We start from the raw sequence: 72,089 nt of genomic DNA, 5'->3' as shown, positions 1-72,089 counted from the left end.
CCATGACCCTCGGCCGCTTCTACAAGAACAAGTCCGACTACGTCAAGGAAGCCCTCACCAAGGACGCGTCGGAGAAGATCTTCACATGGCCCACCGGCGCCGCCGAGGGGCAGCTCGTCCTCGAGCCGCAAGGCGGGAGGATGGGGAGCATCACCGCCGACGACACGCCCTTCCCGCACCGCGCCAGCGTGCTCTATAACATCCAGTACCTTGAGTCGTGGATCGGGGGCAACAACACCACAACGCCGAGCTGGATCAGCACCATATGCGACTTCATGGAGCCGTTGGTCAGCAAGAACCCCAGAGCCGCCTACGCCAACTACCGGGACCTGGACATCGGCGTGAACCAGGTGGTCAGCGGCGTCAGCACCTACGAGAGTGGCAAGGTGTGGGGCGAGAGGTACTTCGGGGGGAACTTCCAGAGACTCGCCATGATCAAGCGGAATGTGGATCCCGTTGACTACTTCCGCAACGAACAGAGCATGCCGCCGCTTCTCTCTTGATCAGGAAAAATGAGCGGTTTTTCCGGAGAGCCGTTAGGAGGGCGATTTTGGGCGATCGCGTCGGACTCCGACGAGGATGATGAAGTCGTCGGTGATCTATCGTCGGCATCTGAATCTCCCTTCCCTGCGCGTCTCTCCACATCGTCATTTTCGTATGTTTGTAGGTCACCGGAGCCCACCGCCTGTGATCTGCCCAGGATGTCGACGATCGCGCTGATGCAGAAGGAAAAGAAGAGAAGGTTGCAGAGGGAGATGAGCGGCGTTCTAGGTATGATTTCTGCTTCTCCAAAGCTTCCTTCGATTGTGGATTCCACAGTTCGTTCGCCGCTGGCGATGAAGGAACCAGTGATACCACCATCGACTTTCCTGCTTGAAACTTTTGATGCAAAGGAATGGGTTCTTGTTCAACGGAGACGGAATTTACGAGTTGCATCTCGTGGAAAACATGGATCACTGCTGATGTGTTCATCGGTAAATCGACAGACTTCTGTTCAAAATTCGATGTGTTCATCGATAGATCGACGAAAGAGTTCCAACATGAATTTTTCCCCTAATCATGAAGTGGGCCATGTGGGCCATAATGCAAGGGAGAAGCGGACTTTTTCAAAGGAGCAGATGGGCTCAGAATTAGCGTTCGATCCGTTGGTTCAGATCACCTCTCCGATCCGATTAACTGGAGGGTTCTGTCGACTTCTAGGGTTGTCATCCAGAAGGGTTTTCCACCCGGCACCAATTGTCTCGCCATCTATCGCAGAGGCGGCGGCTGGCCTTGTAGCCATGGCTAATCGAGGCGGCGGCTCTAATCCCAACCGGGGAAGAGGACAAGTTGGTGGTGGAGGGCGCGGCAATGGTGCTGGATGGTGGAACGGAGGAGCAGGTTTTGGCCCTGGACGTGGCAACAACTACTATGAAGGTAGCTCTAGTGGTACTGCTGGACAGGATGAAGGGTATAACAGGGGCTCTGATGATCAAGGTGGAGGTTTTGATGGGGTTTTTCGTGCTGGACCATCAAACTATGAAGGGGGCAGGCCAAGGTTTAACAACGGGTCTGGTTATCACCGGGGCCCTGATCGTCGCAAATTTGGTGGCCAGGGGAACTACAATTTTCGTAGGGCGAATAATGGCTACAATACTCGTGAAGTGAGCAATAGGAGCACTTTCATTGCTAGGAATTATGTGACGGACTCGGGAGGTTTAACAGAACAACAAAGTCTGTTGGTGAAGGAGATGGCTAGTGCTTTAGCTAAACAACTAGCAGAGATGTCTAAGCAAGGTGGACAACCAGGGAATCCGGCAGTTCAGCCACCTGTAGTGCTCACTGCTAATCAACCTACAGCTGCAACTAGGGAAGGTCTTGGCAGCCGGAGAGCGGAAGAAACGTTGCTCGCTGTTGCTGGGATAACACCTCGAGTCGTTGGTGTTACCGCAAATTTGGAAGGAACAAAGCGAGGCACGGATGGCCAAGAAGAAGAAAGGGTCGGGCTGTTTCGGATGTGGTAAGCCTGGACACTCTGTTTGAATGATTGTACCGAGATGATTTGTGATCGTTGTCGAGTACCGAACATATATCCAGGATGTGTCCTTTTCTTACAGCCCCTAAACCACATATGATTATGTATGGTTTGGCTCATGAAGAGCTAATGTTCTGGGATGTTCCGATGTCGGTTAATGTCAGGGGGCCAATTATCTATTCAGGAAATTATAGGTCAGCTACAATGGATTGTGCCTGATGATTCTTATGAGTGGGATGTGGTCAGAGTGGAAGACAATGTTTATCGGGTGAATTTTCCTAGCAAGATGGATTTGGTGAGGGTCCAACACTTTGGCAGGTTCAATGTTCCCAACTCTGAAATTTATATGACTTTTGATTTCTGGAAAAAATCGGTGGAACCAATTTGGAGAGCTCAAGATGTTTGGGTTAGAGTGTATGATCTGCCCACCTCTGTCCTAGATGATTTCCTGGCCCTTTGGGCATTGGGCAATTTATTCGGCAAGACAAGAGACATTGATATGGTTTTCACTAGAGCTAATGATGTTTTACGCATACTTATCACATGTCTTGATCCATCTCTCATCCCTGCCAATATGGATATAAGAGTGCTTGATGATTTCTATAGATTCAGATTTGAGGTGGAGGGTTTACAAGCTGCTCCACTTGCTGATATAGTGATGAATGATGCAAACAATGGTGAAGGGGACATGGAACATGATGGGCGGAATGGAAATACGAGCATACTCGATGACCAGTTTGGTACTTCTGAAAACACACAGGATGGAATGGCTGATGAAGGTGGCAAGTCTACATCAGTACAAGGACAGACTCTAGCTATATCTCCTATTAAATTTGGAGTGGCTGGTTTTGAAAAAATTGTTAATGCTGAAGTATGGTCGTGTGTTCCCAAATCTGCTAATGTAACTTTCAGCACATGCATTGATGAGACTTTGAAGAACACTTGTGCAAGACTATTTGATACGCCTGTTTCTGACGAGAATGATGAACAAATACAGGGGGCTAAACTATCAGTGGATGCTGCACCTTATCTGTCGGCTGTTGTCGACAATTCAGATATTGGGATTATTGCAGAGGACTACAGCCGGGCACAGCCCAATATGCATGGGTTCACGCCAACCAAGGACCAATCGTTGATCGGAGGGGTCTCTGATGACAATGTGTCATCTCCTTTGCTCTCTGGTTCAACTCCTGTTGGTCTACAAAAGGTACAACCTTTTGTTTTTAAACATGCAATACATAATGAAATTGATACTTCTGGTACTAACTTACCTGGTGTACCTAAGGGCCTTGGAGAGTATACGGATGAATGTATGTCATCTCCCTTGATCTCTGTTTCAACCCCTGCAGGAATACAAAAGGTACAGCCAGTTGTTTATACACACACACAGTACATGATGATTTTTATACTTCTGATTCTAACTTAAGTTGTTTACTTAAGGGTCTGGGAGAGTCTACTGTTGCACGTGTGTCATCTCCCATGTTATCTGTTTCAACTCCTGTTGGAGTACAAAAGGTACAGCCAACTGTTTGTCTGAATACTTTACAGGATGAAATGGAAACTTCTGGTACTAATTTCAGTTTTTTATCTAAGGGTCTTGGGGAGTCCTCAATTTATAAACCTACTATGTCGGAGGTCATAAATTTTGGAGGAATCCAGCCTAGTTCGGCGATGGGGATGCGGTCGAGTGATAGGCTAAGAGCACAACCAAATGCCGACGCTACTCAAATGGAGAGGGCGATGATGATTGCCGAGAAGCGTGATGATTTTCAGACCCAAGGTACACAAACAGCTACCACATTTTCTTTTTCTACATTTTCGGATGAACAAATAATTGATAGAGCAAAGTCTATTGGGGTTTCTATGGGAAACGATTTGAAATCTGGACTGTTGGCAGCAAAGCTAATTAAGAATACTGAAAAAGAACGGTGCTTAACCTTTTTAAATAACTCTAAGCAATCAAATGAAGTCTCTGATAACGTACCATTGTGTCTAGCGGTCACCCGAGCCTCTGTTTTATGTGATGATTTAGATGAATTTTCAGATGAAAATACTGAGATGCACACAGACCATATGGTCACCCATACTGTAGCTAAACGTGTACGTAGGAAAAAGTCTTATGACAAGACTAAAATTCGGAGAAGTGACAGACTAAGAATAAAAAAGAATAACAAAAAAAATTGATGGAGGGTTTAAGGGGTATGACATGGAATAGTGAGGGGTTTCGAGATCCGGGCAAGCATCTGTTTGTTACCGAGGCAATTAGGGAACACCGTTTGGATTTTATTGCCCTTTTGGAAACAGGGAGATCAAACTTCACTCTGAGCTTTTTATCTAGTTTGGCAGCGGGTCGTGAATTTGCGTGGTTTTGTCTTCTACCTCATGGCCGATCGGGAGGGATTCTTGTGGGAATTAACACTCAAACTCTCTCGGTTAAGAAAGTGGATAATGGAGATTTTTGTGTCAAACTTCATATTAGATCTAAGCTAGATGGTTTCGGGTGGGTTCTGGTTCCAGTTTATGGTGCTGCTCAAGATGCGCATAAAGCCGAATTTTTATCCGAGTTGGTTCGTATGTGTGAAACTGAAACCTTACCGACACTATCGGTGAGCGATTTTAATATTCTGCGAAGAAAAGAGGACAAAAGTACCAACAATTTTAATCCTCACTGGCCCTTTGTCTTTAATGCAATAATTGAAAGCTTGAACTTAAAAGAAATTGCTCTCTCTGGGAGACAATTCACTTGGGCAAGTAGAAGAGCGATTCCAACATATGAAAAATTAGATAGGGTCTTAGCTAGTGTGGAGTGGGAACAAAAGTTCCCTCTTGTGACTGTGAGGGCGCTCACTCGAGCTGGCTCAGACCATACACCGCTTCTAATTGAATCTGGCCAACACGCTCACCGCGGTAACAGACCTAGATTCTCTTTTGAATTGTCATGGTTCGAACAAGATGGATTCCATGAAATGATTGCTGCCGAATGGGCAGCAGTATCCGCTGGAAATTCACCAATTCAAACTTGGCAGAAAAAGATCAGACACATACGACGTTTTTTGAGAGGCTGGGCAAAAAATCTAAGCGGAAAATATAGAAAGGAAAAGGAACGGCTGCTTGGTATTATTGATCTTTTGGATATCAAAGCAGAATCTAGCTTGTTATCACCTTCCGAACGAAATCAGCTGAAACATGCACATGAGTGTCTTAATAAGCTACGTCGAGATGAAGAGAAAAAATGGGCTCAGCGAGCCAAAGTCAAGCATATTCAGGAAGGAGGTAATAATACAAAATATTTTCACCTCATTGCAAATGGCAAACATAGAAAGAAAAAAATATTCCAATTGGAGCAGGATGAAGGTACTATAGTAGGTGATGATAATCTAAAAATTTATATCACTGAATATTATAAAAAATTGTTTGGGGCACCGGCACATACCTCTTTCTCCATGATGGAGAATCACGTGACTGATATCCCTCAACTAACACCGGAGGAAAACAATATACTTACAACGGCATTTACTGAAGTTGAGGTGTTCGAGGCTATATCTCGGATGGAACATAATAAGTCTCCTGGACCCGATGGTTTTCCGGCGGAGTTTTACCAAAAATGTTGGAGTATAATTAAGGATGACCTGATGGCCTTATTTACACAATTACATATGGGCCAATTACCTTTGTATAAACTTAATTTCGGTGTCATCACGTTATTACCTAAAAAAGAAAATGCGATCCAAATACAACAATATAGGCCTATTTGCCTCCTTAATGTGAGTTTCAAAATTTTCACTAAGGTAGCTATTATTCGAATCTCTCAGATAATTCACAAGGTTGGTATGCCAACACAGACGGCTTTCATGCCGGGACGCCATATCCTTGAGGGAGTAGTTGTCCTACATGAAGCTGTTCATGAAATTAATCAGAAAAAGTTAGACGGAGTTCTTTTCAAAATTGACTTTGAGAAGGCTTACGACAAAGTTAAATGGCCATTCCTCCAACAAGTGCTAAGGATGAAAGGCTTTGATCCCAAATGGTGTGATTTGATCAAAAACTTTTTCCAAGGAGGTAGTGTCGGAATTAAGGTTAATGACGATGTTGGACACAATTTCCAAACTAGGAAAGGATTGAGACAAGGTGACCCTTTTTCTCCAATTCTTTTCAACATTGTCGCCGATGTTCTTGCCATCTTAATTTCTCGTGCGAAAGAAGAGGGTCATGTAGGGAGTCTCATTCCTCATTTGGTTGATGGGGGAGTATCGATACTCCAATATGCGGATGACACAATACTATTCTTGGAACATGATGTTGAAAAGGCCGTAAATATGAAATTAATCCTTTCGATGTTTGAGCAATTGTCTGGATTCAAAATTAACTTCCATAAAAGTGAGATATTCTGTTTTGGGAAAGCTAAAGAAAAGGAACAGGATTATAGACAAATCTTTGGGTGTGAGGCTGGGTCCTTACCGATAAGATATCTCGGTATTCCTGTGCATTATCGAAAACTTGGAAATTCCGAATGGAATCCTATAGAGAGCCATTTTGGGGCAAAATTAGGGACTTGGCGAAGTAAACTACTATCCTACGGTGATCGGTTAATCTTAATCAATTCATTTTTGACGAGTTTGCCAATGTTCATGTTGTCATTCCTTGAGATTCCCGTAGGGGTCGGAAAACGTTTGGATTTCTACCGCTCAAGTTTTTTTTGGCAAACGGATGAAACGAAGAAGAAATATAGGCTTACAAAATGGAGTATGGTTTGTAGACCTAAAGACCAAGGAGGGTTAGGTATTGAAGTTCTTGAACTTAAAAACAAATGTTTGCTAAGCAAATGGCTATTTAAAATTCTCACCGAGGAGGGAATGTGGCAGCAACTTCTTTCTAATAAATATTTGAAAAACCAAACGTTAGCACAGGTTGAGGGGAAACCTACTGATTCTACATTTTGGAAGGGTCTTATGCGTGTGAAAGATGCTTTTTTGGCAGGGGTTTTTCAAAGTGGGGAATTGGATCTGATACCCGGTTTTGGGAGGACATTTGGCTAGGAGACACTTCTTTAGCACATCAATATCCGGCGTTGTATAATATAGTACAACGAAAGAATGTTTTAGTTGCTACTGTGTTGGCACAAAATCCGCTTAATATTGCTTTTAGGAGGGTTTTTAACAAAAACAAATGGAATCAATGGATTAATCTTTGTCAACGGCTAATGATGGTACAATTGACAAACACTCCGGATAAATTTGTTTGGAAACTTGCTGATTCCGGAACATTTTCAGTCAAATCAATGTATCTTGACTTAATAAATGGTCACACTCCTTTTTTACGCAAATATCTGTGGAAATTAAAAATACCTCTCAAGATCAAAAAATTTATGTGGTTTCTTAACAATAAAGTACTGCTCACAAAAGACAATTTGGTGAAACGGAATTGGCATGGATGCACTAAATGTTGTTTTTGTAATGAGCCGTAAACCATAAATCACTTATTCTTATGATGTCCATTTGCCAAAATTGTTTGGCGAATGATTTATTTTACTTTTGGTATACACCCACCTGCAAATATTACTAATATGTTTGGTAATTGGCTTAATGGGGTTCATAAATTGGATAAGAATAGAATACGGATTGGCATATCTGCTGTATGCTGGTCTATTTGGACAAACCGGAATGACATAATTTTTAACAGACAAAAGGGAACTAATTTTTTGCAGGTTATTCGGCGTGCGGCGTACTGGATCCAACAATGGGCTTTCCTTCTTCCGGAGGATCAGCGGGAGACTATGGATATTGGGTGCAACCGTGTGCTAACGGTTACTCAGGACTTCTTTTTCCAGGCTACTGGGTGGCGACACACTAGTAGGATACAAAATGGATAATTCTGTGTTTTTATTCATTTTCCGATGGTTGATACTTGTCTCAACCATCTCTGATCCGTGATGTAAACTTCTGAATATTTTTGAATCTTTCAAATAAATGAAAAGCCGTGTGCATCACATTGATACAGAGGCTGGGCAATGCCCCATTTCGAAAAAAAAGGAAAAATGAGCAACCTGTCATAGTGATCAATTAATTAGCTATTAAAATAAACAGTGATCAAATAGCATTTGCCCATGTTTCTTATAACTGCTAAAATTTACAATGAGCTCAAAATGTAACATTTATCAATATAATTATAATAAAATTTTATCAATAACTGCAATGAGCTGAAAATGTAACAAGTATCAACAAGATTAAGATTACGAATAATCTTCCAGCTCTGCTAACATTCAGTTGCGCGAGTAGCATTTAGGTGTACGGTTTTTTGTTTTGTTTTGTTTTGAGAATGTGTACATGTGCGACCAGGTATGTGACGGGCCAGGAAGGGAACCTCGGATGGGCCTCTTTTGTTTCTCAGGCCAATTTAGTTTGAGCAAGTTATAAATAACTATCCAGTTTTGCTAACATTCAGTTGCGTAATCATGAAAAATGAGCAAGCTATCACTAGACAAGCTACTAAAATAAACGTTTATCAAGAACTGCAATAAGCTCAAAATATTGCAATTAGAGCATCTCCAACAAACACGTGCACCTTCGGCGCGCTAAAAATTTGTACAACGGTTTTCACTCTTTTGGGGATGCGTCTCTAGGTTTTCCAGACAAAAGAATCGCGAAGGAAGACCTCCTCAATAGAATGGTTAATTTGAGATGCAAAAGAACACGATGTTAAATTAACAGAAGTCGGAAACCCTTGTAGGTAGAACAGAAAGATACTAGGTAGGAATCAGCTCGAAAAAAGAGAAGGAAACAATCAAATGACAGACTACTAGGATGCATGGAGTCGCCTCGCTGCCCGGCATGAGCGGTCCTCTCCTCTCCTCGCCAAAGTTTCGTTGTACAAACCATGAAATTGGTTGTTTTGATAAGTTTGAACAGAAAATGTACAAAATTAGAACACTGACCAAATATGGCCGGGGGAGAAGAGATAGACTGATGTCAGAGGGAAATAGACTGAAGTCCCGAGCGTTGGCCATCACCGCCGCATCCCTTGCGGTTCCCCAGTCCCCTGCTGGACCAGGCTTATAGCTGGGCGGGGAGGGTGGGCGGTCGGGCGGAGGGCGGCAGAACAGGGGTGGACGCTGTCGCTGCTTCCGGGCGGAGGGTGGTCGGCCGAGACGAAGGGGCGGTATCCATGGTGGTGCGGTTGGGGGAAATCGCAGGACGCCCGTGCCCACGAGGTGAAAGGCGATGGCCATGGAGATGGTGGGGTTGAGGATGCGGGATTTGGCCTGGGCCGGGTGGGGGTACACAGGCGGTAGAGGAGCATCTGGCAAGGAACTCATCATCATACTGATAGAATACGTGTTGTATTGTAACTACTCTTTGTAAATCCCTATTGTAACCCTTGATGTATCAATATAAATATAAACGCCAGCCCCATGAGGGATGTGTGCGTTTCACCCTAAAACACTTTCCCTACGTTGTATTACATGGTATCAGCCTGAAAATCGATCTAGGGTTTTGCTTTCCGCTGCCGCCGCCGCCATGTCGTTCGCCTCCTCGGCTACGTCCGGTTCCTCGCCTTCCTCACTTCCCCTTCGGCCAAAGACCTCGCTTGTCTTCTTCCACCGGCGCCGGCGTTGAATGTCTCCGTCGGATCGTCCTCATCTGGCCCGATTCACTTTGGGAACCAGATCACCATCAAGCTGGCCGCCGAGACTCATCTTCTCTGGCGTGCTCAGGTCTACACGCAGCTTCGGAGTAATCTCCTCCATGGCTACGTTGAAGGCACTTTTCCGTGCCCCGCTTCGACCGTCTCCTCCACCAAGGACGGCGCTACCGAGACCTCGCCCAACCCTTTGTTTGCGGCGTGGGTTCAACAGGACCAGGCTATCCCGTCGGCACTCCTCTCGACGTCGACTCCTGCGGTGGGCGCCATGATCATGTTCGCCACCACTTCGCTGAAGCCTGGACTATCATCGAGCGCACCTTTGCTGCGCAAACCTCGGCTCGCTCCTCGCAGATCCGAGCTCAACTTGCCAAGATGGAAAAGCTTGACACCTCGATTGCGGTCTACTACAACAAGATCAAGACCCTCTCCGACACCCTCACCTCCATTGGTCAACCTCTCCGTCCTGAGGAATTCTCCAACTTCGTCCTAGATGGCCTGGATGAAGACTATGATTCGGTGGTCGAGGCTGTGCGCAACCGTGATGACCCTATGCCGGCGCATGATCTCTACTCCCGGCTTCTCTCGACCGAGCAGCGCATTGATAATCGCCGCCCGTCCGCCATGTCGCCGCACTCGGCCAATGCGGCCAAGTTCAACGGCAAGCCGTATCGCCCCTCCTCCGGGCGCCCGCATCAAACTATCGCCCTGGACCGCCAGCTCCTTCTTCTGGCCATCAGCCCAAGTCTCGCTCCTACTATCGGTGGTGGTGCACCCGGTGGCCGTGCGGACAGTCGCTTTGATGGTCGCCCTGGTGGCTCTCGTCCTGGTGCTGCCACCGTGTGCCAGCTATGTGATACTGCTGGTCACGTTGCTGCTCGCTGTTTCAAGCGTTTTCAGAAGTCCTATCTGGGCATGAACAACGATGGTCGCTTCCTTGACCGTCAGCTGGCAATGGCTAATCAAGTCTCTGGACCGGCCATGGAACCACAAGGACACACTCCCACATATTCGGATCCTACGTGGTACATGGATACCGGTGCCACGGATCATATGACGAATCAACTCGGAGAAGCTGCACATGAAGGAGGCCTATCAAGGCAAGGAGCATGTTCACACGGCCGACGGTACAGGTATGCGTATACTTCATGTTGGTCAAGCATTCCTTCCTACTCCCTCCTCCAAACCACTTCGTCTTCGTAATGTCCTTCATGTTCCCGCCATTACAAAAAATCTTCTGTCCATTCGTAGACTTGCTTATGATAATCATGTTCTTGTTGAGTTTCATCCTAACAGTGTTTTTGTTAAGGACCTTCTCACCCGAGCCATCATCCTTAGTGGTCGCTGGCGTGGTGGCCTATATGCTCTTGATGATCCTGCGGTCAAGCAAGTTTTCAGCGCTCTTAAAGCTTCGTCTGCTCAGTGGCATGCTCGCCTAGGTCATCCGTCGTCCCAGATTGTTCACCATATTCTTAGTCGTCATGAGCTTCCCTCAGTGTCCAATAAAAGTACTTTAGTGTGTGATGCCTGTCAACAAGGCAAGAGTCATCAGTTACCGTTCCCTGTGTCTCAGCATGACCAATAGGAGGCAGTTTTTATTAACCCTCCCCCGGGTGGCGGCGCCGCGCCACTCCGGGGAGCCCTCCCCACCGGCCTTCCCGCCCCCTCCAGCCCCTCCATCCCCTCGCCGCCGCCGCCGGAGGTGTCGCCCGGCAAAGCCCGTGTGGCATGGCGGTGGCGGGGGCTTCAGATGGTCGCGATCATGGGGGAGGGGGGCGGCGCTCCCGATCTCTTGTGGTGGTGGTGGTGCGCGGCGTCGGCGGCCGGAAGGCGAGGCGGTGGCGGTGGTGGCGTGGCCGGATCTTGGTCCTTGGGGCCTGGAGGCGGTCGTGCTGCTACGCCTTCTCCTCCGCGCGACGGGCCGCTCCGCCCGCATCACATGGGAGCCGGGGCAGCGGCCCCGGGCATGGCGGCGGCGACCTCCTCTATAGTGTACCAATTTTGAAATTTGAATCTGCGTTCCATTCTCTCTCTTGTCATGGCATCCTAAGAACACATACCAACCGTTGATTTAAGTCACTGTGATGCGGATTTACCGTTAGATTCATACATGAACAAATCCAACGGCGAGGATCTTCAGGATTCGCATCCGGCCAGCGCGCCTGATTGGAAGAACCTAGAATCTCGATTAAAATAACAATCTCTAGCAACTTCCAGTTCCACCGCTCGCCCGCCATCTCTTCCGTGCTTGCCTTCGCTGCTACTCTCCGCGTGACTAAGAAATTCCCCCACAAGCGATTCGCCAGGTTTCGATTATCCGTCCGTCCATCACCGAGCTGTTCCAATCCAATCGAGCTGCTTCCAATCCAATCGGCGGAACTCCACATTTTCGCCGCCGCCGCCGCCAACACAGCTCCCTGACATCTCCTGCCGTACGCGCGCTCTCCACCAGCCGCGGCAAGCACTCGCCCAGCTCACGGCTTGCTTGCTCACGCTTCAGGCCCCCTCCCGTGTCCGTCCGTGGTCGTCTATTTCTCTGATGCTACCGCTGCTGCTGGCCTAAAATTTCAGCTCCTTAATTAGCCTCTCGGTTCGTGGGTTGCAACTGCTACTGCAGCCGTGCCATACCAGTACAGCCCAACAACGCATTTGACACATCATCATCGACCCAACACACTTCCATTTTGAAGAGGTAATATGCTATTTCTGAAAGGATAAAGTTACAGGCTATCCGCTATAATGCCCACCAAGTGTTTGTGTTTGTGTCTACGAATCATTTTGATTTTTTTTGTCTGTCCATTCTAATTTCTAATGGACCGGTATATACGTGTTATGACTATTTTTTAAAACAAAAGTCTGTGATTTTATACGTTCAATCAATTGAACCATCTTTGTTTGGATGGTGGATGTTTTTCCACTGTGAAATGACATTGACAAATAATGGAGTTATGACAATTAGTTTTTTGTTGAATATTTAGATGGTACTTGAGCTTCGTGCATTTGTATAGGCACATGTTTTCTATACTAATGCGACGCCTTAGTGGAATCATGTACGTATATTTATCTAGAAAGGGAAATAGGGAGAATTCAGATAATCATACAGCAAGATCCACCAAAAATACAAAGATGGAACCTTTTTCAAGATATTATAAATGCGGCTGACTCACGGGTATCATCAAATGCAAAGCAAGATATCTCTTTAAGCTTGGTGTGTTTTAAACCATCTTTAAGCTTGGGTTATGATAATAAGTTTTTCTAAAACTATTTGGAGGGGATTTAAGCTTCGTGTGTTGTACAACCAGATCTTCTCCATACTTCTGCTAATAAGATGACTATTATGCTGCATTTTTAAAATATGTAACGCCTAAGTTGAATCGTGTATTGACAGTTATCTACAGATAAATGAAGGGAAATTCAGCTAATCATATGACAAGATACACTAAAATACAAGAACGAAGTCCATTTCAAGATATTACAAATTCGGCTGACTTGCGGATATCGTCAAATAGTAAACAAGGTATATCCTTGATATTTGCAATCACCAGTTTGAAATAATATTGTTCACTGTGAACTTTGTCATCATCAGCAAAGCTTTCTTGTTTGTAGATCTTCTGGTTAATGAAACTAAACGCCAAGTATATCCATCTGGTGTATCCATACAATCAAGTAATCCTTCAGATGGACATAAAGGTATTATAGGAAGAAATGCTTCTGAGCGCAAGCGTTATCGTGACCGGGAAAGATACGTCATGATGACTCCAGAACAGCGTGATGCCTACCTGCAAAGGAACCGTGAATACAAACGGAGATGGAAGAATCATGATGCATTTAGCGATGGTGTGCAATCTGCAGTTAGCCAAATCAATAAAATTACCCACGGCAACATGCACGCACCAGCTCTCGCCAACAGACGCGAGAAAGGTACGTATCTGTCAATACAGCTGAAAATCCATCTTATCTATTAAATACAAAATTACATGAGTTGATTATCCATACAGTCCAGCATAAATGGATATTAAAAGGGTCAATGGCAATATGTTTATTTTCAAGACATGCAGTCAGATGATAAAATGTTTATATACCACAGTGCAAGAGATGTACTGTATTTTTTTATCTTTTTTTCTAACTTTTTCTTTCTAATATTGCTGATGCAGATGATAAAATGTTTTTAAGTTGTATACCATCTATTTCTGTATGCATGTGGAGTAGTGCATTTTATCCATTCACGCTTTTATCTCCTAAATATTCTTTTTACTAATGATAAAAAATGATTCATGGTTGGTTCTGGGCAAGTAGATGGTTTGATCGAGGATGAATATGAAGACGACGAGAGTTGTATATTAAGTGGGCAAGGTAAATATTAACATTGAGTTCTCAATAAAAGAAAAATACAAATTAATATCATCATTCTCACACGTTTTCTTATTTTTCATGAACATTTGATAGGTTCTGATTATTCATCATATCGAGACATAAATCATGAAATTTGTGAAAAACAAGTTGATTCGGGCAATCATATCTATCGAAATATACCAAGTTCCCATCATGTTTTGCAGCCAGTACCTAATTGTGCACATTGCGCTGCAAAAAGGTTCCAGTATGAGAAACCGACATTTTGTTGCATGGGTGGCAAGGTCAAGATAGTGACTCCATGTGTTCCTGATGAAGTGCGCAGACTATATGCAAGTCAAGATCCAGATCCAAGAATTCCTTTATACCCATCTGAAGATGATGTATTCCCCTTTAAATTTAAAAGAAAACAATTTCCAATTCGTCTTAGTTTTGCTATGACAATTAATAAAGCTCAGGGCCAAACCATTCCAAATGTTGGCATCTACCTTCCCGAGAATGTGTTCTCTCATGGTCAATTATATGTTGCTTTGTCAAGAGGATATCAAGGCAAACAACAAGAATACTTGCCAAGCCAAACAAGGATATTGAATCATCAGGCAAAAGTACCAAAAATATTGTGTATAAGGAGGTATTGATGGTATGATAAATTTGAATTATGAACCAGTGCCTTTTGTTTCGTGTATGATACCGCTTTGCATTCACTCCTAATACATAGGTATGTTGATCACTGGCTACTATTTTATATATGTTAAAAATATGTTTTTCAATCATGCAGCTAAAAGCGATGCTCTTTTTCCTTTGTCAGGAAGTAGCATGCTTTCTTGGCAGCACAGTTCCGTTGCATGCAAAAACAGCGCAACTGCAGGTACTTCTTTGTTTTCTTCAGTATAGTACTGGACCATGGTTCTTCATACTCTCTAGATCAATGTTATGATGATTTTTACTAAGGAAGTAAGGAGAGAGATATACATTTTGTAGATTTAAAAGATGATCCTTGTTCTTTTATGACTATAGTGGCTTATTTGATTTACGAATCTTGAGTGTGATTAACTAATTTTGTTGTAATTTTAGATGCTGGTAGGTTCTTACAAAAACAGTACTGAAGGTTGCGTTATGTTTGGTATTGTAGAAGATGCCATTTAATACCCCTTCTCATAGAATAAAACATTTTGTATTAATAAATGAATGCCTCATGTCTTAAACTTTCTTTTGCAGGGGAATTTGGAACCATGTGCCTGTTTTGGACGCGGATATCCTAAAGTGAAGGCCTATGATTAGCCATGTGTGTCCATGTTTCCGATCTTCACTCCTTTTTGAAGAACACCAAATTTAGTTCAGATCCTGTTATGAATCAACTCTACTGAGACAATATGGATATCAGCTCAACTAACAGCTTTTTGTAAGCATACTAAGTTAAAACTTTGTCGTCACATTTGGCGCAACATATGATAGACGCTATCAATGTATTCCGTAATATTTTCACACAATATTTTATTAGTTTGTAACTATGTGTATTTGTTTGAGTTCTAAAAATCACATGTATTTTTGTTATGTTGCCTTGTTTGGTTGGGGACGTGCAAAGCACGTGCTGTTTACTAGTACTTCATGTTGGTCAAGCATTCCTTCCTACTCCCTCCTCCAAACCACTTCGTCTTCGTAATGTCCTTCATGTTCCCGCCATTACAAAAAATCTTCTGTCCATTCGTAGACTTGCTTATGATAATCATGTTCTTGTTGAGTTTCATCCTAACAGTGTTTTTGTTAAGGACCTTCTCACCCGAGCCATCATCCTTAGTGGTCGCTGGCGTGGTGGCCTATATGCTCTTGATGATCCTGCGGTCAAGCAAGTTTTCAGCGCTCTTAAAGCTTCGTCTGCTCAGTGGCATGCTCGCCTAGGTCATCCGTCGTCCCAGATTGTTCACCATATTCTTAGTCGTCATGAGCTTCCCTCAGTGTCCAATAAAAGTACTTTAGTGTGTGATGCCTGTCAACAAGGCAAGAGTCATCAGTTACCGTTCCCTGTGTCTCAGCATGACCAATAGGAGGCAGTTTTTATTAACCCTCCCCGGGTGGCGGCGCCGCGCCACTCCGGGAGCCCTCCCCACCGGCCTTCCCGCCCCTCCAGCCCCTCCATCCCCTCGCCGCCGCCGCCGGAGGTGTCGCCCGGCAAAGCCCGTGTGGCATGGCGGTGGCGGGGGCTTCAGATGGTCGCGATCATGGGGGAGGGGGGCGGCGCTCCCGATCTCTTGTGGTGGTGGTGGTGCGCGGCGTCGGCGGCCGGAAGGCGAGGCGGTGGCGGTGGTGGCGTGGCCGGATCTTGGTCCTTGGGGCCTGGAGGCGGTCGTGCTGCTACGCCTTCTCCTCCGCGCGACGGGCCGCTCCGCCCGCATCACATGGGAGCCGGGGCAGCGGCCCCGGGCATGGCGGCGGCGACCTCCTCTCCGGAGGGGGACGGCCTCTTTGGGATCTGGGGTGGGAGATTTTGGGATCCCACTCAGATCTCCGGCGGTGAAGATCCAGTCGACGACGAGCTTTGGGTGACGGGGCAGCCGGTGAAAACCGTGCTTCGATTTCGGTCTTGGCGGATGATGGCGGCGTCGATTGGCGTCGTTACCTTGTCGAAGGCATCATCTTTGCTTGCCTCGGCACTACACTCAGCGAGTTGGGGATGTGCGGCTGCCGGTGAAAACCGTGCTCCGACTTCGGTCTTGGCGGGCGATGGCGGCGTCACACGTCGTAACCTTCTTGAAGGCATCGTCGTCGCAGCCTGCTTCTACCCACTCGTGCTGCTCCGGGGGAAACCTTAGATCTGGGTCTCCCGGATCGGACGATGGCGACGCTACCTACGTCGTTCTACCTCTTGGGGCATCGTTTTTGGAGCAGCTGCTGGATGGTGGCGGATGTTGGTGGAGTGGTATTCATCTACCACATCGCCGGCGCTGAGTCTCGGTGGCATGGTGCTGCGGGGTATCGACGACGGATGCGGGATGATGTATGCGAGCAGGATGGTGGAGCGGTCTGGCGTCATGGTGGCATCGACGGCAGGTCTTGCAAGGTTAATGCGATGATCTCTCTTGAAGATGGAGTCGAGGAAGACGGCGGAAGCAACTCCTGTGGCGTACCCATCTCATTTTATCTGTAATTTCCGGGGTACCAAATTCATCGATTGGTCTCCGCATTCCAGGATCAGAGAGGACATTTGCTAGATCAAACATTTCAGGGACATTTGCTTGTTGAGTGTTCGTGAGCTAGGAGCGAGCAATATCTTACAGACAGTGAGCAAATCAGAGAAGGAAATTTAACCTGTTGGCCTTGAGGCGCTGCCTCTTCTCCTGCGGATTCTTCTACCTCGTGCAGTCGTGCTCCAGTATCCAGGCCGCGCCAGTGCCGCTTCATCCTCGGGGTCCATCAGTGCGCGACGCCGGCTGAAACGCGAAAGAGGGCGCGCGGGCGTGGCAGCGGACTGCGGCGTCGGGAGAGGAGGCGTGGCCTTGGCGGCGGCTGGCGGTAGAGGATGTGGCGTGGCGCCGGATTGCAGCGGCGGCCGACGGGAGAGGACAGAGGAGGCGGCGTGGTGCCGGACTGCAGCGGCAGCCGGCGGGAAAGGAGGCGGCGTGGCGCCGGACTGCAGCAGCTTGAAGGAGCTGACACCTATGCCGCTCTTCTGCAAGGTTACTATCATCGCAGTCTAGTCTTGTTACTCTCCAATGCAGCAAGTAGTATTTTTATTTACTATATGCCAGGCATCGTTTCTTTCCATTTTAGAAATATTTAACCATTATTTTCCTAGAAGCAGTAGCTGCAGAGGTTCTGGTAGTTGGAGTATTGGTTGCAGTAAATGGAATAGTACAAACAAGTTCTTATAGATCTTAGATTGCTTCACTCAAAACTGAATTGGCTGCTTTAAAGCTAATCTGAAAGTAAGCTTTTGGTTGTTTTACTTTGGTAATGCATCTTCGTTGCCAAGTTACTCTGAATTCACTAACTATGCTTCAACGGGCTGGCTCTGCTTCTGCAGATTGGTTTTATACATGAACATATAGGATGCCTAACACTAGAGCTAGAAGAAAAACTCACCGAGCCAGACCAAGGGCGGGTAGGAGGATAGAACACAGATCTTGCTGGGTCAGTGCTGCAGCAAACGGACGCGTCCGGTCGGCGACTCAGCCAGGGAAACCCTTGTATGTAGAGCAGCAAGATATTGGGTAGGAGTCGGATTCAAAAAGAGAAGAAAACAATCGAATCTACTAACTACTAGGATGCATGGAGTTACCGGTGGTCGCCTCGCCGTCGGCATGGCAAGTCCTCTCCTCTCCTCTCCTCCCCTCGCCAAAGTCCAAAGTCACAAGTCACGCACGCGATGCCGCCCGCGGTGTGGCCGTGGCCTTGTACTTATAGGCTCTGTTTGGAAGGAGAAGAGTCCATTTTTTTACACTGGGAGGAGGGAGAGGCACCACTGTTTTGCAGCGTTAGAAATTATGGAGCGGTGTTGATTGGCTGGAATAGCTATCACGCGGATCGCTCTCTCCTCAGCCATACGATTGAAGAGTGGATCTGATATTAGAGTCATCAACCATGCGTGGGGTAGCCCAAATATCCCTGAGATAATTTCTGCTACCACCTCTGCATGCACCTAGAAATCAGCCTAGCTTTTTGAGCTTGTGGTTTTTGGCCTTCCGAGGGAGGTATGTAGGCCTTAACTCCTATCCTCTAATGATATTCCTAGTATAATTGACTTGGTGCCAGCTGAAAAAAAACCTAATACGAGATATTGGCAGGTATAATCAGTATCCCAAGAATTTATAAATACCAGATATAGTCAACCAAATTGTCTTCCTCTTTGCTAGTACTAAACTAAATAATTTTCGGTCATCTCGAAAGTGCTAATCACTGGCTTACAAATATAATGGCGCGGCATCAAACTAAAGTATTGGCCAGACTAAGCTAAATCAAGAGCTATCTGCCAAAGTTCAAAGTCACAAGTTACGCACGCGATGCCGCCCGCGGTGTGGCCATGGCCTTGTACAGGGCTGGAATACATGTCACGCGGACCGCTCTCTCCTCAACCATACGATTGAAAATAGAGAAGAAAGCAGAGTCGTTAAAGCAGAGTCATTAACCCCGCGCTTTCTCCCCGAGATAATTAGCCTCTCTATACACCTCTGCATGCACCGAGAAATTATTACCCTAGCTTTTTGGGCTTGTGGTTTTTCGCCTTCCTGTACGTCTTAACTTATTTGCATAGGCTTCCGGACAAACTAAAAACAAGGTCTGGATACCACGATCGAGGCTGGTACTCCGATCCTCTAATGATATAGCCTGACCGGTCCAGTTCTAGTGAGTACTATAATTAACTTGATGGAAGCTGAAAAAACTAATACGAGATACTATCAAGTTTAATCAGTATGACATGATTTGCGAAATACCAGATATAATCCACCAAATTGTTTTCCTCTTAGCTGCTACTGAACTCAATAGTTTTTGTTTCAACTCAGCTCAGTAGTTTTCTGTTATCTAGAAAGTGGTGATCACTACCTTAAAATATAGTGGCACCGCATAAAACTAAACGTACTGACTAGACTAAGCTGGATCGAGAGCTAGCTGGCCGAAGCATGTACTCGCCAGCATAAAGCAAGATCAATCATATAGCCACATCGATGGGAGCTATAACATTATGAAATGATCATGAGAAACTTTCAGAAATAGTCCCGAGATGTTGCCCAAGAATTCTCAAATTAAATTGGACTCAAAAGCAAACCACCCTTCTTTTTTCAATTAACATCATATAATCAAATGCCCAGTGTATCCATACTACACATCGAAACCTAGAAGCAAACCAAACATCTATATACAATCAAGCTGGTAATTTTGAGCTAGCTAGTGTCAGGACAACTAGGTACATGGACAACTATATGTGGTAGCAAGTATACAAAACGGCGCTTGGCAAATTGAGCTGTCCACCTAGGTGACATTGTCCTTGATGATGGGTTCATCTCGAGGCCGCGCATGTACACATGCCTGCTTGCTCGTGTCTAAGAGCTTGCATGACATTCTACATGTTGGAGCTCCACCCACACTTGGAGGTCAACACCAGGGGCAAGTCGATGCCCTCACTGTCCAGGGACTTCTTCCACTACTCCATCAGTTCCTTCATTCAGGCTCTTGAGATTCCGTGGACACGTTCTGCAGCTTCTCGTCCTCGTAGTCCAGATGAGGCAACATCATTAAGGTCGGTAACCTGCAAGGAAGGATGGGGTTACTTCACAAGCTTGTAATAGATTTCAAAGTATAAATATTGCAAGGTCAAACCCGCAAAGATTGATTGGAGTCGACATATAAATCAATGAGTGAGGGGATCCACCTAATAGGGTCCATGCGACATACACTGGCATTTTCAGGTTTAGATGGATAAAATACTCTATCTTTCTATGTGTTTCCTTGGTACAGACAATTCAGTGGTGTATTTAGCATAACCACATCTATGAAAAACAAGTACGTGTGACCTGCCAATTTTTTCCCAACACTTCTATGCCCAGTATCCACTATTGGGTCCTAGGTACGAGTTCATCAATTAGCAATTCCCCTACATGTCCAAATATGCGGCCTGTCCAATGAAATTTTTGGTAAGCATGTTATACACACTACCACTAAGGATGAATTCTCTAAACAAATGAAATCATCATTAACTAATGCTACAGAGTAAATTGCAATTTCATCAAATAGTATCCATGTTGGACTGGTATAAACTAATGGTACACAGTAAAGAAAAGCATTGTATTCATCTCACTACAGCTTACAGTGAAACCTCAAAACGGATTAGACGATATGCTGAATAGCTACAACCATTCAATGAACCCCATGGTGGCACCAAAGAGTGCATACACATGAATAAGCACAATGGTAACACTATCACATAGTTATACTATGGCCAGGTCATAGGTTATAACAATTCTACATCCCTTACAACATGGAGTATTACTGAACCTGACTGTGAGATGAAAAGATGGCATCACAATAACAAACCTCATAGTTTCTCTTGCTCAAGGTATGGATATTTTCTAGTTGTTCCTTGATGCTTCTTGTAAGGTAAGGGATACCCTTATGTGAGTTGGAACCGAAAAACATACAAGATCACTTCTTCACCCCAGATTATAAAACTACAGCCTCAGTAAGTGAAGCAGGACAAATCTCTCCAATCTAACAAGCCTCACAAGACGATTCCTGTTTGTTGCACCATAGACCAATACGAGAAGAACGAATGGAAATCCCCACGCATAAAAAATCCTCCAATTCCAGTACACAACAGAACAAAGCCGGCGACATACACTCAAAGACAATACCAATAATAAGAAGACCCAATCCACATAAAGCAACAAGTGGCTCAGTGGGCGGTTGACAAAGCCCCATAAAGACATCGCAGCAGACCAGTATAGCACAACCCCACAAGGTCAGCAATAACAACATCCACCGCCACATATGATCCAGCAGAGATAGCATCACAAGACAAAACCAGCCCAAGCAACTAGCAAGCAAAAAAGGCATCTGCAAAGAGAAAGCAATGACAACAACCCGCCATAAACCATCCGATAGTGACCCCGAAAGAAATGACAGGAGAAAATGAAGACGACACAACGGATCCCAAAGGAACAGAATCCCTTTGGGAGTTCTCATTAGTCATGTGTACGGGCTCATATGGGCTCAAATGAATAGACAACAAATCATTTGTACCTTGGTTGGCAGTAAAACAAGGGTAATGAAAATGCATGATATATGGAAGAAGAGTCTCTCTGCAATACATAATGCATTTTACAAATTGATAAAAAGATCAGCTTAACTTTGAACAAAGCTAGCCATTGGGCATTTTTTAAACAAGCTTGAAGATTTCTAGACTTGGTCATCCATGTATCCACCTCTCAACTCAGCGAGAAGGAAACATGCGTATGCATCGCTTGGGAACCGGTGATTAGAGAAACAAATTGTTCTTACCGAGAGGTGGACGCTTGGACAACATGTCGACGTGTCGCCACCGTGACAAGTTTGCACTCGGGGAGGAGAGGATCATCGGTCTCCCAGCCATAGGTCGGCAGTGATCTTCCAATCAGGTCACAACGCTAGAGGTCACAACAGATCTCCTCAATGACAAGCTGCACGGAAAAAAAATCGACAGATAATCAAATAATGTATTTAGCATAACCACACCTATGAAGACAAAGTACATGTGACTAGGCAATGTGCTCCCAACAACCCTGTGCCCAGTAACCACCAAATACAGTAATACCTGGGTCCTAGGTAGGTTTATCAACTAGCAATTCTCCTACATGTCAAAATATGTTGTCAAATGCTGAAAGCACTAATGCTACAGAGTAAAGTGGGAATTTCAACAGATAATGTCCATCATGGTCTGGCATGAACTAACGCTACACAGTAAATAAAAGCACCATTTTCATCCCACTACAGTTTCCATTCAAAACCCAAAAGGGTTACACGATATGCCGAATAGCTCCAACCATCCAATTAATCCCATAGTGGCACCAAAGAGTGCATGAATAAGCACAATGGTAGCATTATCGCATAGTTATACTGTGGACGGGTCATAGGTCATAAAAAGAATTTGGCAACCAAATAACATCGAGTACTAGTGAACCTGGTTGTGAAATGAAAAGAGGGCATCACAATAACATGCCTCATATTTTCTCTTGCTCAAGGGGTATGGAGATTTTCAAGCTGTTCCTTGCTTCCTGTAAGGTAAGAGATACACTTCTGCCTGTACTTCATCCTTGAAACATACACATCAAGTTCGCCATCTGACTTGGAACTGAAAAAGATACAAGGTCACTTCTTTGCCCTTGATCATAAAACTACAACCTCACCAATGGATAGCCGGAAAAATCAAGCACACAACCTCTAAAGCTAGAGATGAAACAAACCTGGCAGGATTGTACAACTTGGAACGATCTGCTCTGCTTTTTTTCTCTTCATCCTTTTCTGTGACGTACCAAACCTGAATTACATGTGAACAAGCAATTCATGTAATATACCTTTCTAATAGTGATAATCTGAATCTGAAGAAATGAATATACAATGCCACTTTACCCAGCCAAGAAATAAATATAAAGATAAATAAAATTCATTGTTCATGGACATCAGTTTCTTTTAACTTGGAAAATTTACTACTCCCTCTATGCCGGTTTAATAGGCTTATTAGAGAGTGCATCGCAAACAAGGTGAGCGATAGGTATAGATAGATTTCCAGTGAATTTTTTCAGCCAAACGATCCCTCATGGTTTGGGAAATAATTGCAGGGATAAGAAACAACGGTCAATCACCCACGTCAATCATGGTGGTCCTTTTGCCCGCAACAGAATTGACCAATCTTTGCTCCCTAATTAATCGGACATTACTACTAACCAAGACTAGCTTCTAGGGACTTTACTATCACAATGAACCCAATAAATCGGTATGGAGGGAGTATTATTTTGACAACAACAATAATATCAACCGTTTGGGTGATGTTGATGCTATATTGTTGATTCAAGCACTACAATATCCCCAATCCAGACCATCCACTTAGTTTAAAAAATGGAAAATTTACGTGAAGAGAAATTAAACTATGACAATTGGAAAAGTTATTTTGAACTATGGATGCTTCTGGAAATGTTAGGATATTTCATAAGAAGATATATTAAACTATGTCATTGAGAATAAAATCAAACTACAGAATCACAAACAGACCTAGGAGAACAAGGATTTATTGCTTCTAATGGTAGAAGCACGTCAATGAAGCCAGACATCATTAAACTAGGGCCGTCCCCTCGGTTGCCCGTCCGTGTTGTACGAAGGCCTGAGCATAAGGACATGTAGCGTGGTAGCGTTACTGGAAACACACTACCTTGTCCTGAGGTTCGTTGTTGTCCAATGAGTTTCTTGGGCTTTAGTTTCCTAACCTTCCATTTCACCTTCTCATCGTTGGATGCCCATGACAGACAAGAATCCTGTAATAGCATCACGAGTAAAAGTTAGGCATTAATAACAAAAGAAAATTATGTTCGGACAAATAAAGTGCAGGACATGAGGAACATAAGTTAGCACATAAACATACAGTTCCAAGTTTTAGATTCATCCAAATACCTCAAATTATTGGTACCTAAGTTACTCCTTGTAAACTTTGAAGTTGCTCGATTGATTAAGTTAGATGCTAATATTAATTTGTCACTCTGGGTCGAGAGGATTAATTTCACAGCTGACATCACTAACAAAAGTAGCTGCATACGACAGTTCTGGTTCAGCGATGCCGAAGCTGATCCGACTTTGAGAATAGCAGAGCACGCATAGTACTGACAAGAGCTAGAGTAAAAGTAGGAAATGTGCAACATATGAAACTAGATGAACCCTTGAAACCCTTAGTTATAGCAAGCTCAAAATAATATTTGATCTAACAGCGAACAACGACCCTAAGGATAACTGATAAGACCAAAGCCCCATGTTGATTCAAGGGCCTCAATAATTCTAAGCTTCAAGACATCTGTAGAAAATGTCTTAAATATATTCGATGCTTATCTTGTTTAGCACATACTCCTATCAGAAAAGCATTCCATCCTAGGTAATCAAAGACCACGCACCTTCCGCTGCACCTGACCAATGGATGCCCCTGGCACTACTAATCTTGTTCAGTACATACTCCCATCAAAAAAAGCATGACGCCGGGATCTGGCAAACAAGGCTGCCTTGAAGCCACATCAGGGGCATACTGGTCTGGTTACACTACCTTAGACACCTGCGCCACGCAGAGGGAAAAGCATCAGTAAGAGCTAAGGTGATGAGCTTGGCGATTATTCATTAAATAGTCAAGTAATAACATTATACTGCAAGACCCATGCAAGAATATATAAAGCCAATAGAGATCAGACACACACAACTGGATGAATATCTAACAAACGGCAAAATCCTTAAGTAAATTAAGTTCAAATGTGCACTCATAGTTGATTATGAGATAGGACAATACATTGATCCAACCATTTTATGAAATGTGGATTTGCCTATATTTCACAAAAGCTTTATGCCATTACTACTCACCAATGAAACGAATAAAGCCAGGAGTGAGCTCACCATCCCAAAGATGTACCAAGCATGTAAGACTTTGACATATCAAGAAAAAATCGAGTCGAGCAGATTCTCAATCTTCTTTTTCCCGTTTTCCAATAATTTCTCCTTGGACAAGCCTCTTCTCTCACCACAAGGCTCCATCATCTTCTCCACAACCATCGGCTGCTGATTCACCCGGTCGTTACGGAAGCACAACTATCTTATCCTCATCGGTCCATCCGGTCCGCAAGAAAAAAGAGGTTTCATTTATCAATTGCAATTCAAAGGTACAATGCAACAACGAGAAGACAAAACATCACGGAAGAGAAGTTATGGACATGGAAAGTTATGATATCTACAGACGAGGGAGAAAGCGCATATGGACCTAGAGGTATTACCAACATAGGACTTATCCTAGGATGAAAAGTGGTTGCGCGCTCACGCTCCACAAGTTCATCCTAAGATTCCTCTTCTGTACCTCCTCTTGAGTTTGTTGTCCATCTTTTACGCACATCGGAGCAGGGAAGATCAGTATTTATTGAGAGGAAGGTACCACAAAAAAAATCATAAGTACCAGCCAAATTTATTCAGCATTGTCAAGGTCAACAAGTAAAATAATAATGTGAAACTAAACTTAGTTTAGCTTTATATGGTGATATTGATTCTGGTTAACTAATAAAGAACATGTGAGAAACATATGAAGCATGATAAACCGTAAGTTTGGATTTACTCGCTTGGTGCAGGCTGCGAGTACTAGCAGCACACAAAATTCAAAAATTCAAAATGGTCATTCTATACTACCTATATATGCTTATAACTTATGTCATATTGCATTCTCTAGTTGTAATTGTTTTGCAAACTTAGAAAACATAGATTGGCGATTGCAACACAAAGCAAAGGAAAGAAGACCTTATGAATTCTAATCCCGAGTATGATATGAACCTATCGATCTAGGGTGAATCCGGACTTGATACATGTCCAGGATCCAACAGGACTCCGGTTCCGATCCAAACTGCCGCTAAGCTGCAGAGCTGTCCTGCAGCTGGCTTGGGCTTCCACCTGCTAGAGTGTATTCCCCACGTGCCATGATTTAACCTTATTACAGTTTTAGTCAACCTGAATACTTGGTAGATCCTACAAACCAAAATGAAAACAAGGGATACGGAAGTTGGACATACATACTTTGAGGGCAGTATAACACAGTTGATAAACACAGCTGTATCTTTTTGTTTCGAAAAAAGCCTAACAGCTCTGGGGGGTAATTTATATTTTGCCTACTGGAATCCTAACATCCACAAATCCGCTACAATTATACGTCGTGCACAAAAGCTGATTGATACTTTTTATCAAAGGTGATACATATTTCAAACTGGGTATTGAGTACCCTCACGTGCTAGCTGGTGGCCTCGGCCCATCAAGGGTCTACAACAGAAGGTACTGCCATCAGATGTTGATGGAATGACTCTGCCTTCTGAGCGCCCATTACTCGCTCTCTTACTTGATATCTCCAGCAATAGCAAAATGAATAGGTGCATATCCTACAACAAGATGAACCAACAGAAATATCTAACCAACAACCATATTAGAGGCTCACACGGAATCTACAATCATAAAAGAAAACTTGTATATCTGCAGCAGCAATGCTATGTGATCTGTAAATATGTCATTCGCCAAGAAAAATAGATAGGTTTTCTGCAGCAGATTGGTGGGCTGTTCCACTTAATCATCGGACCATGCAGCATTAGTACCAAGCCCTAAACCACTTTTACAACATAGATATAGGATATCGCCATCCATACAACTGTTGTAAAAATTTCTTCCCGTGAAAGTATAAGCTCCAAAGCTATTTTTCTGTACGTCTACACTAATATAAAAAACATAAGAGGGGTTTGATCCATATAACATCAACCAAACGATTACCTGCATCTAAAGCTTCAGAGTTCTCCAATGATGCATCAATTTAAGTCGTACCCACATAATCATTACCCTTAATCACCTAAATCTAACTATTAGGATTAGCCTAATGATGTGGTTCCAATTTCCACACCCCACGCCCACGTCATTTTCCATATATCCGCCGCCCGCATAGATTGTACAAAATCTGTGGCATCCACTCAAAAAAAAGAACCACCCGTCATCGAGAGCAGGCACGCCGTGACCTCCCAAGACCCGACAATATTTCCTACTGTGTCGCCCCATGCATCCCGCCACGCATTTCCTGCCCCGCAAGGTCTTTTGAGCATCCCCCATTCCGAGGAGATCCATGCGATCCTCGATGGACAGATTGTGGTCATCCCCGGAGAGGTGAGGTTTCTGGTGTGGAGAGGTATGCAGCCACCGCCAACCAAAACAAGGCGAGAACGACCATGATTCAAAGGAAGCCAAGCTCCGCGCGAGACTGAACTCGCCGATTGCATCTAAGAAGCCGAAAGATCTCACGGTTCTCTCTTGATGTCCATCAGAAAATAATCTCTAAAATTTGTTCTTGACGATCGCAAGGATTTGAAACATGCAGACACCAAGGTGAGTGAATTTGTGAAAACACTGGGACATCGATGAATTATGTTCAACTCTGGGTGGTTTCAATAATCAGAAGACACTATTCCAACGGGAGAACGCACACCAACTTCAACCTCGGTTTATTTTATATAAATGGTTTGTATTGACTAACTTTTTTTTATCACATCTCATTTCAAATAAAACTGGACTCATACATGTATAATAGTCCGTGATCCAACACGATCAAAGCAAGCAGAAACAGAGTAGAATCCTGAGAAAGAAGGGAGTGTTGGTATCGACCTGTAGGACAAATTGTATTGTGCAATGCATTATCTTATATTTGAAAGCAGAATGCTCACGATAAATATTTTATCTATTTGTTTGTGTAATATTTTCGAGAAGGGATAATTGGGCAGATGATCCAAGGTAAGAGGTAAATTGCATTTGAGAAATAGTGTGGCACTGATATAGCTACCAGTAACTCATTCAAAGGCATTAGCTTGACAGATCTATTGATTCTTCCTTTAGTCTACTACAATAATAAATTTGCAGTGTATTTTTTTTGAGTTCATATCAGTCCAAAGGCGAGAATGCAAGATATTGCTAGTGTTTGCAAGGGGCCAGAAATTGTATCCAAAAGTGAAAGTAGGCACTGCACAACTGCTGCTAAGTTGCATTTTGTGCAACCGGTAGCAAACAGTTTATATAACAATAAGAAGCAAGCCGAGTATCACAAGTAAAACCATCCGACACTTGGACATATTCACCGGGCAGCGAGAAAAGAAACACCACGGCCATTGCACAAGGAATAGACATGAAGGAGGAGAGGGGCCTCACCGGGTAGGTGCAGGTTAGGAGGTCGGGGACGGAGTCGGCGGCCGCAGCAACGAGAACGGAGTGGTCTTCGGCAGCAGCAGGTCGAGGACGGAGTCGGCGGCCGCAGGTCGAGGAGGTTGTCTAGCTAGGAGGTCGGCGGCGGCCGGGAAAGCGACCACCATACTCCTCCTTGCCTCCCTGCGACGAGCTCCACGATGGCGGGACGCAGATGCCGCGGAGGAGCGCCGGCCGCCCCTGCTGCTTGGGCCGTCGCCCACTGATGGCGTGTATTTCACACGTTCGTTGGGCAACCCCAAGAGGAAGGTATGATGAGCACAGCAGCAAGTTTTCCCTCAGAAAGAAACCAAGGTTTATCGAACCAGGAGGAGCCAAGAAGCACGTTGAAGGTTGATGGCGGCGAGATGTAGTGCGGCGCAACACCGGAGATTCCGGCGCCAACGTGGAACCTGCACAACACAACCAAGCTACTTTGCCCCAACGAAACGGTGAGGTTGTCAATCTCACTCGGCTTGCTGTAACAAAGGATTAACCGTATTGTGTGGAATATGATTGTTTGCGAGAGAAAACAGTAGAACAAGTATTGCGGTAGATTGTATTTCGAGTAAAGAGAATTGGACCGGGGTCCACGAGTTCACTAGAGGTGTCTCTCCCATAAGACGAACGGCATGTTGGGTGAACAAATTACCGTTGGGCAATTGACAAATAAAGAGAGCATGACAATGCACATACATATCATGATGAGTATAGTGAGATTTAATTGGGCATTACGACAAAGTACATAGACCGCCATCCAACTGCATCTATGCCTAAAAAGTCCACCTTCGGGTTATCATCCGAACCCCCTCCGGTATTAAGTTGCAAAGCAACGAGACAATTGCATTAAGTATGGTGCGTAATGTAATCAACAACTACATCCTTAGACATAGCATCAATGTTTTATCCCTAGTGGCAACAGCACAACACAACCTTAGAACTTTACGTCACCTGTCCCGGTGTCAATGCGGGCATGAACCCACTATCGAGCATAAGTACTCCCTCTTGGAGTTAAAAGCATCTACTTGGCCGGAGCATCTACTAATAACGGAGAGCATGCAAGATCATAAACAACACATAAGCATAACTTTGATAATCAACATAACAAGTATTCTCTATTCATCGGATCCCAACAAACGCAACATATAGAATTACATATAGATGATCTTGATCATGATAGGCAGCTCACAAGATCCGACAATGATAGCACAATGGGGAGAAGACAACCATCTAGCTACTGCTATGGACCCATAGTCCGGGGGTAGACTACTCACTCATCACTCCGGAGGCGACCATGGCGGCGTAGAGTCCTCCGGGGAGATGATTCCCCTCTCCGGCGGGGGTGCCGGAGAGCGATCTCCGGGATCCCCGAGATGGGATCGGCGGCGACGGCGTCTCGGTAATGTTTTCCGTATCGTGGCTCTCGGTGCGGGGGTTTCGTCACGGAGGCTATTTGTAGGCGGAAGGGCAGGTCAAGAGGCGGCACGGGGGCCCACACCACGGGCCGGCGCGGCCAAGGGGGGCGCGCCGCCCTAGGGTTTGGCGCCCACTGTGGCCCCTCTTCGTCTCTCCTTCGGACTTACGGAAGCTTCGTGAGAAAATAGGCCTCCGGGCTTTTATTTCGTCCAATTCCGAGAATATTTCTTTACTAGGATTTCTGAAACCAAAAACAGCAGAAAACGACAGCGGCACTTCGGCATCTTGTTAATAGGTTAGTTCCGAGAAAATGCACGAATATGGCATAAAGTGTGCATAAAACATGTAGATAACATCAATAATGTGGCATGGAACACAAGAAATTATCGATACGTTGGAGACGTATCAGCATCCCCAAGCTTAGTTACTGCTCGTCCCGAGCGAGGTAAAACGATAACAAAGATAATTTCTGGAGTGACATGCCATCATAAACTTGATCATACTATTTGTAAAGCATATGTAGTGAATGCAGCGATCAAAACAATGTGTATGACATGAGTAAACAAGTGAATCATAAAGCAAAGACTTTTCATGAATAGCATTTCAAGACAAGCATCAATAAGTCTTGCATAAGAGTTAACTCATAAAGCAATAATTCAAAGTAAAGGTATTGAAGCAACACAAAAGAAGATTAAGTTTCAGCGGTTGCTTTCAACTTGTAACATGTATATCTCATGGATATCGTCAACATAGAGTAACATAATAAGTGCAATAAGCAAGTATGTAAGAATCAATGCACAGTTCACACAAGTGTTTGCTTCTTGAGGTGGAGAGAAATAGGTGAACTGACTCAACATTGAAAGTAAAAGAATGGTCCTCATAGAGGAAAAGCATCGATTGCTATATTTGTGCTAGAACTTTGATTTTGAAAACATGAAACAATTTTGTCAACGGTAGTAATAGAGCATATGCATCATGTAAATTATATCTTATAAGTTGCAAGCCTCATGCATAGTGTACTAATAGTGCTCGCACCTTGTCCTAATTAGCTTGGACTACCTGGATTATCACCGCAATACATATGCTTTAACCAAGTATCACAAAGGGGTACCTCTATGCCGCTCTGTACAAAGGTCTAAGGAGAAAGCTCGCATTTGGATTTCTCGCTTTTGATTATTCTCAACTTAGACATCCATACCGGGACAACATAGACAACGAGATAATGGACTCCTCTTTTAATGCTTTAAGCATTCAACAACAATTAATTCTTTTCTCATTAGAGATTTGAGGATGTTTGTCCAAAACTGAAACTTCCACCATGGAACATGGCTTTAGTTAGCGGCCCAATGTTCTTCTCTCACAATATGCATGCTCAAACCATTCAACTCGGTGTAGATCGCCCTTACTTCGGACAAGACGAACATGCATAGCAACTCACATGAAATTCAACAACGAGTTGATGGCGTTCCCAGATAAACATGGTTATCGCACAACAAGCAACTTAATAAGAGATAAAGTGCATAATTACATATTCAATACCACAATAGTTTTTAAGCTATTTGTCCCATGAGCTATATATTGCAAAGGTGAATGATGGAATTTTAAAGGTAGCACTCAAGCAATTTACTTTGGAATGGCTGGAAAATACCATGTAGTAGGTAGGTATGGTGGACACAAATGGCATAGTGGTTGGCTCAAGTATTTTGGATGCATGAGAAGTATTCCCTCTCGATACAAGGTTTAGGCTAGCAAGGTTATTTGAGGCAAACACAAGGATGAACTAGTACAGCAAAACTCACATAAAAGACATATTGAAAGCATTATAATACTCTATACCGTCTTCCTTGTTGTTCAAACTCAAAACTAGAAATTATCTAGACCTTAGAGAAACCAAATATGCAAACCAAATTTTAGCATGCTCTATGTATTTCTTCATTAATGGGTGCAAAGCATATGATGCAAGAGCTTAAACATGAGCACAACAATTGCCAAGTATCACATTACCCAAAACATTTATAGCAATTACTACATGTATCATTTTCCAATTCCAACCATATAACAATTTAACGAAGGAGAAACTTCGCCATGAATACTATGAGTAGAAACCAAGGACATATTTGTCCATATGCTACAGCGGAGTGTGTATCTCTCCCATAAAGTGAATGCTAGGATCCATTTTATTCAAACAAAACAAAAACTAAAACAAAACGACGCTCCAAGAAAAAGCACATAAGATGTGGCCGAATAAAAATGTAGTTTCAGGGGAGGAACCTGATAATTTGTTGATGAAGAAGGGGATGCCTTGGGCATCCCCAAGCTTAGACGCTTGAGTCTTCTTGATATATGCAGGGGTGAACCACCGGGTGCATCCCCAAGCTTAGAGCTTTTCACTCTCCTTGATCATGTTGCATCATACTCCTCTCTTGATCCTTGAAAACTTCCTCCACACCAAACTCGAAACAACTCATTAGAGGGTTAGTGCACAATATAAATTGACATATTCAGAGGTGACACAATCATTCTTAACACTTCTGGACATTGCATAATGCTACTGGACATTAGTGGATCAAAGAAATTCATCCAACATAGCGAAAGAGGCAATGCGAAATAAAAGGCAGAATCTGTCAAAACAGAACAGTTCGTATTGACGAATTTTAAAATGGCACCAGACTTGCTCAAATGAAAATGCTCAAATTGAATGAAAGTTGCGTACATATCTGAGGATCATGCACGTAAATTGGCATAATTTTCTGAGCTTCCTGCAGGGCAGTGGGCTCAGATTCGTGACAGCAAAGAAATCTGGAACTGCGCAGTAATCCAAATCTAGTACTTACTTTTCTATCAACGGCTTAACTTGGCACAACAAAACTCAAAACTAAGATAAGGAGAGGTTGCTACAGTAGTAAACAACTTCCAAGACACAAAATAAAAACAAAGTACTGTAGGTAAAAACATGGGTTGTCTCCCATAAGCGCTTTTCTTTAACGCCTTTCAGCTAGGCGCGAAAGTGTGTATCAAGTATTATCGAAGGGTGGTGCATCAACATTACCTTGGGCCTTACCCTTACCTTTATTATTGTTTTTCTTTCCCTTTGGTTTAGGAAATATACGAGTTTCTCCTGGTATAGAGGTGAATTTCAAAGTGCCTTCTCCAACATCAATGATTGCTCCCAATAGTTTCAGCGGGGATCTTCCGAGTGTGAGTTTTCCTGTTTCAACAACAAGATAATCAATGGATATTGTTCTCCCACAAATAGTTGTATGCACACCTGCGGCTATTCCTTTAGGGATTATAGTAGAGTTATCAATGAGAGTTATCTTTTCTCCTCCTTCCTCAACTCCCCAAAGTTTCAAAGATTTATAAATACTTTCGGGCATAAGGCAAAATTCATACATAATATCACGGTAGGCATGGAGTGTTCGATCACCGATAAAAATTTTAACGAAGGATCCCACAATGAGAGTTTAGAGTTCACTAAGACTTGTTCAAGACGATTACGAACGTGGCAATAGTTATCATTCAAGCGAGATGTACTTATCTCCGGAGTATTTAATCTACTATATATGCTAGCGAGGATCTGAATCAAAGTTATTAGCTGAATCATATGATGCAACCAACTTCTTTATGGCATTAAAAGCTTGATCCCCATTGCAATGAAGGAAATCTCCTCCCACTAAAGTATCCAAAGCGTATCTATAGCGAACCATAAGACCAAAATAAAAATTACTAAGGAGCAAACTTAGAGTCATTTGAGGTTCGGTTTCACGATAAGAAGTAAAAATTCTAGACCAAGCATCCTTAAAACTCTCCTCATCCCCTTGTTTAAAAGTGAAGACTAATTCTTCAGGCGAAGAAGTAACAGGTTCAGAGCTAGACATGGTAACAAAAAGTAACTAAATATATTTTTTTGTATTTTTTTTAATATTGAGTACAAGACAATAAAGCAAACTAGATAAAGTAAATGCAAGTAAACTAATTTTTTTGTGTTTTTGATATAGCAAACAAGATAGCAAATAAAGTAAAACTAGCAACTAATTTTTTTTGTATTTTGATTTAGTGCAGCAAACAAAGTAGTAAATAAAATAAAGCAAGACAAAAACAAAGTAAAGAGATTGAGAAGTGGAGACTCCCCTTGCAGCGTGTCTTGATCTCCCGGCAACGGCGCCGAGAAAATATGCTTGATGGCGTGTATTTCACACGTTCGTTGGGCAACCCCAAGAGGAAGGTATGATGAGCACAGCAGCAAGTTTTCCCTCAGAAAGAAACCAAGGTTTATCGAACCGAGGAGGAGCCAAGAAGCACGTTGAAGGTTGATGGCGGCGAGATGTAGTGCGGCGCAACACCGGAGATTCGGCGCCAACGTGGAACCTGCACAACACAACCAAGCTACTTTGCCCCAACGAAACAGGTGAGGTTGTCAATCTCACCGGCTTGCTGTAACAAAGGATTAACCGTATTGTGTGGAATATGATTGTTTGCGAGAGAAAACGAGTAGAACAAGTATTGCGGTAGATTGTATTTCGAGTAAAGAGAATTGGACCGGGGTCCACGGTTCACTAGAGGTGTCTCTCCCATAAGACGAACGGCATGTTGGGTGAACAAATTACAGTTGGGCAATTGACAAATAAAGAGAGCATGACAATGCACATACATATCATGATGAGTATAGTGAGATTTAATTGGGCATTACGACAAAGTACATAGACCGCCATCCAACTGCATCTATGCCTAAAAAGTCCACCTTCGAGGTTATCATCCGAACCCCCTCCGGTATTAAGTTGCAAAGCAACGAGACAATTGCATTAAGTATGGTGCGTAATGTAATCAACAACTACATCCTTAGACATAGCATCAATGTTTTATCCCTAGTGGCAACGGCACAACACAACCTTAGAACTTTACATCACTTGTCCCAGGTGTCAATGCGAGGCATGAACCCACTATCGAGCATAAGTACTCCCTCTTGGAGTTAAAAGCATCTACTTGGCCAGAGCATCTACTAATAACGGAGAGCATGCAAGATCATAAACAACACATAAGCATAACTTTGATAATCAACATAACAAGTATTCTCTATTCATCGGATCCCAACAAACGCAACATATAGAATTACATATAGATGATCTTGATCATGATAGGCAGCTCACAAGATCCGACAATGATAGCACAATGGGGAGAAGACAACCATCTAGCTACTGCTATGGACCCATAGTCCAGGGGTAGACTACTCACTCATCACTCCGGAGGCGACCATGGCGGCGTAGAGTCCTCCGGGAGATGATTCCCCTCTCCGGCGGGGTGCCGGAGGCGATCTCCGAGGATCCCCGAGATGGGATCGGCGGCGACGGCGTCTCGGTAATGTTTTCCGTATCGTGGCTCTCGGTGCTGGGGGTTTCGTCACGGAGGCTATTTGTAGGCGGAAGGGCAGGTCAAGAGGCGGCACGGGGGCCCACACCACGGGCCGGCGCGGCCAAGGGGGCCGCGCCGCCCTAGGGTTTGGCGCCCCGTGGCCCCTCTTCGTCTCTCCTTCGGACTTCGGAAGCTTCGTGAGAAAATAGGCCTCCGGGCTTTTATTTCGTCCAATTCCGAGAATATTTCTTTACTAGGATTTCGAAACCAAAAACAGCAGAAAACAGACAAGCGGCACTTCGGCATCTTGTTAATAGGTTAGTTCCAGAAAATGCACGAATATGGCATAAAGTGTGCATAAAACATGTAGATAACATCAATAATGTGGCATGGAACACAAGAAATTATCGATACGTTGGAGACGTATCACCCACAGCTGGAGCATCGAGGCCGGAAGGCGCCATGGCTGTGAGTGGGGGCGTGACCTGCGCTCCGGCCGGATGGCGAGGACAAGGAATGGTCGGGAGGAGGTTCTTCTCAACGCCGGCCGGCCCCTAGAGCATGGCGGACGCGTGGGGCATCAGTGGGATTGGCCTAGGTGGGTGGGATTGGGAGTGGCCGGCCGGTGAACGAGCAGCGAGCGACGGCGACGGCGACGGCGAAGAGATGGATAGGAGAATGGCGAGGGATTGGGGTGACCGGCCGGTGAACTGCAAGGCGGGGAGCAGCAGCGAGCGACGGGGCGGCCGATTGAGTGAGAGATGGATAGGAGAAAGGGGATTGTGAGGTGAGGTCATGCGCCGTGCGTGCCTTGCGATGTGAGGTGAGATTTTGTTGCTCCCAGTTAATCCCACGCCTCTTTTCCAGCCGATTAGGTTTGGTAACTCACACAAATCATGGTATTGTATCATAAATTTCTCCTACTAATGACATCGGCTACTCATCAATCTCAATATTGATTTTTTTTTACGATGAACAAATACCATAATAGCTGGGCTGGCTCCTCGGGTTTTGGTTTGTCCGCTAATTATTACCTCTCCCTCCTCGATGCGTTTGCCTATCCGAGTTAATGACTCTCCACTAATCCTTCTCTCTTCCCAGTAAATTTCTGTTAATTAATGCGGCATGCAATGCCAGTTTAGAGAGAAATAAAATAAACACGTCGCTTGATTTTAGGGACGTTAATTGTATATTCTTTGATTATTACTCCAATATTTGAAATAGAGGAGGGAATTTGGATAGCCAAACAGAGGGAGCCCTTCCATTAATGCACTGCCTACGGCAATTAGGCCAGCAATTGCAGGTTTGAGCAAGCTATTGGAATAAATTTATTGTTTTTTCATTCACGTACTATTTGATGCGTGATTTTCTATCATGTGGTTGCATGTATATAGATATATACTTTTAATAAACAAACTCTATTTAAATTAACCAACCGTCAATCTCAAGACCCGCTGGATCAGTTTCTTGGACCCGGTCTCTCGAAGGTGCTCATAGGGGTATGATGTGTGTGCGCGCGTTCATAGGAGTGAGTGTATATGCGGATATATTGTGTTTCGCTGAAGGAGTTCTTTTTCTTGAGAGAACACGGGCGAGTTTGAACACCACAGTTACCGTCCTCCTGCCGGCGATGAGTCGACGATGTCATGAGAGAAATGAGGAGAAACATTGTTGCCGACGCTAATGGTTCCATGTAGACTGCTCACAAAACTATCGTTGAACCGGGGCTCGTCGACTCCAACGATCAACCTAACATGTACAATTGCACGAGACGAGCTACGACATGGTCTTACAACTCATATATCCTCAGTCGGAGTCCTCAAGAATATTGGAACTAGGTACTTAGTTGATATTCTAGGTGTAGTGGAAAATCTCTCTGTTACATTCATTGCTTGCATGTGTCGCATCCACCGTCACGTGCTCAACATCGTCAACGAATATATGTTCTTGTACTCGCACATTACCTCACTAATACAAAATACCGACTCAACTCCCCAAGATCAGCAACAACAACCCGAATCCGCACATACCAAAAAAACAATGAGTGATGAGCTTCCATGCGAGATGAAGGCGGTGCATGTAGGGTGGGTGCCGTTGTCCGGGAAGTCCAAAAATTATTTAAATATAGGCCTTAAAACACTCCCCCACTTGCTAATGTATATGTAGGCGAGTAAACCCAAGTTTTGAAAGATGATTGAGGGCAACATATATGAGGAATCAGCTAAGGTAAACGGAGAGTAACGCAAGTACGAGGGACGGTTACGGGAAGAAGACCATCAGTTTGATCAAAGCTCGAGGATATGAAGAGGGACGATGTGTAGATGCTGGATCGACATTAGGGTGTGGTCCAGGGAATGAGCAGGCCCTCAGCCTGTTTTGACGAGTTTAGTTCTTTCCTTGCTCGATTAACGAGAGGGTAGCCTAGTCGGCCCGTGGAGTAGAAGCCCATACATGTTGGCCAGGCCATTCGATGGTAATTAACGCAGAGAAGGGGTTCCAGCGATGATTCAAAAAGATGGATATACACGAGATCTAACGGTCCAAAGTATCAAATCGACGTGGATTGGCCCTGGTGTCTTAATTACATATTACTTATGCAATAATGGTGCTCTCAGTAAACACTTCAATGCTTGGTTTGACTTTTAACTTTGACCTATGAAATTCTGCATATTAAATCTCGAGCTATGTAAAATATTTTAATCACGGTCATCGTTGGAGATGATTTATGTGAATCGGTGTTGCGCTCTTTATCGCTCTTGGCAATCTTTGGTGTCGGAGCCGTCGCGCACTGTTGTCATCATCGTCGCTAGTTTTTTCCAAGGGATAGTTAGTAACTATAATTTATTTGATTCAATTATTTTATGCTTTGGGATTTATTACCTATTATTTCATGTGCCATTAGGCTTGTTATATTATGCTAAACATCGATATATCGCTCGTTGGAAAACCAAGGATGGCAAGATAGTCACCATGCACACCTTACTGGTTTGAGCACCCTTATAGTCATCCTTTTTACGACAATGTACACCCGAGCAGTGGCGGAGCGTGACAGATACCTAAGGGTGGGCCGGTCAGTAGAGAATGGGCCATTTGTCTGCTAATGGGCTAAATTTGTGACAAAACATAAGGGAATGCTGGCAGGAAAGGGTGGGCCACGGCCCAGTATGGCCCACCGTAGCGCCGCCACTGCACCCGAGGTCTTGGCTAAGTACATACTTATATTTTTGTAAGTTTGGTTGACATAATCACCACTAACTACGAGAATTAAATTCAATATTAGTCCATTATTGTCAGTGGCAGCGTATATGTACCAAAGCCATGTGTCCAAAAAAATACTTTCTTTATTATACTAGCAACGTTTTTACAATCTTGTACTAAACAATGTTTTGTACTTATATCCCATGACCTTTACATCACCATCTTCGATGTGTGTGTACATTGTCAAGCTAATGTCGAGGGTGCAACGCCCGACAACAACTAGGTTGCACACCTGTTGTCCCCGATGTCTTAGTTGGAGAGCTATTTGGGAGTTATGTTGAAAAGTGTACAACTTTTTAAAAAAAAAAACTTTAAGCTTTGGGATGGAGGTAATAGTGTTTATGGTTGTATCATCATGAAGTTATACCTATATTTGCATGGATGTGGGCCTTGTGTTGGCCCGGGAACCCATCAATGTCTACTTTGGCATTATGATGTGGGCCTTCAATACACGAGACAACTTTGGCTCTTTTCATCCCTCTATCCCTTGGGATCTAGCCTAAGAGGAGCAATGTTATGATCATGGTGTTACAAGCAAAGTTATCTTGGCAAATCCTCTCCTCTCCTCTCCTCTCCTCTCCTCTCCTCTCCTCGCCAAAGTCCAAAGTCACAAGTCACGCACGCGATGCCGCCCGCGGTGTGGCCGTGGCCTTGTACTTATAGGCTCTGTTTGGAAGGAGAAGAGTCCATTTTTTTACACTGGGAGGAGGGAGAGGCACCACTGTTTTGCAGCGTTAGAAATTATGGAGCGGTGTTGATTGGCTGGAATAGCTATCACGCGGATCGCTCTCTCCTCAGCCATACGATTGAAGAGTGGATCCGATATTAGAGTCATCAACCATGCGTGGGGTAGCCCAAATATCCCCGAGATAATTTCTGCTACCACCTCTCGCATGCACCTAGAAATCAGCCTAGCTTTTTGAGCTTGTGGTTTTTGGCCTTCCGAGGGAGGTATGTAGGCCTTAACTCCTATCCTCTAATGATATTCCTAGTATAATTGACTTGGTGCCAGCTGAAAAAAAACCTAATACGAGATATTGGCAGGTATAATCAGTATCCCAAGAATTTATAAATACCGGATATAGTCAACCAAATTGTCTTCCTCTTTGCTAGTACTAAACTAAATAATTTTCGGTCATCTCGAAAGTGCTAATCACCGGCTTACAAATATAATGGCGCGGCATCAAACTAAAGTATTGGCCGGACTAAGCTAAATCAAGAGCTATCTCGCCAAAGTTCAAAGTCACAAGTTACGCACGCGATGCCGCCCGCGGTGTGGCCATGGCCTTGTACAGGGCTGGAATACATGTCACGCGGACCGCTCTCTCCTCAACCATACGATTGAAAATAGAGAAGAAAGCAGAGTCGTTAAAGCAGAGTCATTAACCCCGCGCTTTCTCCCCGAGATAATTAGCCTCTCTATACACCTCTGCATGCACCGAGAAATTATTACCCTAGCTTTTTGGGCTTGTGGTTTTTCGCCTTCCTGTACGTCTTAACTTATTTGCATAGGCTTCCGGACAAACTAAAAACAAGGTCCGGATACCACGATCGAGGCTGGTACTCCGATCCTCTAATGATATAGCCTGACCGGTCCAGTTCTAGTGAGTACTATAATTAACTTGATGGAAGCTGAAAAAACTAATACGAGATACTATCAAGTTTAATCAGTATGACATGATTTGCGAAATACCGGATATAATCCACCAAATTGTTTTCCTCTTAGCTGCTACCGAACTCAATAGTTTTTGTTTCAACTCAGCTCGGTAGTTTTCCGTTATCTAGAAAGTGGTGATCACTACCTTAAAATATAGTGGCACCGCATAAAACTAAACGTACCGACTAGACTAAGCTGGATCGAGAGCTAGCTGGCCGAAGCATGTACTCGCCAGACATAAAGCAAGATCAATCATATAGCCACATCGATGGGAGCTATAACATTATGAAATGATCATGAGAAACTTTCAGAAATAGTCCCGAGATGTTGCCCAAGAATTCTCAAATTAAATTGGACTCAAAAGCAAACCACCCTTCTTTTTTCAATTAACATCATATAATCAAATGCCCAGTGTATCCATACTACACATCGAAACCTAGAAGCAAACCAAACATCTATATACAATCAAGCTGGTAATTTTGAGCTAGCTAGTGTCAGGACAACTAGGTACATGGACAACTATATGTGGTAGCAAGTATACAAAACGGCGCTTGGCAAATTGAGCTGTCCACCTAGGTGACATTGTCCTTGATGATGGGTTCATCTCGAGGCCGCGCATGTACACATGCCTCGCTTGCTCGTGTCTAAGAGCTTGCATGACATTCTACATGTTGGAGCTCCACCCACACTTGGAGGTCAACACCAGGGGCAAGTCGATGCCCTCACTGTCCAGGGACTTCTTCCACTACTCCATCAGTTCCTTCATTCAGGCTCTTGAGATTCCGTGGACACGTTCTGCAGCTTCTCGTCCTCGTAGTCCAGATGAGGCAACATCATTAAGGTCGGTAACCTGCAAGGAAGGATGGGGTTACTTCACAAGCTTGTAATAGATTTCAAAGTATAAATATTGCAAGGTCAAACCCGCAAAGATTGATTGGAGTCGACATATAAATCAATGAGTGAGGGGATCCACCTAATAGGGTCCATGCGACATACACTGGCATTTTCAGGTTTAGATGGATAAAATACTCTATCTTTCTATGTGTTTCCTTGGTACAGACAATTCAGTGGTGTATTTAGCATAACCACATCTATGAAAAACAAGTACGTGTGACCTGCCAATTTTTTCCCAACACTTCTATGCCCAAGTATCCACTATTGGGTCCTAGGTACGAGTTCATCAATTAGCAATTCCCCTACATGTCCAAATATGCGGCCTGTCCAATGAAATTTTTGGTAAGCATGTTATACACACTACCACTAAGGATGAATTCTCTAAACAAATGAAATCATCATTAACTAATGCTACAGAGTAAATTGCAATTTCATCAAATAGTATCCATGTTGGACTGGTATAAACTAATGGTACACAGTAAAGAAAAGCATTGTATTCATCTCACTACAGTTTACAGTGAAACCTCAAAACGGATTAGACGATATGCTGAATAGCTACAACCATTCAATGAACCCCATGGTGGCACCAAAGAGTGCATACACATGAATAAGCACAATGGTAACACTATCACATAGTTATACTATGGCCAGGTCATAGGTTATAACAATTCTACATCCCTTACAACATGGAGTATTACTGAACCTGACTGTGAGATGAAAAGATGGCATCACAATAACAAACCTCATAGTTTCTCTTGCTCAAGGTATGGATATTTTCTAGTTGTTCCTTGATGCTTCTTGTAAGGTAAGGGATACCCTTATGTGAGTTGGAACCGAAAAACATACAAGATCACTTCTTCACCCCGCATTATAAAACTACAGCCTCGATAAGTGAAGCAGGACAAATCTCTCCAATCTAACAAGCCTCACAAGACGATTCCTGTTTGTTGCACCATAGACCAATACGAGAAGAACGAATGGAAATCCCCACGCATAAAAAATCCTCCAATTCCAGTACACAACAGAACAAAGCCGGCGACATACACTCAAAGACAATACCAATAATAAGAAGACCCAATCCACATAAAGCAACAAGTGGCTCAGGGGCGGTTGACAAAGCCCCATAAAGACATCGCAGCAGACCAGTATAGCACAACCCCACAAGGTCAGCAATAACAACATCCACCGCCACATATGATCCAGCAGAGATAGCATCACAAGACAAAACCAGCCCAAGCAACTAGCAAGCAAAAAAGGCATCTGCAAAGAGAAAGCAATGACAACAACCCGCCATAAACCATCCGATAGTGACCCCGAAAGAAATGACAGGAGAAAATGAAGACGACACAACGGATCCCAAAGGAACAGAATCCCTTTGGGAGTTCTCATTAGTCATGTGTACGGGCTCATATGGGCTCAAATGAATAGACAACAAATCATTTGTACCTTGGTTGGCAGTAAAACAAGGGTAATGAAAATGCATGATATATGGAAGAAGAGTCTCTCTGCAATACATAATGCATTTTACAAATTGATAAAAAGATCAGCTTAACTTTGAACAAAGCTAGCCATTGGGCATTTTTTAAACAAGCTTGAAGATTTCTAGACTTGGTCATCCATGTATCCACCTCTCAACTCAGCGAGAAGGAAACATGCGTATGCATCGCTTGGGAAACTGGTGATTAGAGAAACAAATTGTTCTTACCAGAGGTGGACGCTTGGACAACATGTCGACGTGTCGCCACTGTGACAAGTTTGCACTGGGGAGGAGAGGATCATCGGTCTCCCAGCCATAGGCTGGCAGTGATCTTCCAATCAGGTCACAACGCTAGAGGTCACAACAGATCTCCTCAATGACAAGCTGCACGGAAAAAAAATCGACAGATAATCAAATAATGTATTTAGCATAACCACACCTATGAAGACAAAGTACATGTGACTAGGCAATGTGCTCCCAACAACCCCGTGCCCAAGTAACCACCAAATACGAGTAATACCTGGGTCCTAGGTAGGTTTATCAACTAGCAATTCTCCTACATGTCAAAATATGTTGTCAAATGCTGAAAGCACTAATGCTACAGAGTAAAGTGGGAATTTCAACAGATAATGTCCATCATGGTCTGGCATGAACTAACGCTACACAGTAAATAAAAGCACCATTTTCATCCCACTACAGTTTCCATTCAAAACCCAAAAAGGGTTACACGATATGCCGAATAGCTCCAACCATCCAATTAATCCCATAGTGGCACCAAAGAGTGCATGAATAAGCACAATGGTAGCATTATCGCATAGTTATACTGTGGACGGGTCATAGGTCATAAAAAGAATTTGGCAACCAAATAACATCGAGTACTAGTGAACCTGGTTGTGAAATGAAAAGAGGGCATCACAATAACATGCCTCATATTTTCTCTTGCTCAAGGGGTATGGAGATTTTCAAGCTGTTCCTTGCTTCCTGTAAGGTAAGAGATACACTTCTGCCTGTACTTCATCCTTGAAACATACACATCAAGTTCGCCATCTGACTTGGAACTGAAAAAGATACAAGGTCACTTCTTTGCCCTTGATCATAAAACTACAACCTCACCAATGGATAGCCGGAAAAATCAAGCACACAACCTCTAAAGCTAGAGATGAAACAAACCTGGCAGGATTGTACAACTTGGAACGATCTGCTCTGCTTTTTTCTCTTCATCCTTTTCTGTGACGTACCAAACCTGAATTACATGTGAACAAGCAATTCATGTAATATACCTTTCTAATAGTGATAATCTGAATCTGAAGAAATGAATATACAATGCCACTTTACCCAGCCAAGAAATAAATATAAAGATAAATAAAATTCATTGTTCATGGACATCAGTTTCTTTTAACTTGGAAAATTTACTACTCCCTCTATGCCGGTTTAATAGGCTTATTAGAGAGTGCATCGCAAACAAGGTGAGCGATAGGTATAGATAGATTTCCAGTGAATTTTTTCAGCCAAACGATCCCTCATGGTTTGGGAAATAATTGCAGGGATAAGAAACAACGGTCAATCACCCACGTCAATCATGGTGGTCCTTTTGCCCGCAATGAATTGACCAATCTTTGCTCCCTAATTAATCGGACATTACTACTAACCAAGACTAGCTTCTAGGGACTTTACTATCACAATGAACCCAATAAATCGGTATGGAGGGAGTATTATTTTGACAACAACAATAATATCAACCGTTTGGGTGATGTTGATGCTATATTGTTGATTCAAGCACTACAATATCCCCAATCCAGACCATCCACTTAGTTTAAAAAATGGAAAATTTACGTGAAGAGAAATTAAACTATGACAATTGGAAAAGTTATTTTGAACTATGGATGCTTCTGGAAATGTTAGGATATTTCATAAGAAGATATATTAAACTATGTCATTGAGAATAAAATCAAACTACAGAATCACAAACAGACCTAGGAGAACAAGGATTTATTGCTTCTAATGGTAGAAGCACGTCAATGAAGCCAGACATCATTAAACTAGGGCCGTCCCCTCGGTTGCCCGTCCGTGTTGTACGAAGGCCTGAGCATAAGGACATGTAGCGTGGTAGCGTTACTGGAAACACACTACCTTGTCCTGAGGTTCGTTGTTGTCCAATGAGTTTCTTGGGCTTTAGTTTCCTAACCTTCCATTTCACCTTCTCATCGTTGGATGCCCATGACAGACAAGAATCCTGTAATAGCATCACGAGTAAAAGTTAGGCATTAATAACAAAAGAAAATTATGTTCGGACAAATAAAGTGCAGGACATGAGGAACATAAGTTAGCACATAAACATACAGTTCCAAGTTTTAGATTCATCCAAATACCTCAAATTATTGGTACCTAAGTTACTCCTTGTAAACTTTGAAGTTGCTCAGTTGATTAAGTTAGATGCTAATATTAATTTGTCAGCCTGGGTCAGAGGGATTAATTTCACAGCTGACATCACTAACAAAAGTAGCTGCATACGACAGTTCTGGTTCAGCGATGCCGAAGCTGATCCGACTTTGAGAATAGCAGAGCACGCATAGTACTGACAAGAGCTAGAGTAAAAGTAGGAAATGTGCAACATATGAAACTAGATGAACCCTTGAAACCCTTAGTTATAGCAAGCTCAAAATAATATTTGATCTAACAGCGAACAACGACCCTAAGGATAATCGATAAGACCAAAGCCCCATGTTGATTCAAGGGCCTCAATAATTCTAAGCTTCAAGACATCTGTAGAAAATGTCTTAAATATATTCGATGCTTATCTTGTTTAGCACATACTCCTATCAGAAAAGCATTCCATCCTAGGTAATCAAAGACCACGCACCTTCTGCTGCACCTGACCAATGGATGCCCCTGGCACTACTAATCTTGTTCAGTACATACTCCCATCAAAAAAAGCATGACGCCGGGATCTGGCAAACAAGGCTGCCTTGAAGCCACATCAGGGGCATACTGGTCTGGTTACACTACCTTAGACACCTGCGCCACGCAGAGGGAAAAGCATCAGTAAGAGCTAAGGTGATGAGCTTGGCGATTATTCATTAAATAGTCAAGTAATAACATTATACTGCAAGACCCATGCAAGAATATATAAAGCCAATAGAGATCAGACACACACAACTGGATGAATATCTAACAAACGGCAAAATCCTTAAGTAAATTAAGTTCAAATGTGCACTCATAGTTGATTATGAGATAGGACAATACATTGATCCAACCATTTTATGAAATGTGGATTTGCCTATATTTCACAAAAGCTTTATGCCATTACTACTCACCAATGAAACGAATAAAGCCAGGAGTGAGCTCACCATCCCAAAGATGTACCAAGCATGTAAGACTTTGACATATCAAGAAAAAATCGAGTCGAGCAGATTCTCAATCTTCTTTTTCCCGTTTTCCAATAATTTCTCCTTGGACAAGCCTCTTCTCTCACCACAAGGCTCCATCATCTTCTCCACAACCATCGGCTGCTGATTCACCTGGTCGTTCTGGAAGCACAACTATCTTATCCTCATCGGTCCATCTGGTCTGCAAGAAAAAAGAGGTTTCATTTATCAATTGCAATTCAAAGGTACAATGCAACAACAGAAGACAAAACATCACGGAAGAGAAGTTATGGACATGGAAAGTTATGATATCTACAGACGAGGGAGAAAGCGCATATGGACCTAGAGGTATTACCAACATAGGACTTATCCTAGGATGAAAAGTGGTTGCGCGCTCACGCTCCACAAGTTCATCCTAAGATTCCTCTTCTGTACCTCCTCTTGAGTTTGTTGTCCATCTTTTCTGCACATCAGAGCAGGAAGATCAGTATTTATTGAGAGGAAGGTACCACAAAAAAAATCATAAGTACCAGCCAAATTTATTCAGCATTGTCAAGGTCAACAAGTAAAATAATAATGTGAAACTAAACTTAGTTTAGCTTTATATGGTGATATTGATTCTGGTTAACTAATAAAGAACATGTGAGAAACATATGAAGCATGATAAACCGTAAGTTTGGATTTACTCGCTTGGTGCAGGCTGCAGTACTAGCAGCACACAAAATTCAAAAATTCAAAATGGTCATTCTATACTACCTATATATGCTTATAACTTATGTCATATTGCATTCTCTAGTTGTAATTGTTTTGCAAACTTAGAAAACATAGATTGGCGATTGCAACACAAAGCAAAGGAAAGAAGACCTTATGAATTCTAATCCCAGTATGATATGAACCTATCGATCTAGGGTGAATCCGGACTTGATACATGTCCAGGATCCAACAGGACTCCGGTTCCGATCCAAACTGCTGCTAAGCTGCAGGCTGTCCTGCAGCTGGCTTGGGCTTCCACCTGCTAGAGTGTATTCCCCACGTGCCATGATTTAACCTTATTACAGTTTTAGTCAACCTGAATACTTGGTAGATCCTACAAACCAAAATGAAAACAAGGGATACGGAAGTTGGACATACATACTTTGAGGGCAGTATAACACAGTTGATAAACACAGCTGTATCTTTTTGTTTCGAAAAAAGCCTAACAGCTCTGGGGGGTAATTTATATTTTGCCTACTGGAATCCTAACATCCACAAATCCGCTACAATTATACGTCGTGCACAAAAGCTGATTGATACTTTTTATCAAAGGTGATACATATTTCAAACTGGGTATTGAGTACCCTCACGTGCTAGCTGGTGGCCTCGGCCCATCAAGGGTCTACAACAGAAGGTACTGCCATCAGATGTTGATGGAATGACTCTGCCTTCTGAGCGCCCATTACTCGCTCTCTTACTTGATATCTCCAGCAATAGCAAAATGAATAGGTGCATATCCTACAACAAGATGAACCAACAGAAATATCTAACCAACAACCATATTAGAGGCTCACACGGAATCTACAATCATAAAAGAAAACTTGTATACTGCAGCAGCAATGCTATGTGACTGTAAATATGTCATTCGCCAAGAAAAATAGATAGGTTTTCTGCAGCAGATTGGTGGGCTGTTCCACTTAATCATCAGACCATGCAGCATTAGTACCAAGCCCTAAACCACTTTTACAACATAGATATAGGATATCGCCATCCATACAACTGTTGTAAAAATTTCTTCCCGTGAAAGTATAAGCTCCAAAGCTATTTTTCTGTACGTCTACACTAATATAAAAAACATAAGAGGGGTTTGATCCATATAACATCAACCAAACGATTACCTGCATCTAAAGCTTCAGAGTTCTCCAATGATGCATCAATTTAAGTCGTACCCACATAATCATTACCCTTAATCACCTAAATCTAACTATTAGGATTAGCCTAATGATGTGGTTCCAATTTCCACACCCCACGCCCACGTCATTTTCCATATATCCGCCGCCTGCATAGATTGTACAAAATCTGTGGCATCCACTCAAAAAAAAGAACCACCCGTCATCGAGAGCAGGCACGCCGTGACCTCCCAAGACCTGACAATATTTCCTACTGTGTCGCCCCATGCATCCCGCCACGCATTTCCTGCCCCGCAAGGTCTTTTGAGCATCCCCCATTCCGAGGAGATCCATGCGATCCTCGATGGACAGATTGTGGTCATCCCCGGAGAGGTGAGGTTTCTGGTGTGGAGAGGTATGCAGCCACCGCCAACCAAAACAAGGCGAGAACGACCATGATTCAAAGGAAGCCAAGCTCCGCGCGAGACTGAACTCGCCGATTGCATCTAAGAAGCCGAAAGATCTCACGGTTCTCTCTTGATGTCCATCAGAAAATAATCTCTAAAATTTGTTCTTGACGATCGCAAGGATTTGAAACATGCAGACACCAAGGTGAGTGAATTTGTGAAAACACTGGGACATCGATGAATTATGTTCAACTCTGGGTGGTTTCAATAATCAGAAGACACTATTCCAACGGGAGAACGCACACCAACTTCAACCTCGGTTTATTTTATATAAATGGTTTGTATTGACTAACTTTTTTTTATCACATCTCATTTCAAATAAAACTGGACTCATACATGTATAATAGTCCGTGATCCAACACGATCAAAGCAAGCAGAAACAGAGTAGAATCCTGAGAAAGAAGGGAGTGTTGGTATCGACCTGTAGGACAAATTGTATTGTGCAATGCATTATCTTATATTTGAAAGCGAGAATGCTCACGATAAATATTTTATCTATTTGTTTGTGTAATATTTTCGAGAAGGGATAATTGGGCAGATGATCCAAGGTAAGAGGTAAATTGCATTTGAGAAATAGTGTGGCACTGATATAGCTACCAGTAACTCATTCAAAGGCATTAGCTTGACAGATCTATTGATTCTTCCTTTAGTCTACTACAATAATAAATTTGCAGTGTATTTTTTTTGAGTTCATATCAGTCCAAAGGCGAGAATGCAAGATATTGCTAGTGTTTGCAAGGGGCCAGAAATTGTATCCAAAAGTGAAAGTAGGCACTGCACAACTGCTGCTAAGTTGCATTTTGTGCAACCAGTAGCAAACAGTTTATATAACAATAAGAAGCAAGCCAGTATCACAAGTAAAACCATCTGACACTTGGACATATTCACCAGGCAGCAGAAAAGAAACACCACGGCCATTGCACAAGGAATAGACATGAAGGAGGAGAGGGGCCTCACCGGGTAGGTGCAGGTTAGGAGGTCGGGGACGGAGTCGGCGGCCGCAGCAACAGGAACGGAGTGGTCTTCGGCAGCAGCAGGTCGAGGACGGAGTCGGCGGCCGCAGGTCGAGGAGGTTGTCTAGCTAGGAGGTCGGCGGCGGCCGGGAAAGCGACCACCATACTCCTCCTTGCCTCCCTGCGACGAGCTCCACGATGGCGGGACGCAGATGCCGCGGAGGAGCGCCGGCCGCCCCTGCTGCTTGGGCCGTCGCCCACAGCTGGAGCATCGAGGCCGGAAGGCGCCATGGCTGTGAGTGGGGGCGTGACCTGCGCTCCGGCCGGATGGCGAGGACAAGGAATGGTCGGGAGGAGGTTCTTCTCAACGCCGGCCGGCCCCTAGAGCATGGCGGACGCGTGGGGCATCAGTGGGATTGGCCTAGGTGGGTGGGATTGGGAGTGGCCGGCCGGTGAACGAGCAGCGAGCGACGGCGACGGCGACGGCGAAGAGATGGATAGGAGAATGGCGAGGGATTGGGGTGACCGGCCGGTGAACTGCAAGGCGGGGAGCAGCAGCGAGCGACGGGGGCGGCCGATTGAGTGAGAGATGGATAGGAGAAAGGGGATTGTGAGGTGAGGTCATGCGCTGTGCGTGCCTTGCGATGTGAGGTGAGATTTTGTTGCTCCCAGTTAATCCCACGCCTCTTTTCCAGCCGATTAGGTTTGGTAACTCACACAAATCATGGTATTGTATCATAAATTTCTCCTACTAATGACATCGGCTACTCATCAATCTCAATATTGATTTTTTTTTACAGTGAACAAATACCATAATAGCTGGGCTGGCTCCTCGGGTTTTGGTTTGTCCGCTAATTATTACCTCTCCCTCCTCGATGCGTTTGCCTATCCGAGTTAATGACTCTCCACTAATCCTTCTCTCTTCCCAGTAAATTTCGTTAATTAATGCGGCATGCAATGCCAGTTTAGAGAGAAATAAAATAAACACGTCGCTTGATTTTAGGGACGTTAATTGTATATTCTTTGATTATTACTCCAATATTTGAAATAGAGGAGGGAATTTGGATAGCCAAACAGAGGGAGCCCTTCCATTAATGCACCGCCTACGGCAATTAGGCCAGCAATTGCAGGTTTGAGCAAGCTATTGGAATAAATTTATTGTTTTTTCATTCACGTACTATTTGATGCGTGATTTTCTATCATGTGGTTGCATGTATATAGATATATACTTTTAATAAACAAACTCTATTTAAATTAACCAACCGTCAATCTCAAGACCCGCTGGATCAGTTTCTTGGACCCAGTCTCTCGAAGGTGCTCATAGGGGTATGATGTGTGTGCGCGCGTTCATAGGAGTGAGTGTATATGCGGATATATTGTGTTTCGCTGAAGGAGTTCTTTTTCTTGAGAGAACACGGGCGAGTTTGAACACCACGAGCTACCGTCCTCCTGCCGGCGATGAGTCGACGATGTCATGAGAGAAATGAGGAGAAACATTGTTGCCGACGCTAATGGTTCCATGTAGACTGCTCACAAAACTATCGTTGAACCGGGGCTCGTCGACTCCAACGATCAACCTAACATGTACAATTGCACGAGACGAGCTACGACATGGTCTTACAACTCATATATCCTCAGTCGGAGTCCTCAAGAATATTGGAACTAGGTACTTAGTTGATATTCTAGGTGTAGTGGAAAATCTCTCTGTTACATTCATTGCTTGCATGTGTCGCATCCACCGTCACGTGCTCAACATCGTCAACGAATATATGTTCTTGTACTCGCACATTACCTCACTAACACAAAATACCGACTCAACTCCCCAAGATCAGCAACAACAACCCGAATCCGCACATACCAAAAAAACAATGAGTGATGAGCTTCCATGCGAGATGAAGGCGGTGCATGTAGGGTGGGTGCCGTTGTCCGGGAAGTCCAAAAATTATTTAAATATAGGCCTTAAAACACTCCCCCACTTGCTAATGTATATGTAGGCAGTAAACCCAAGTTTTGAAAGATGATTGAGGGCAACATATATGAGGAATCAGCTAAGGTAAACGGAGAGTAACGCAAGTACAGGGGACGGTTACGGGAAGAAGACCATCAGTTTGATCAAAGCTCGAGGATATGAAGAGGGACGATGTGTAGATGCTGGATCGACATTAGGGTGTGGTCCAGGGAATGAGCAGGCCCTCAGCCTGTTTTGACGAGTTTAGTTCTTTCCTTGCTCGATTAACGAGAGGGTAGCCTAGTCGGCCCGTGGAGTAGAAGCCCATACATGTTGGCCAGGCCATTCGATGGTAATTAACGCAGAGAAGGGGTTCCAGCGATGATTCAAAAAGATGGATATACACGAGATCTAACGGTCCAAAGTATCAAATCGACGTGGATTGGCCCCGGTGTCTTAATTACATATTACTTATGCAATAATGGTGCTCTCGATAAACACTTCAATGCTTGGTTTGACTTTTAACTTTGACCTATGAAATTCTGCATATTAAATCTCGAGCTATGTAAAATATTTTAATCACGGTCATCGTTGGAGATGATTTATGTGAATCGGTGTTGCGCTCTTTATCGCTCTTGGCAATCTTTGGTGTCGGAGCCGTCGCGCACTGTTGTCATCATCGTCGCTAGTTTTTTCCAAGGGATAGTTAGTAACTATAATTTATTTGATTCAATTATTTTATGCTTTGGGATTTATTACCTATTATTTCATGTGCCATTAGGCTTGTTATATTATGCTAAACATCGATATATCGCTCGTTGGAAAACCAAGGATGGCAAGATAGTCACCATGCACACCTTACTGGTTTGAGCACCCTTATAGTCATCCTTTTTACGACAATGTACACCCGAGCAGTGGCGGAGCGTGACAGATACCTAAGGGTGGGCCGGTCAGTAGAGAATGGGCCATTTGTCTGCTAATGGGCTAAATTTGTGACAAAACATAAGGGAATGCTGGCAGGAAAGGGTGGGCCACGGCCCAGTATGGCCCACCGTAGCGCCGCCACTGCACCCGAGGTCTTGGCTAAGTACATACTTATATTTTTGTAAGTTTGGTTGACATAATCACCACTAACTACGAGAATTAAATTCAATATTAGTCCATTATTGTCAGTGGCAGCGTATATGTACCAAAGCCATGTGTCCAAAAAAATACTTTCTTTATTATACTAGCAACGTTTTTACAATCTTGTACTAAACAATGTTTTGTACTTATATCCCATGACCTTTACATCACCATCTTCGATGTGTGTGTACATTGTCAAGCTAATGTCGAGGGTGCAACGCCCGACAACAACTAGGTTGCACACCTGTTGTCCCCGATGTCTTAGTTGGAGAGCTATTTGGGAGTTATGTTGAAAAGTGTACAACTTTTTTTAAAAAAAAAACTTTAAGCTTTGGGATGGAGGTAATAGTGTTTATGGTTGTATCATCATGAAGTTATACCTATATTTGCATGGATGTGGGCCTTGTGTTGGCCCGGGAACCCATCAATGTCTACTTTGGCATTATGATGTGGGCCTTCAATACACGAGACAACTTTGGCTCTTTTCATCCCTCTATCCCTTGGGATCTAGCCTAAGAGGAGCAATGTTATGATCATGGTGTTACAAGCAAAGTTATCTTAGCATCCTAGGAAGAGCGTTCACCATGATGATGACAATTCGGTGTCGCATCGTCTCGGTCGTAGCCTTTCGCCAGAAGCACTCTAGCTGGTCATATAGTCTCGGGGTATAGAATGTTTTTCCATCGACACTCCTCAATGCTCTTGCATTTGGTGCATGCACATCCCCCTCCCGATTTTTCGGTGGTGGTATTTCTACAATCGCTAACATCATCGAAGCTCCTAAAACCTAGCATATTGGCTCAATGTTTCTTAAGGCGTTGTTTCGGTTCATGGCTTCTTGGCATGCGCCTGACTCCGTCGCCTCACACCAGCGCATGTGGTATGGTCGTGAATCTGCAGGTCCTCCGCCATCGTTGGGCCACGGCTGGTTTCCACAAGGCGTCTACACGTAAATACCCGATTATCCGTGCTGTCCTTGGACTTGGCATGCCGCGACAGATTTTTGTCATCCAATCTTTTCCAAAAATGTCTCTTGGAATATATCCCAATGATGACATGTGCTACCACGTGTATAGTGCATGCATGTATCCATCCATCAATTCCACTCTTAAGTCCTAACCAACCACGCAAGGGAGTTTGCATTTTGAAGCGTTATTTTGGACCCAAAATCATGGACGGAATTTTGGCCGGCGACACTATATCCATGATTTACCTACCACTTTACTCTCGCGCATACCCGACTCATCGATCTACCTCTGAAACTCGCCGGCCACCCGCACCTCCGCCGCCCCAGACCACCGGCGGCTCCTCCCCTCCACCTCTAGCGCGCCCAGCTCACCAAGATAGACGCAGCCTCCGCCCTCTTTCTCCGCGACCTCGCCCCATTCTCGCCTCCGGCCGGGCCACCCCGACCTCGCCACCGTCCGGCGCTGCTCCGGCACCGTACCTCCTGCAGCATACCTCGCCGACGCGCCTCCAATCGAGCCTAAAACCTCGCCGCCGCGAAGCCCTAAGTCGCCGCCCGGCCGGCATCGTGGTCGTGGACTTCAATTTTCTTCCGCGTCACCGACCTCGCCTCGCCGCTCCGTCCCTCGACTCCCTTCACCACCGGGTCCTCGCGCTTGGAGGCCGTGACCATGCGGATGGAGCCGTCCAGCGGCGTCGCCGGCACCGCAACATCGACCACCGCAGGTCCTTCTCGAGGTATGAGCCTTGCCGCAACCCACAACCCCCATTCCTCTTCTCCCCAGTTCTGAAAAAAAATCGCATCTTCATTGTGCAGGCAGACGGAGGAGGGCTGCTGATGGTCGCCGCCGTCGGCGGGATGCACTGGTAGCACGATGCAGGTGAGACCAACTCTTCGATCTCCTGCACAGATTTTCAGCTGCAGGAATTTTGTTTGGGAGGAAAAAATGCGTCTGGTTTATCACGGGTATAATCGATCAGTCAATAAATGTTCAGAGTGTTGTGCGAACACGAACCAATGTTGCAGGACAGCCAGGATATATAAAAATCCGAACTTGTGCTAGGTTCAGAAGTTTGCTATAGGATTGGAGTAGCTTAGTTTATACTTGAAGCTTAGACTGACAGATTCGAATTTTTAGAATTGGTTGTAATGATCTAACGGTGTACTTGGTCATCTATTTGAGTTCTTTTCATGTCTAGAACCAACCTAGTATTTTTAAGGTTGGCAATCTTATCATTTGGTTCAAATCTGATATGAATTAGTAATTGCTAGATCCATACTTTGTTATCCATAATCGCGAGTTAATGGATCATTGCTACGCTTTGTGCAAGGGGAAGAATATGAGCTAGCAAGGGGAAGTAGCTGTAGCCTTTTTACACCTCACAAGAGCTTGGCCATTGGTTATGGTTCCACAAAGAATATTCATTTTTATTACTGCACACAAGATCAGATTGTGTAGAATGAATCTAGTCATGCTTATTTTGATGCATAATGTAATCGGTTGCTTTTAGATGTCACTGACAATTTCATTTTTTGTGGTTGGGTGCCGTCTCAATGCCTCCACGTCGCCCATGACGCCGACATGCACCCGAGCTGCTGCTTCCGGACTGGTGGGGGAGCTGATGCTATAACTGGCACCACTCCAGGGACATCTACAAGGCCGGCGAGGGCAGCTCCAGCTTCTGAGCAAGGGGCGGCAAGGTGTGCTTCGTCTGCACTGACCAAGGTGATGACACACAGGTAGTACACGCTTATGCCCAAGGTGGAATAATAGCTCCTTTCTGTGTTCTTTTTTGGGAGCTGTTGGTTTAGAAGGAATTGAACTCATTGAAAGTAATACATCCATATAACTTGGTCTCTGCTAATCGTATGTTACAAGATCCAGTTATATGAATTGAATAATATTAGTTGTGGTGTCAAATTTGCTTCTTTCTGTAATGTTAGTGAGCTGAGCAGCACCATGTACGACCTTCCGTTTGTTCTTCCAGATTTAATGCATGGAATTGTTCTAGGTTAAATGGTAGAGTTTGTTCAGATTGGGTTGACAGTAGTTCAAATCGGTTTATAAATCTTTTATGTGTGGCTGGCCTAGTCATTTGACAAGGGTTGTGATTGCTGCAAGGTTGAACTGCTGTTTTGATGTCCTTGGAACCTGGTATACATAGGGCTGGGCGTTGCAAGTTGAGAACCTGGCATACATAGTGTGTGTGTGTGCTATGTATCTGCCCCAAGTTCAGAACCTGGGTTCAAGATGTGCATCCATGTTTTGTTTTTCTTGAGTTCGATCGGTGCCTATGTTTCTTTTCACTCTACTGGTGTTTCACTCTACTTGGTCATCTATTCGAGTTCTTTTCATGTCTAGAACCAACCTTGTATTTTTAAGGTTGGCAATCTTTTCACTTGGTTCAAATCTGATATGAATTAGTAATTGCTAGATCTATACTTTGTTATCCATAATCACGAGTTAATGGATCATTGCTACACTTTGGGCAATGGGAAGAATATGAGCTAGCAAGGCGAAGTAGATGTAGCCTTTTTATACCTCACAAGAGCTTGGCCATTGGTTATGGTTACACACAGAATATTCATGTTTATTACACAAGATCAGATTGTGTAGAATGAATCTAGTCATACTTATTTTGATGTATAATGTAATCGGTTGCTTATATAGCTCGCTGACCATTTCATTTTTTGTGGTTGGGTGTCGTCTCAATGTGTCCACGTCGCCCATGACGCCGACATGCACCCGACCTGCTGCTTCCGGACCGGCGGGGGAGCTGATGCTACAACTGGCTCCACTCCAGGGACATCTACAAGGCTGGTGAGGGCAGCTCCAGCGTCTGAGCCAGAGACGGCAAGGTGTTCTTCGTCCACACTGAGCAAGAAGACGACGCGCAGGTAGTACACGCTCATGCCCAAGGTCGAATAATAGCTCCTTTCTGTGTTCTTTTTTGGGAGCTGTTGTTTAGAAGGAATTGAAATCATTGAAAGTAATGCATCCATATAACTTGGTCTCTGCTAATCGTATGTTACAAGATCCAGTTATATGGATTGAATAACCGTAGGCAGCTGAATGTTACTTGGATACATACATGGGTTTTGAAAGCATGACTTGGATTTGGGTGCCTTGTTGTGGACGGACTGGTTGTTCGTACTGATGCTTTTTCTTTCTATCTAGTGGCGAAGTTGGTATGTCAGATTCTGGTTCACCATGGTTCTGCTGACGATGCAACATTGATAATAATGTATAAGTTGAATCTGGGAAACCTAGTGTATATTTTGATTGCTTGTTTGCACTTGAGAGGCATTCGGTGCTAATCTCTATATTTTCTATTTGTTTTCCGTCGGGCAGTTGAACAAGTGAACAACGGGTGATTTCTGGTGCGATGCGATTCATACGTTTGGAGATTATGAATGGACGAGGACAAGGAAAAGGAGCAGCAGTGGATTTGTAGAAAGGAAAGGTCGTGCAAATTCTCGGGTAGCCTTTTGCATTTAGGCGTTATTAAATACAGTAAGAAGTAGCACGGAGAGGAAAAGAAAAGTTTTATTGAGGGGAGTTTAGATCCCGCATGCGATCCCCTGGCACAGGATTTTGGTGTTTGAACCACGCAAGGTCGTAATTAAAGCAAGAGTAAGTGCGGAGAGGGAGATAGACCGGCCGTGTCGATTCGATTCGATTGGTGCGGCGACCGTAGAATTAATAAACGACGGCATCGATTTCATTTAGTATGCTGCTGCTCCGTTGAGGGTGAACGCTTTGGGTTTAGGTGACAAGGAAAAAGAACGAGGCGTTGTGAGAGAGAGAGAGAGAGAGAATTAAAAGACGCAAATTTCCAGCAGACGTTTGATTGGAGAGCGAGATCGAGAATTGGATGGATGAATCTCGATTTGGAGGGCCTTTAATTTGAGTTGATGGCGGACGAAAATGAAACTGCACCGCGATCTATCGTTTCCGTTACGAGTTACGAGAGGCAGAAAACAGGTTAATTCGCCACGCGCGCGCTTTTCTTCAGTGAAGTCCATTCCAAGGCAGGCTGGCGACCGAGCTAGCGAACGTTGACCTTGCCGAAACCTTTTTCAAAAGGTAAAGACTAGCTATTCGCGGTCCGATGGGAATTTGCAGGCCGGGAATTAAGCGCAATTTAAAAATAGCTTTGAGGCAATGCTTAATTAATGTACGTGGTCCTTTGGTTGGGACTGGCCAAGGGAATGAATGTACGAGCGAGCAACCGAAACGGCGGGGGTTTGGCATTTCGACAAGTCGTCTGTCATGCATGTCGATGTGTTGACCGATTCAAACTGTGCATCCAAGTTCCGTCCCGAGATGGGAAGGCTTTGATGAGGACGCGCGCACCGATCGCTCCACACCCCCGCCCGCGGACGACGCAAAAGATAAACCACGCGCGCCTGACCTCGGCGTGACCAAGGCCAACTTCCAGTCCTTGTACCTCGGCAACTGCAGCGCGGTGGTGGCCACCCTTCGCGACCAGCTCCCGGAGCTCAACCTCACGCGCGCCGACTGCCGGGAGATGAGCTGGGTGCAGTACGTGGCCTACATATACTTCGGCGACGCCAGCAACAGCACGCCCCTCGAAACCCTCCTGCTCAACCGCACCATGACCCTCGGCCGTTTCTACAAGAACAAGTCCGACTACGTCACGGAGGCCCTCACCAAGGACGCGTGGGAGAAGATCTTCACCTGGCCCAGCGGCGCCGCCGAGGGCCAGCTCGTCCTCGAGCCGCAAGGCGGGAGGATGGGGAGCATCGCCGCCGACGACACGCCCTTCCCGCACCGCGCCGGCGTGCTCTACAACATCCAGTACCTCGAGTCATGGGTAGGGGGCAACAACACTACTACGCCCAGCTGGATCAACACCATATACGACTTCATGGAGCCGCTGGTCAGCAAGAACCCTAGGGCCGCCTACGCCAACTACCGGGACCTGGACCTCGGCGTCAACCAGGTGGTCGGCGGCGTCAGCACATACGAGAGCGGCAAGGTGTGGGGCGAGAGGTATTTCGGGGGGAACTTCCAGAGGCTCGCCATGATCAAGCGGAATGTGGATGCCGGTGACTACTTCCGCAACGAGCAGAGCGTGCCGCCGCTTCTCTCTTGATCACGAAAAATGAGCAACAAGTTGTCACACTGGCCAATTAGTTAGCTATATATTAAAATAAACAGTGATCAAATAGCATTTGCCCATGTTTCTTATAACTGCTAAAATTTACAATAAGCTCAAAATGTAACATTTATCAATACAATTATAATACACGTTTATCAATAACTGCAATGAGCTGAAAATGTAACAAGTATCAACAAGATTATGATTAAGAATAATCTTCCAGCTCTGCTAACATTTTTTTTTTTTGAGAATTCGGCAGGTGAGCTGCTCGATATATTAATAGAAGAGTGGAGTTCAAACAAGTACAGAGACGGCTACCATGACGATCCAAACAGGTTTAGCCAAACCCTGTTGGTGGAAAAACTAACACATCCCTAGCCGACTACTCGCGGGGTCTGCTAACATTCAATTGCTAACATTCAATGGCTGACGACACACCCTTCCCGCACCACGGCGGCGTGCTCTACAACACCACTACGCTGGATCAATACTGCCCCGCTGGTGCTTCTTCTCGTCGGTACGCCCCCAATCCACCTACTTTCCTTCTAATTTCCCTGAGCCTCGTGATTAGTTCCTTTTTATTAATTTTCATAAACCATTTTTTTATTTTCTGGCTAACCGCTTTCTTCCGACCCTCATGATTAGTTTGTTTTTTATATGAATCAGAATTTCCATAAACCAATTTCTATTTTCTGGCTGACCCCGTGACCGCTCGATCTCAATCTTATGACCCTCGTTCGGCAGCTAACTCGTCGATTTGGGCCAAACACGTATCGCTCCCTCCCCTTCGCCCCATCACCACTCCCACCCCACCCCCACGAGTTCGAACCCGAGCACAGACTCAGATCTAGTGATTTTACCTTTTTTTTCGATAAAGGATGCTTTATTACTTCAAGAAGCAATTACATCCAGCCTCTGCATAACCAGGATGCACACAGCCGTTTGTTTGTCTCAAGTCACCAAAGTTACATAAAACAAAAAAAGGCGAAATACATATCGGAACGATGAATTGTATAACGCCTAAGAGCTAGGTGGAGCTTCTATCCGTAGACTATGCTGCCACCCATGTAGGGAAAAAGTATCCCTCGCCGTATCCTCCAACCGTGTACAGACCTCCGTAAACAGGTCTCGGTTCTCCTCCCGCCGAAGAGGTAACCACGAACGGAGAATACCTGTACATCCGTAGATAACCCGCAACAAAGAGCAATTTTTGTCATTAAAAATCTTGTCATTTCTACATAGCCAGAGCGCCCAGATAACTGCCAGCGCCCCCATCCTAAGAAGCATTTTAATCCTTGAATTGATACCATGCAGCCAATTGCCAAAGACATTAGCAACACTAGTCGGGGGATACAAGGTAGACGCTACTTGGATGATCGACCATATAGATCTCGCAAACCGGCACCGGAAGAATAAATGATTGATGGTTTCGTCATGATGACAAAAGACACATCGTGTACTTCCGTGCCAATTCCGCTTAACAAGATTATCTTTGGTGAGAATAACCCCACGACGAAGATACCATCCAAAAATTTTAATTTTTAATGGTATCTTCATCTTCCAAATTTTCTTATTATTATCAATCGGTAAATCGGAGAGCATCATCGCATTGTAGAAAGATTTTACGGAAAAGGAACCATCTACGTGGAGGTTCCATCGAAATTCATCCGGCTCGGCGATAATTGAATATCTCCAAGCCGCGAGAATTAGGTTGTTCCATGCCACGAGCCTTTGTCCTAGTAAAACCCGTCCGAACGTCACATTCGGGGGTGAGGTAGCCATTACAGTTGCAATGGTATCACCTTGGCGACGCGCAATTCTATACAAAGCGGGATACTGTTCACATAGGGGTGCATTGTCGAGCCAAGCATCTTCCCGTAACCGTATTCGTGCACCATTCTTAATGGAGAAAGTCCCATGTCGAAAAAGACATTTTTTGTCGCCATAAGACCGGCCCGTAAGTGTGAATCCCCGGGTTTCCAAACCATTTGAGATAATGTCTTCGAGCCGATGTACTTTCTCCGAAGTATAGTTTGCCAAATCCCATCCTCAGTAAGTAGCTTAAATAGCCATTTACCCAGTAGCGCTGAGTTCTTGACCTCCAGGTCATGAACTCCAAGCCCTCCTTGATCTTTGGGACTACAAACTATACTCCATTTAACCAGTCGATATTACCTAAGAGAAGTTACCATGCGAGATCAAGATCCAACACACAAGATTGATCCAAAATTTGAAGTCAGAGTTTAAGTTGCTTACAAAAACTAAAAAAATTACATTATATAAGACATATATCTTCCGTTGAGTATTGTGGGAAAGTTCCAGTTCATTTCAAAATTTGGTTTAATTGTAAGTTTTTTTTTTAGATCAACCATATGCGTTGGATCTTGATTAAATGCCTCAACTTATGTAAAATCGTATGGTGATTTAAAGTCACTGATCTCAGTCCCCAAGCACAGTGGAGGGATCCTGAGGTCGGTGGAGGGGTGTTGTGCGGATCTCACGGTGCCCGCGGTCCGGGGGCGAAGGGCGGCCATGGCACAGGGAGGGCGAATCGAGCGGCGCCGACGCTCTCGAGGTGAAGGGGGGCATGAAAGTGGTGGTTGTGGGGGGAATCACATGCCCCCCTCCTCCCCACGCTCCCGAGGCGAAGAGGCGGCATCCATGGTGGTGTGGTGGTGGTGCGGTTGAGGGAAATCGCAGGACGCCCGTGCCCACGAGGTGAAAGGCGATGGCCATGGAGATGGTGGGGTAGATGATGCGGGATTTGGCCTGGGGTGGGGGGTACACAGGCGGTGGAGGAGGATCTGGTGTGGTGGAGCGGCAATGTCCTCCTCATCATACAAAAATGGCAACGTGAGGCGTGCGCTGCGGCGGGGCGGGAGGGCGGTTTCCTGTTTCCCAGCCCAGCCTGAAGGAGCTGACAGCTATGCCGCTGTTCTGCAAGGTTACTATCATCGCAGTCTAGTCTTGTTACTCTCCAATGCAGCAAGTAGTATTTTATTTACTAATCCAGGCATCGTTTCTTTTCATTTTAGCACAATCTGAGGCGTGGAGCTATCATCATACTATAGCATTATTACTCGTCAAGATCAAAGTTTTTTGCAGCGAAGTAAATTCTTTTTCATTGTTGCCAGTTGCCAATTAACTAGTTTTGTTTCGTTGTTATTACTATCTGAATTTCACCCTCTCTCGGTTGATTTTTGATGTTATGCATCTCTTAGTACGTAGAAATATTTAACCATTATTATCCTATAAGCAGTAGCTGCAGATATTTTGAAGGTTTTAGTAGTTGGAGTATTGGTTGCAGTAAATGGAATAGTATAAAAAAGTTCTTATATATCTCAGATTGCTTCACTCTAAACAGGGCCATTAACCTCCATAGGTTTTTATTGTAGAAGTTATGTTATCATATGCCACGGAGAAGCTGCTAATGCTGCATTGCGTATTCGCATAAGCTTCTTCTGTCTTTGTGTTCAAGCTGTGGCATCGTGCAAATTTTCAATTCATTGCAGAAGATCCCAAGTCTTGTTCTCTCTAACGACAATGTCATTTTCAATTCATTGCTAAAGTTCCTAAACCTTGCCCTTGTCTGATGTTAGGGAATTGTCTGAGCTCTGACTTCATGCGCTTTATCTGCAGGCTTCATGAAGCTTGGGATAGTTGTTTTATAGCAAAGTAACTCTATATTTTAAATCAGCATGTTGTAATCAGTTTCAGTCATGTGCCTGCGGTGTTGGGGTTTCAGGTTAGGTGGGACCGCGGGATTCCCACCTAATTGATGGTTCTGCAAAGCGCGCCCCTTTGGGCAAAGCACGCGTGCCTTCTTTCCAGGCCAGAAGACCGCGGTGGGGTGCGGGTCGCTAGTTTGGTTGGTTGCCTTTTCCGGAAACAAACACGAAATTGTATGTTTTTTCATAAATAGAGATGTGATCATGTCCGAACTGACCACCCTAGGTCTTAAAAAGTGGCTGACCACTATGTAGTCGGGTCCTTTCCATAAATCTTACTCCTGGGTCCGAACTGGAGAATGTTCGATGGGATTATCTTGTACCCTTTGGCAAATATTGTGTTCCTCATGTGTCAATTTAACACGTATAAGGTAGAATCAGAGGTGTAGCAGCTATGCGTCTTTCTTCTTCTTACCACCCTGGGGATGTGGAGAGCCGGTCGATTTAGGGTGGAGGAATTTGCCCTCTTGTTTCTAATGTAATTTAGTGATGACATAGAATGATCAGCATTGAATTGGCTGCTTTAAAGCTAATCTGAAAGTAAGCTTTTTGGTTGTTTTACCTTGGTAATGCATCTTCGTTGCCAAGTTACTCTGAATTTACTCTGAACTCTGACAGTAGTCCAATATGCTCGAAAGAATATTTTTCTTGATTAACCCCTTGCATATTAGCAACCCTTTTAATGATGGGGAGAATTAGATAGTGCACTTGTTTTCTACAGTTTACTTCTTACCTTTGTGAATGGTACTAAAATTAATTTACTGTCATGTTTTACTAGAGTGTATTGTGATTGAGCTTCTTCAAATTTTCCTTGTAGCAATGGAATCGGTTAATATTTTGGTAAATTCACCTCCATAAGAATTTTAGAACCAAGATTAACTCACAGGTGGAAGACGTGGGAGTTCAACATCATGGGTGGTTTTCCGAAAAGTTGCAGGATTTGCTGAGGAGCAGGGTAACTCGCGGGGGCGTTTTCGCAAATTTAACAGGGCTCATATCTCCGCTTCAATCAGGACCCTTGGTACAGGATCGGACGAGCAGCAGATTGCTTAGTATATTAGTACACCTGTAGTGGCTAGTTCACACCATATGCCCCCAGTTCTTAAGGTAATTTTTAAAGAGAAGGCCGTAGCCCTGCCTTAAATTAATAAGGCCGTTGCCGGCAAGTGTTACAGGATGCTGAAAAACAGCTTACAAACATCAATGAACAAGCAAACGAAAGATTACAAAGCAAACAACTTGTCATCAAGGTCATCATCTCAAGGAAGAACCAAAGCGGAGGAGGGACAACGCCATGAAGCTCGCAACCGGGAATCCTGCCACCGTCAAGTCCTGTCGCATCGCAGCCCGAATGCCATCCGCCTCCACTTCCGAAGAAGGTCCCAACCTTCTCGCCCTGGATCGTAGGGCGCCGGACCGTCGGCAAGCGGAGTAGCTCTCCCTAGAGCACGAATGAGCACCAGGGGCAACAAACCAAGGACAAGAACCAGACACGACCACCGCACGCGAAGGACCACATGCATCGCCGCCGGCCAACGCACCGGCCACCCAAAAGACTTCAGCATCAGGACGGAGATCACCAGAGAAGACACGGCAAGCGCCGCAACCGCAGACCAGGACACCCACGCAGCACGGACACCTTCCGCCGACCCAAGGCGGCGCCTTCAAGAGAAACACGACGCCAGGGCGCCGTCGCCGCCCAATCGAAAGATTTGGGTTTTCACCCGGGTGCCAAAGGAAGGAGGGAGGGGGATATACCTCAGCATCGCCTCCAAGGAGGAAGACGGCGTCCAGGACGTCGCCGACGCTGTGACCGCCACCGCCGGCCAAGGATTTCTCCCGGCCGAGCCCCCGCCCTGCCACCCCAACCACACCGACGAGAACGCCGGATGACATGGCCTTGGGGTGGGTACCACATGGAATCCGGCCTCCGTCTTCAGATCTGCCACGAGGTCGACGGGGCAACCACCGCGGCCCGAGCACCCTCCACCGCCTCCACGCCGCCCACGCGACCGAGGAGACGGTCCTCAGCATCAGCACGCGCTCCCCGCCGCCAGGGACCGCGCCGCCCTCACCTCGCAGAGGCCGCCGCCTCCGGTGCCCAAGCCCCCACCGGGATGAGCGCTGGTCGACCACGCCCTGACCCGCGGCTGCTCCGGCAGGAGCAAGACGCAGCAGGGGCGCCGACGTCGCGCCCGCTCCGGCACCAGCAGATCCCGCGCGGCGTTCCTCCTCCTATCGTCGCGCGCGGAGCCGGGAGCCCAGATCCCCGCCGCCCCTTCCTGGGCGTCGCGGCCTTCGACCGGCAGCGCCTCCGGGGGCGACGAGGAGGGGAGATCGAGGCGGGGGGAGCTGGCGGCGGCGGCCTAGGGTTTCGTCCCCCGGTCGCCAGGAGGAGGCGACGTGGGGGAGCGAACCGGTTTTTCGACTTCAAGAAATCAAGTTCTTGCTACTGTTGTTGGTTCTTAAGGTAATCAAATGTGCCGGCAAGAATATTTTTCTTGATTCACCCCTTACATAGTAACGACACTTAACCTTGCGAGCTATAGTAGAAAATCTTTGACTGAATAATATCCAGACTTGTTGCCTTTTTTTGATAAAATGTTTTCCTAGGCACCACACGTTCTTGGCCGCTCCGCTTCCGGCCGATGCAGGCATCCGATGGCAGGTGGAGGTGCGTTGCCGTGCTATCCTCCCCTGGTGCTTCTCACGGACCGCATGCCCCCAATGTCTTCCGCTTTCTTTCTAAGTTTCGAGGCCTTCAGATTAGTTTTTTCGGTAGATCTCGGTTAGGTTTCTGTTGCCATACGATTATCTTGCGCCACATGTTGTGTCAGTGTACCAAGTTATGGTGGAATCAGAGGTGAAGCAGCTGCCCCCCTCCTCTCTTACATAGGTTGGTAAGAATATTTTTCTTGTTTTCAGCCCTTACATATTACCAACTATTTTAACTGATGGTTGTATATATAGAAAACTTGCATTAGTCATTAGCTCTATGTGTTCACCTCTGCCTCTTTTCTGGTCATCTTGTAGTAGACAAAATTTGACTAAAATTGATTCAAACAAATAATACAGATGCACTAGCGATGCTATTTGTTGCAGCTAGACGTAAAGCACGTGAAATACAATGTCACCATTATTCTTCAAAGTACAATATACAGCTATATTATATCATCAGTATATGACATAATCTTGCTTCATACTACAGTTTATTTGTTGGCAAGCAGGACACTACTGAAGGGCACTGATGAAGGAGGAGGGATCTGGTGGCGTGGGGATTTGGACAGCCCCATCAAGCATTTGTGTCACTTTAAGCATGGTTGGCCGCATCGTTGGTTCCTCCTGGAGGCACCAGAGTGCTACAGCCACAAAGCGCTCGACTTTTTGTATGTTGAAGTTCGCCTCTTCATCGCCGTCCACCAGCAAGTCCATCCTCCCACACCTATAACAGTCATTTGCCCAGTAAGTTAGTATCGCTTGCTCTTCGTCAGCGATCTCTAACTCCACATTCCTCCGGCAACAAACAAGCTCGAGCAGGATCACCCCAAAGCTGTACACATCGACTTTGGAAGTGATCCCTATGTTCTTGAACCACTCTGGGGCAACGTATCCTCGTGTGCCCCGTATGCCGGTATTTGTTTGTGTCTGATTAGCTCGAAGAAGCTTTGCGAGGCCAAAGTCTGCAATCTTCGCCATAAAGTTTTCATCGAGAAGGATGTTCTGTGGCTTTATGTCACAATGGATAATCTGTGCGCTACACTCCTCGTGCAAGTAGAGCAGTCCTCTTGCTACTCCGAGTGCCACTTGGACACGGAGGCTCCAATGCGGCTGAGTATCACTGAAGAGAAATTCTTTCAGTGAGCCATTTGACATGAATTCGTACACCAACAGTCTATCAGTTCCCTCATTGCAGAACCCAAGCAGCCTGACCAAATTCTTGTGAAACGTCTGCCCGATGGTTTGCACTTCCACCATGAACTCCTTCTCGCTCTCTTGCTGGAGCTTTTCAATTTTCTTGACGGCAATGCTGGTTGCATGGTCATCTTGCAGCTGCCCTTTGTACACGGTACCGGAGGCACCGCTGCCTAGCACCTCACGGAAACCAGTGGTTGCCTTCTCCAGCTCATTCAAAGTGAAAATCTTCGGGGGCACCAAGGAACTACCTGATGATTGTGATGACTGGAGTTTCTTCTTGGAGTTGATCGTGAGACCACAGTAAGTGCCAAAGAGAAGAATGGAGGTAAGGAGAATGTTGACCAATACAGAACTCCCAAGAAACAAGGAACTCCCAAGAATCCAATACTTCCTGTCCTTCCATTTGCTAGAGCCTAAGCTGAGCTGGGACTCTGTATTTTTGTTCTTAGGCACCTTGATGAGAACCGTCCTCTGGATACTGTCTGCCATATTCCCATTTGATAAAGGGAGCTTTTTCTTCCAGCAGGTTTTGGTTCTTTCATCAAAGACGGCTGTGGCGCAGAAGCAATCAACCACACACAGCCTCCGGCACTCATTCTCGTCTATGGGGCTGTACTGCTCATAGTCAGATTGAGGCCAATCAACACCATTGATCGGCGTCATCTCAAACTGCGATACTGCTGCTGCCTCATCAAGGTCACAGCTTTGTGGTACAAAGTCAGGCTTGCACCCTTTGTACGTCCTCTCGTTGTCGAAGAATTTGTAATTTTTTGGGCACTGGCAGCTTGTCTGATTCTTGGTGCCGTCAAAGGTGCAGTAGCTGTTGAAGCCGCATGCACCACTGCCCACGCTCCCCGATACTCTCTGGCAGATGTTCTGGGGAAATGAGCTTACCATATTCCATTGCGATCTCCATATGCCTTCTTTGGCCTTTGTGCTCTTTGGGTACACATATTGCCGAAATACACCATCTGGTTCAAGCGTAGCACGATGGAAGAAATCAGCCATAGAGTCCACCTCTGATGAGGTGATATTGATCTGTGTCCCATTCTTCAAGGCAAAGTACACCCTGCCGGTTTCATTGAACACCAACTGTGAGCCCTTCCCAACGGTATCGCTTGCCCAGTATGAAGTGTACCGAAATGTAGAATGCTCGGCAATTGGATACATCACAAGATTACCATCAGCTTGCACAGCTAAGAGAAACCGTCCATTGGAGTAGTCCGTGTCGAGGAGACGGCTTGTGAGCACCTTGTCCAGACCACCCACAGGGAGTACTTGCGTGGGCAGGATGGTATCAGTCGGGACGTCGAAGGTCTCCCACTTTGTTGTGCCATCTGCATCGACAAGCATGAAGTCCCCTGTGTCGAGCATTCTGGCGTAGTCTGCGCTGGGGGCGCCGGCACTCCAGACCTCGTCGCCAGACGGGCCGCGAAGAGAGAGCAACCCCTCAGTAGTGAGCTGCAGCACAGAGCTGGATGGCACCTGCACAGGTGCGTCATGCCCGTCCGAGCTGCTCTTGGCGTACCAAGCCACGGTCTTTTCAGTGATATTGCTGAACCAAACGGCCAGGAGGTAGTTGGAGTTACCTTCTACTTGCCGGAAACCGAACGCGAAGTCGCCGGAGGGTGAGAGCCACGAGGTGTTTGGCCCCTGGGGTGTCAAAGAGGATCCCCGGCTGATGTTCACTTGCGCTTGAGCAGATGATATGCTCAGGAGGAGCAGAAAGAGTTGGAGCAGGCGAGGTACCATTGCGTTTGTTGCTTGGTTCCTGCTTCTACTTGCTGTGAACAAGCTTATGCCCCTTGTCCAATGGTACTTAACACTCAAAGCTCGCCTTCATGGAGTAGTATGCGTCAATACGGCGCGTGGAGAATCATGTCCATGGATTGTATTTTTGTGTGGAATAGCCTGTGTGGCTGAGTTTGATGAATAGCCTGTGTGGCCTGTGTACAGTTCATCGACTACTACTGTGCCTAATTACTAGTACGTAGTTCACATTTCGTTGTCATGCCTGGAAAAGCTTTGCCTGCTGCCTGCCCAGCTTTTCTCTTTGAGAGACCTTACTGTTCAACGTGAGAAAGAAGGCAGAGGGAATTCTTGAATGCTATTTTTCTCTATCCTACTGGCCGGTCTGTTCGGTACAATAGCCACTATATGTGGCTGAAAATAGATTGCCATATTGTCTTGTACGCGCCGGCCGGTATGACCTTGTTTGGTCCTAATACCCATTTTTTTCAGATTTACACAAGGCACTGGTTGATGCTAGTGTTATGAGCTTTCTAGAGCTGAGTTATTCTTGTTACCCATCAGTTTGGCCAAGTTTCCCTATATTCAGAAGATGCCTTCAGTTGGTCTAAAACTCTGACCAGGTAAAAGTTTACCCAATTCTTGACCTCATTTCATATTTGTGAGTTAGAATAGTACTCCACACAGGCTATTCCACACAAAAGGTACTTTCACTGAAGGTACTTTCATGACTGACGAGGACAAGCGCATATTAATGCCTGGCTAATTGGCTATCCTTGCTGGATAACCTATTCTCCATTGGAAAATTAGATGATACCCCGCGTTGCTGCGGAAATTATATCTTATATCTTTTGTAAAGAAAAAGTACAGTAGAATGAACAACATACCATATTTGAGCATAAATAGTCAAATATGAGATCTAACAAAGATCGGAAGAAAATGTTGATAACTGCATTTGAAATGTTGAATAAATACATGAATTGATGGTACTTACTTGAACTTAGCACTAACATAATGGTACTCGGTGAGCATTGAAGCAATTGTAGTACATAAAAGGTAATCTGCTACCTTAGACCGATCGACTTCATCAAGGCCAACTGAATTATGGAAATCGGAATCAGGGGAAGATAGAACTTGGTATATATGTATTTTCAACACAGTTGGCTAATATAAAACTATCATAACGATATGGGGCTAGCACTTCAGTTTCACAGTATCCTGCTACAGACTTGGGTTGTGCTTAATACTTTTGGAAAACAATAACCTGCTAACCTGCTACAGAGACTTGGGTTGTGCTTCATACTTTTGGAAAAGACATCTTCATCTTAAAACTGAAAGTAAGAGTAAATTCAAAAACTGAAAGCAATGAAACCTGTGTTGACATATGCAACATCGACTAGATTCTGTTTAGTCGAGGGACTCTGACAAAACCCTAGCCGCCTCGAGATCGCCAGTAAATTCAAAAACTGAAAGCAATGGAACATGTGTTGACATATGCAAAATCGACTAGATTCTTCTTAGTCAAGGGATCCTGACGAAAACCTAGCCACCTCCGGGTCGCTCCCAGGTGACCGCGCTGCCGCCACCAAACACCCCCCACCACCGAGCCCTCCTCCCCCGATGTCGCCGGAGAAAGCCATCGCACAGCGGACGGACGCGGCGGGAGGTCTTCTACTCCCTCAAATCCAAAGATCCACCGACACCTAACCTTCCAAATCGCCGAAGAAATCTCGATCTCCACCCCTTGGTCAGCATCGTCCTCGCGTGGGTGGGCATGCGCGGCATGCCACTTCGCACACTAAGACGTCGACGGCGCTGCCGTGCTGCCTTTGGTGCCCTGCCTCACGGCCGTCGCCCGCGCGCGCCTCCTCCCCTCCTCGACCCCGTGGGGGCGCGGCACGCCCCCTGGACCTCACGCCAGCCGATGCCTCCCTGCCCCCACTGACACCACTAATGCTCCCCGCCGTCCCGCCGCCTATGCGTCCCCTTCGCACTCGGGGCGCCTCCCGGCCTCAAGTCCACGCGTAAAGGGGCTCCTCTGCCTCGGCATTGATACGTTGCAAACGTATCTATAATTTTTGATGCTCCATGCTTGTTTTACGCCAATTTATATATGTTTTGTTTACACTTCGTGGCAGTTTTATGCATTTTCCGGAACTAACCTATTGACAAGATGCCACAGTGTCGTTCCTTGTTTTCTGTCGTTTTTGTATTTCAGAATTGTTGTACAGGAGATATTCTAGGAATTGGACGAAAAAAAGCCGAAGTTCTATTTACCGAAACGGAGACGGAGTCCAGAGTAGAGATGGAGGGGGGCCAGGAGCCGGCCACACCTGCCCTTGGCGCGGCCCAGGCCCTGGCGGCGCCAAGGGGTGGTGTGGACCCCCCAGGCCACCACCGACCTCTTCATTCCGCCTATTTGTTCACGATCTCTGGAAAACCCTAAACACCAGAGTCATATTCCCAGAAAAGTTCCGTAGCTCCACCGCCGCTGAAGACAAGTTTCGGGGGACAAAAGTCTCTGTTCTGGCACCCTGTCGGGACGGGAATTTCCCCCGGAGCCATCTCCATCGACTCAACCACCATCTTCATCGCCGTTGCTGACTCCCATGATGAGGAGTGAGTAGTTCTCCCCTGGGGCTGAGGGCTTTACCGGTAGCTATGTGGTCTATCTATCTCTCCATGTATGATCTTTATGTGATCATGAGCTTTGTAATCTAGTTGAATAAGTATATGTTATTCTTCAACTATTGTGCTACTGAAGTGGTTTTATTATTGGATCTCCGAAGACACCTTGTCCCGCGGTGTGAAGGTGATAGTGTGCACACCGTGTTTGTCTCTTAAGTTTAATTTACAGAAATAATTATGAATTGTGGTGCCTAGTTAGTACCATCTTTGTATGCTCAAAGTGATAGCGTGTGCCGTCCATAGATTGGGAATGCGAACTTTAAGGAGTGCTTATGCAACCCTATGCGGTGAATTTGTGTTTGTTATTAAACCGGAAAGTGGTTTAGAGTAGCGTAGTGAAGAGATAATATCTATGTATTCAATTATGATATCATTGTTCAGAGTGTCCACTAGTGAAATTATGATCCCTGGGCCTTATTTCTAAACATTGAAACACCGTTTACAACCAGTTCTGCTACATGTTTATTTCAGATTGCAATTACCACTCATAATCATCCATATTACTTGTATTTCACTATCTCTTCGCCGAACTAGTGCACCTATACACCTGTCAAGTGTATCGGGTGTGTTGGGGACACAAGAAACTTATAGTATCGGAATTGCAGGGTTGCTTGTGAGGGATATCTTTGACATCTACCTCTCCGAGTTCGATAAACTTTAGGTGATCCACTTAAGGGAAACTTGCTGTTGTTCTAGAAACCTCTGCACTTGGAGGCCCAACAATGTCTACAAGAATAGAAGCGTGCGTAGACATCAGGCATCGTGGGCTTGAGGCCTGCCCCAGACCCAAGCTCCTCCTCTGCCAAGCGTCGTGCGGTGGGGGCCCCTCTTCTTCAACATCGATGCCGCCCCTGACCTCGGCTCCTCCTCTGTCAAGTCTTGCCTTGTCGATCGTGACTTCCTTTCCAGGACATCCGCTTCGACGGCGTGCACCTACTCAGGTCAGCTACCGTGGGCATTTGGGTGACGTCCCATCGAAAGCTAAGCGATGACGACACCCGTGGGCGTCGTCCACCTTCTTGAAGGCGTCGCGATGGACTTCCCTTCTTTCCCTTCGCAGGGCGGCACACGGCATGCAGTGCTGGTTCCCGGTGAAAACCCATCAATGATGGCGCCATTGGTGTTATTCTCCTTCTTGAAGCCATCACGTTGGAACCTCTCACTATTCGGGTGGTCTAAATGGGTTGTTCATGGCACCGAGGCGAAGCCTCGCAGCGCTTCCATATGGTGTCCTCATCCCCATTCTCGATCAGCTCTGAAAGCTCGAATGTGATGGCTGCTAACACGGTGCCGAGCTTTGTGTTCCCGTTGCGGTCTCGATTGATTGATCTCCTTTGATGGCAGAAGTGTCAATGCTTACCCCACAAGTGCTTCTGTCGTCCCTATGGCGGAGCTACTGGCCAAGGTTCGTGAAGTCTGGTGGAATCTCGGCCTTGCAATGCCCTTCAAAGGCATTGCTAACTTCTCATCTCCAATGTCATCTCGGCGGAGCATGGCCCTTCGACAAAGCAGACGACACTCGTTGACCAGAGTTGCTCTGGACTGCCAACCCGTGGATGTCCGCTTGTGTGCAGGAGGACTGACATTTGCAAGATCTTGGTATTGTGATACCCTTCAACTGCGTTTGGTGGCACTTCCTTTTCTTGTGTTTGTATGTTGTCTCCTCTTTTAGTCGACGAACATGTGAGT

General features: G+C 45.0%; 2 protein-coding genes, 3 long non-coding RNA genes and 1 pseudogene across 9 annotated transcripts; 2 read left to right on the top strand and 4 right to left on the bottom strand.

Moving 5' to 3' along the window:
- The window catches only part of LOC124673374, a 1,671-nt pseudogene extending 1,168 nt beyond the window's left edge, over positions 1 to 503 (top strand).
- Positions 504 to 19,740: 19,237 nt separating this feature from the next.
- On the bottom strand, positions 19,741 to 21,376 carry LOC124678391. Its single transcript, XR_006994450.1, has 2 exons — positions 21,029 to 21,376; positions 19,741 to 20,243 (listed from the first exon to the last, which is right to left on the bottom strand). It is a non-coding gene; the product is annotated as an uncharacterized LOC124678391 (long non-coding RNA).
- Positions 21,377 to 22,694: 1,318 nt separating this feature from the next.
- On the bottom strand, positions 22,695 to 23,993 carry LOC124679300. The gene is made up of 3 exons (XR_006994916.1): positions 23,738 to 23,993; positions 22,933 to 23,006; positions 22,695 to 22,820 (listed from the first exon to the last, which is right to left on the bottom strand). It is a non-coding gene; the product is annotated as an uncharacterized LOC124679300 (long non-coding RNA).
- A 19,446-nt stretch (positions 23,994 to 43,439) lies between these two features.
- Positions 43,440 to 49,188, bottom strand: LOC124669315. Of its 5 annotated transcripts, none has more exons than XR_006992122.1 (7): positions 49,159 to 49,181; positions 46,228 to 46,335; positions 45,855 to 46,074; positions 45,368 to 45,522; positions 44,481 to 44,740; positions 43,678 to 43,750; positions 43,440 to 43,565 (listed from the first exon to the last, which is right to left on the bottom strand). It is a non-coding gene; the product is annotated as an uncharacterized LOC124669315 (long non-coding RNA). The 5 variants fall into 5 exon arrangements; XR_006992124.1 differs by having other exon boundaries at positions 46,308 to 46,335; XR_006992123.1 differs by lacking the exon at positions 49,159 to 49,181 and adding an exon at positions 47,216 to 47,324 and having other exon boundaries at positions 46,215 to 46,335.
- Positions 49,189 to 55,934: 6,746 nt separating this feature from the next.
- On the top strand, positions 55,935 to 58,314 carry LOC124673373 (berberine bridge enzyme-like Cyn d 4). The gene is made up of 2 exons (XM_047209462.1): positions 55,935 to 56,092; positions 57,510 to 58,314. Exons 1-2 carry the CDS (start codon positions 55,935 to 55,937, stop codon positions 58,312 to 58,314), a joined length of 963 nt encoding a protein of 320 aa, XP_047065418.1.
- A 6,764-nt stretch (positions 58,315 to 65,078) lies between these two features.
- On the bottom strand, positions 65,079 to 67,885 carry LOC124678401 (G-type lectin S-receptor-like serine/threonine-protein kinase LECRK2). The gene has a single exon (XM_047214299.1). It carries the CDS (start codon positions 67,713 to 67,715, stop codon positions 65,280 to 65,282), a length of 2,436 nt encoding a protein of 811 aa, XP_047070255.1. The 5' UTR covers positions 67,716 to 67,885; the 3' UTR covers positions 65,079 to 65,279.
- Positions 67,886 to 72,089: the final 4,204 nt, after the last annotated feature.

Source organism: Lolium rigidum, chromosome 7 (assembly GCF_022539505.1).
Source record: "Lolium rigidum isolate FL_2022 chromosome 7, APGP_CSIRO_Lrig_0.1, whole genome shotgun sequence".
NCBI lineage: Eukaryota > Viridiplantae > Streptophyta > Magnoliopsida > Poales > Poaceae > Lolium > Lolium rigidum.
This window is presented reverse-complemented; position numbering and strand designations above follow the sequence as displayed.

Coding starts and splice junctions, on each gene's coding strand:
- LOC124673373 (XM_047209462.1), top strand. CDS start 55,935: ATGCACCCGACCTGCTGCTTCCGGACCGGCGGGGGAGCTGATGCTACA. Junction 56,093..57,509: donor AGCAAGAAGACGACGCGCAG/GTAGTACACGCT, acceptor TGTGCATCCAAG/TTCCGTCCCGAGATGGGAAG.
- LOC124678401 (XM_047214299.1), bottom strand. CDS start 67,715: ATGGTACCTCGCCTGCTCCAACTCTTTCTGCTCCTCCTGAGCATATCA.